The following is a 72,089-nucleotide window of genomic DNA, read 5'->3' as shown; positions in this document are numbered from 1 at the left end:
ATATAACGTAATACGTTATAACGTTATACCATATAACGTAATACGTTATAACGTTATACCATATAACGTAGTACGTTATAACGTAATGCCATATAACGTAATTCGTTATAACGTTATACCATATAACGTAATACGTTATAACGTTATACCATATAACGTAATACGTCATAACGTAATACCATATAACGTAATACGTTATAACGTTATACCATATAACGTAATACGTCAAAACGTAATACCATATAACGTAATACGTTATAACGTTATACCATATAACGTAAAACGGCATTTCGTTATACCATATAACGTAATACGTTATAACGTAATGCCATATAACGTAATACGTGATAACGTTATACCATATAACGTAATACGTTTTAACGTAATACCATATAACGTAAAACGTCATTTCGTTATACCATATAACGTAATACGGTATAACGTTATACCATATAACGTAATACGTTATAACGATATACCATATAACGTAATACGTTATAACGTTATACCATATAACGTAATACGTGATAACGTTATACCATATAACGTAATACGTTAAAACGTTATACCATATAACGTAATACGTTATAACGTTATACCATGTAACGTAATACGTGATAACGTAATACCATATAACGTAATACGTTATGACGTTATACCATATAACGTAATACGTTATAACGTAATACCATATAACGTAATACGTTATAACGTAATACCATATAACGTAAAACGTCATTTCGTTATACCATATAACGTAATACGTGATAACGTAATACCATATAACGTAATACGTTATGACGTTATACCATATAACGTAATACGTTATAACGTAATACCATATAACGTAATACGTTATAACGTTATACCATATAACGCAATACGTGATAACGTTATACCATATAACGTAATACGTTATAACGTTATACCATATAACGTAATACGTTATAACGTTATACCATATAACGTAATACGGTATAACGTTATACCATATAACGTAATACGTTATAACGATATACCATATAACGCAGTATGTTATAACGTTATACCATATAACGTAATACGTTATAACGTTATACCATATAACGTAATACGTTATAACGTTATACCATATAACGTAATACGTTACAACGTTATACTATATAACGTAATATGTTATAACGTCATACCATATAACGTAATACGTTATAACGTTATACCATATAACGTAATACGTTATAACGCAATACCATATAACGTTTTACATTATAACGTTATACCATATAACGTAATACGTGATAACGTTATACCATATAACGTAATACGTTAAATCGTTATACCATATAACGTAATACGTGATATTCTTATACCATATAAAGTAATACGTTATAACGTTATACCATATAACGTAATACGTTAAAACGTTATACCATATAACGTAATACGTTATAACGTTATACCATATAACGTAATACGTGATAACGTAATACCATATAACGTAATACGTTATGACGTTATACCATATAACGTAATACGTTCTAACGTAATATCATATAACGTAATACGTTATAACGTAATACCATATAACGTAAAACGTCATTTCGTTATACCATATAACGTAATACGTTATAACGTTATACCATATAACGTAATACGTTATAACGTCATACCATATAACGTAACACGTGATAACGTAATACCATATAACGTAATACGTTATGACGTTATACCATATAACGTAATACGTTATAACGTTATACCATATAACGTAATACGTTATAACGTTATACCATATAACGTAATACGTGATAACGTTATACCATATAACGTAATACGTTATAACGTTATACCATATAACGTAATACGTGATAACGTTATACCATATAACGTAATACGTTAAAACGTTATACCATATAACGTAATACGTTATAACGTTATACCATATAACGTAATACGTGATATCGTAATACCATATAAGGTAATACGTTATGACGTTATACCATATAACGTAATACGTTATAACGTTATACCATATAACGTAATACGTTATAACGTTATACCATATAACGTAATACGTTATAACGTTATACCATATAACGTAATACGTTATAACGTAATACCATATAACGTAATACGTTATAACGTTATACCATATAACGTAATACGTGATAACGTTATACCATATAACGTAATACGTTAAAACGTTATACCATATAATGTAATACGTTATAACGTTATACCATATAACGTAATACGTGATAACGTAATACCATATAACGTAATACGTTATGACGTTATACCATATAACGTAATACGTTCTAACGTAATATCATATAACGTAATACGTTATAACGTAATACCATATAACGTAAAACGTCATTTCGTTATACCATATAACGTAATACGGTATAACGTTATACCATATAACGTAATACGTTATAACGATATACCATATAACGTAGTACGTTATAACGTTATACCTTATAACGTAATACGTTATAACGTTATACCATATAACGTAATACGTTATAACGTTATACCATATAACGTAATACGTGATAACGTTATACCGTATAACGTAATACGTTAAAAGGTTATACCATATAACGTAATACGTTATAACGTTATACCATATAACGTAATACGTGATAACGTAATACCATATAACGTAATACGTTATGACGTTATACCATATAACGTAAAACGTTATAACGTAATACCATATAACGTAAAACGTCATTTCGTTATACCATATAACGTAATACGTTATAACGTAGTACCATATAACGTAATACGTTATAACGTTATACCATATAACGTAATACGTTAAAAGGTTATACCATATAACGTAATACGTTATAACGTTATACCATATAACGTAATACGTGATAACGTAATACCATATAACGTAATACGTTATGACGTTATACCATATAACGTAATACGTTATAACGTTATACCATATAACGTAATACGTTATAACGTTATACCATATAACGTAATACGTTATAACGTAATACCATATAACGTAAAACGTCATTTCGTTATACCATATAACGTAATACGTTATAACGTAGTACCATATAACGTAATACGTTATAACGTTATACCATATAACGTAATACGTGATAACGTTATACCATATAACGTAATACGTTAAAACGTTATACCATATAACGTAATACGTTATAACGTTATACCATATAACGTAATACGTGATAACGTTATACCATATAACGTAACACGTTATAACGTTATACTATATAACGTAATACGTTATAACGTAATACCATATAACGTAATACGTTATAACGTTATACCATATAACGTAATACGTTATAACGTTATACCATATAACGTAATACGTTATGACGTAATACCATATAACGTAATACGTGATAACGTAATACCATATAACGTAATACGTTATGACGTTATACCATATAACGTAATACGTTATAACGTTATACCATATAACGTAATACGTTATAACGTTATACCATATAACGTAGTACGTTATAACGTAATGCCATATAACGTAATTCGTTATAACGTTATACCATATAACGTAATACGTTATAACGTTATACCATATAACGTAATACGTCATAACGTAATACCATATAACGTAATACGTTATAACGTTATACCATATAACGTAATACGTCAAAACGTAATACCATATAACGTAATACGTTATAACGTTATACCATATAACGTAAAACGGCATTTCGTTATACCATATAACGTAATACGTTATAACGTAATGCCATATAACGTAATACGTGATAACGTTATACCATATAACGTAATACGTTTTAACGTAATACCATATAACGTAAAACGTCATTTCGTTATACCATATAACGTAATACGGTATAACGTTATACCATATAACGTAATACGTTATAACGATATACCATATAACGTAATACGTTATAACGTTATACCATATAACGTAATACGTGATAACGTTATACCATATAACGTAATACGTTAAAACGTTATACCATATAACGTAATACGTTATAACGTTATACCATGTAACGTAATACGTGATAACGTAATACCATATAACGTAATACGTTATGACGTTATACCATATAACGTAATACGTTATAACGTAGTACCATATAACGTAATACGTTATAACGTTATAACATATAACGTAATACGTGATAACGTTATACCATATAACGTAATACGTTAAAACGTTATACCATATAACGTAATACGTTATAACGTTATACCATATAACGTAATACGTGATAACGTTATACCATATAACGTAATACGTTAAAACGTTATACCATATAACGTAATACGTTATAACGTTATAGCATATAACGTAATACGTGATAACGTAATACCATATAACGTAATACGTTATGACGTTATACCATATAACGTAATACGTTATAACGTTGTACCATATAACGTAATACGTTATAACGTTATACCATATAACGTAATACGTTATAACGTTATACCATATAACGTAATACGTTATAAAGTAATACCATATAACGTAATACGTTATAACGTTATTCCATATAACGTAATACGTGATAACGTTATACCATATAACGTAATACGTTAAAACGTTATACCATATAACGTAATACGTTATAACGTTATACCATATAACGTAATACGTGATAACGTAATACCATATAACGTAATAGGTTATGACGTTATACCATATAACGTAATACGTCCTAACGTAATATCATATAACGTAATACGTTATAACGTAATACCATATAACATAAAACGTCATTTCGTTATACCATATAACGTAATACGGTATAACGTTATACCATATAGCGTAATACGTTATAACGATATACCATATAACGTAATACATTATAACGTTATACCATATAACGTAATACGTTATAATGTTATACCATATAACGTAATACGTTATAACGTTATACCATATAACGTAATACGGTATAACGTTATACCATATAACGTAGTACGTTATAACGTAATGCCATATAACGTAATTCGTTATAACGTTATACCATATAACGTAATACGTTATAACGTTATACCATATAACGTAAAACGGCATTTCGTTATACCATATAACGTAATACGGTATAACGTTATACCATATAGCGTAATACGTTATAACGATATACCATATAACGTAATACATTATAACGTTATACCATATAACGTAATACGTTATAATGTTATACCATATAACGTAATACGTTATAACGTTATACCATATAACGTAATACGGTATAACGTTATACCATATAACGTAGTACGTTATAACGTAATGCCATATAACGTAATTCGTTATAACGTTATACCATATAACGTAATACGTTATAACGTTATACCATATAACGTAATACGTGATAACGTAATACCATATAACGTAATACGTTATGACGTTATACCATATAACGTAATACGTTATAACGTTATACCATATAACGTAATACGTGATAACGTTATACCATATAACGTAATACGTTAAAACGTTATACCATATAACGTAATACGTTATAACGTTATACCATATAACGTAATACGTGATAACGTAATACCATATAACGTAATACGTTATGACGTTATACCATATAACGTAATACGTTATAACGTTATACCATATAACGTAATACGTTATAACGTTATACCATATAACGTAATACGTTATAACGTTATACCATATAACGTAATACGTTATAACGTAATACCATATAACGTAATACGTTATAACGTTATACCATATAACGTAATACGTGATAACGTTATACCATATAACGTAATACGTTAAAACGTTATACCATATAACGTAATACGTTATAACGTTATACCATATAACGTAATACGTGATAACGTAATACCATATAACGTTTTACATTATAACGTTATACCATATAACGTAATACGTTATAACGTTATACCATATAACGTAATACGTGATAACGTAATACCATATAACGTAATACGTTATGACGTTATACCATATAACGTAATACGTTATAACGTTATACCATATAACGTAATACGTTATAACGTTATACCATATAACGTAATACGTTATAACGTTATACCATATAACGTAATACGTTATAACGTAATACCATATAACGTAATACGTTATAACGTTATACCATATAACGTAATACGTTATAACGTTATACCATATAACGTAATACGTTAAAACGATATACCATATAACGTAATACGTTATAACGTTATACCATATAACGTAATACGTTATAACGTTATACCATATAACGTAATACGTTATGACGTAATACCATATAACGTAATACGTGATAACGTAATACCATATAACGTAATACGTTATGACGTTATACCATATAACGTAATACGTTATAACGTTATACCATATAACGTAATACGTTATAACGTAATACCATATAACGTAAAACGTCATTTCGTTATACCATATAACGTAATACGTTATAACGTAGTACCATATAACGTAATACGTTATAACGTTATACCATATAACGTAATACGTGATAACGTTATACCATATAACGTAATACGTTAAAACGTTATACCATATAACGTAATACGTTATAACGTTATACCATATAACGTAATACGTGATAACGTTATACCATATAACGTAACATGTTATGACGTTATACTATATAACGTAATACGTTATAACGTAATACCATATAACGTAATACGTTATAACGTTATACCATATAACGTAATACGTTATAACGTTATACCATATAACGTAATACGTTATGACGTAATACCATATAACGTAATACGTGATAACGTAATACCATATAACGTAATACGTTATGACGTTATACCATATAACGTAATACGTTATAACGTTATACCATATAACGTAATACGTTATAACGTTATACCATATAACGTAGTACGTTATAACGTAATGCCATATAACGTAATTCGTTATAACGTTATACCATATAACGTAATACGTTATAACGTTATACTATATAACGTAATACGTCATAACGTAATACCATATAACGTAATACGTTATAACGTTATACCATATAACGTAATACGTTAAAACGTTATACCATATAATGTAATACGTTATAACGTTATACCATATAACGTAATACGTGATAACGTAATACCATATAACGTAATACGTTATGACGTTATACCATATAACGTAATACGTTCTAACGTAATATCATATAACGTAATACGTTATAACGTAATACCATATAACGTAAAACGTCATTTCGTTATACCATGTAACGTAATACGTTATAACGTTATACCATATAACGTAATACGTTATAACGTTATACCATATAACGTAATACGTGATAACGTTATACCATATAACGTAATACGTTAAAAGGTTTTACCATATAACGTAATACGTTATAACGTTATACCATATAACGTAATACGTGATAACGTAATACCATATAACGTAATACGTTATGACGTTATACCATATAACATAATACGTTATAACGTTATACCATATAACGTAATACGTTATAACGTTATACCATATAACGTAATACGTTATAACGTAATACCATATAACGTAAAACGTCATTTCGTTATACCATATAACGTAATACGTTATAACGTAGTACCATATAACGTAATACGTTATAACGTTATACCATATAACGTAATACGTGATAACGTTATACCATATAACGTAATACGTTAAAACGTTATACCATATAACGTAATACGTTATAACGTTATACCATATAACGTAATACGTGATAACGTTATACCATATAACGTAACATGTTATAACGTTATACTATATAACGTAATACGTTATAACGTTATACCATATAACGTAATACGTTATAACGTTATACTATATAACGTAATACGTCATAACGTAATACCATATAACGTAATACGTGATAACGTTATACCATATAACGTAATACGTTAAAACGTTATAACATATAATGTAATACGTTATAACGTTATACCATATAACGTAATACGTGATAACGTAATACCATATAACGTAATACGTTATGACGTTATACCATATAACGTAATACGTTCTAACGTAATATCATATAACGTAATACGTTATAACGTAATACCATATAACGTAAAACGTCATTTCGTTATACCATGTAACGTAATACGGTATAACGTTATACCATATAACGTAATACGTTATAACGATATACCATATAACGTAGTACGTTATAACGTTATACCTTATAACGTAATACGTTATAACGTTATACCATATAACGTAATACGTTATAACGTTATACCATATAACGTAATACGTGATAACGTTATACCATATAACGTAATACGTTAAAAGGTTTTACCATATAACGTAATACGTTATAACGTTATACCATATAACGTAATACGTGATAACGTAATACCATATAACGTAATACGTTATGACGTTATACCATATAACGTAATACGTTATAACGTTATACCATATAACGTAATACGTTATAACGTTATACCATATAACGTAATACGTTATAACGTAATACCATATAACGTAAAACGTCATTTCGTTATACCATATAACGTAATACGTTATAACGTAGTACCATATAACGTAATACGTTATAACGTTATACCATATAACGTAATACGTGATAACGTTATACCATATAACGTAATACGTTAAAACGTTATACCATATAACGTAATACGTTATAACGTTATACCATATAACGTAATACGTGATAACGTTATACCATATAACGTAACATGTTATAACGTTATACTATATAACGTAATACGTTATAACGTAATACCATATAACGTAATACGTTATAACGTTATACCATATAACGTAATACGTTATAACGTTATACCATATAACGTAATACGTTATGACGTAATACCATATAACGTAATACGTGATAACGTAATACCATATAACGTAATACGTTATGACGTTATACCATATAACGTAATACGTTATAACGTTATACCATATAACGTAATACGTTATAACGTAATACCATATAACGTAATACGTTATGACGTTATACCATATAACGTAATACGTTCTAACGTAATATCATATAACGTAATACGTTATAACGTAATACCATATAATGTAAAACGTCATTTCGTTATACCATATAACGTAATACGGTATAACGTTATACCATATAACGTAATACGTTATAACGATATACCATATAACGTAGTACGTTATAACGTTATACCTTATAACGTAATACGTTATAACGTTATGCCATATAACGTAATACGTTATAACGTTATACCATATAACGTAATACGTGATAACGTTATACCATATAACGTAATACGTTAAAAGGTTTTACCATATAACGTAATACGTTATAACGTTATACCATATAACGTAATACGTGATAACGTAATACCATATAACGTAATACGTTATGACGTTATACCATATAACGTAATACGTTATAACGTTATACCATATAACGTAATACGTTATAACGTTATACCATATAACGTAATACGTTATAACGTAATACCATATAACGTAAAACGTCATTTCGTTATACCATATAACGTAATACGTTATAACGTAGTACCATATAACGTAATACGTTATAACGTTATACCATATAACGTAATACGTGATAACGTTATACCATATAACGTAATACGTTAAAACGTTATACCATATAACGTAATACGTTATAACGTTATACCATATAACGTAATACGTGATAACGTTATACCATATAACGTAACATGTTATAACGTTATACTATATAACGTAATACGTTATAACGTAATACCATATAACGTAATACGTTATAACGTTATACCATATAACGTAATACGTTATAACGTTATACCATATAACGTAATACGTTATGACGTAATACCATATAACGTAATACGTGATAACGTAATACCATATAACGTAATACGTTATGACGTTATACCATATAACGTAATACGTTATAACGTTATACCATATAACGTAATACGTTATAACGTTATACCATATAACGTAGTACGTTATAACGTAATGCCATATAACGTAATTCGTTATAACGTTATACCATATAACGTAATACGTTATAACGTTATACTATATAACGTAATACGTCATAACGTAATACCATATAACGTAATACGTTATAACGTTATACCATATAACGTAATACGTCAAAACGTAATACCATATAACGTAATACGTTATAACGTTATACCATATAACGTAAAACGGCATTTCGTTATACCATATAACGTAATACGTTATAACGTAATGCCATATAACGTAATACGTGATAACGTTATACCATATAACGTAATACGTTTTAACGTAATACCATATAACGTAAAACGTCATTTCGTTATACCATATAACGTAATACGTTATAACGTTATACCATATAACGTAATACGTTATAACGTTATACCATATAACGTAGTACGTTATAACGTAATGCCATATAACGTAATTCGTTATAACGTTATACCATATAACGTAATACGTTATAACGTTATACCATATAACGTAATACGTCATAACGTAATACCATATAACGTAATACGTTATAACGTTGTACCATATAGCGTAATACGTCAAAACGTAATACCATATAACGTAATACGTTATAACGTTATACCATATAACGTAAAACGGCATTTCGTTATACCATATAACGTAATACGTTATAACGTTATACCATATAACGTAATACGTTATAACGTTATACCATATAACGTAATACGTTATAACGTAATACCATATAACGTAAAACGTCATTTCGTTATACCATATAACGTAATACGTTATAACGTAGTACCATATAACGTAATACGTTATAACGTTATACCATATAACGTAATACGTGATAACGTTATACCATATAACGTAATACGTTAAAACGTTATACCATATAACGTAATACGTTATAACGTTATACCATATAACGTAATACGTGATAACGTTATACCATATAACGTAACACGTTATAACGTTATACTATATAACGTAATACGTTATAACGTAATACCATATAACGTAATACGTTATAACGTTATACCATATAACGTAATACGTTATAACGTTATACCATATAACGTAATACGTTATGACGTAATACCATATAACGTAATACGTGATAACGTAATACCATATAACGTAATACGTTATGACGTTATACCATATAACGTAATACGTTATAACGTTATACCATATAACGTAATACGTTATAACGTTATACCATATAACGTAGTACGTTATAACGTAATGCCATATAACGTAATTCGTTATAACGTTATACCATATAACGTAATACGTTATAACGTTATACCATATAACGTAATACGTCATAACGTAATACCATATAACGTAATACGTTATAACGTTATACCATATAACGTAATACGTCAAAACGTAATACCATATAACGTAATACGTTATAACGTTATACCATATAACGTAAAACGGCATTTCGTTATACCATATAACGTAATACGTTATAACGTAATGCCATATAACGTAATACGTGATAACGTTATACCATATAACGTAATACGTTTTAACGTAATACCATATAACGTAAAACGTCATTTCGTTATACCATATAACGTAATACGGTATAACGTTATACCATATAACGTAATACGTTATAACGATATACCATATAACGTAATACGTTATAACGTTATACCATATAACGTAATACGTGATAACGTTATACCATATAACGTAATACGTTAAAACGTTATACCATATAACGTAATACGTTATAACGTTATACCATGTAACGTAATACGTGATAACGTAATACCATATAACGTAATACGTTATGACGTTATACCATATAACGTAATACGTTATAACGTAATACCATATAACGTAATACGTTATAACGTAATACCATATAACGTAAAACGTCATTTCGTTATACCATATAACGTAATACGTTATAACGTAGTACCATATAACGTAATACGTTATAACGTTATAACATATAACGTAATACGTGATAACGTTATACCATATAACGTAATACGTTAAAACGTTATACCATATAACGTAATACGTTATAACGTTATACCATATAACGTAATACGTGATAACGTTATACCATATAACGTAATACGTTAAAACGTTATAGCATATAACGTAATACGTGATAACGTAATACCATATAACGTAATACGTTATGACGTTATACCATATAACGTAATACGTTATAACGTTGTACCATATAACGTAATACGTTATAACGTTATACCATATAACGTAATACGTTATAACGTTATACCATATAACGTAATACGTTATAAAGTAATACCATATAACGTAATACGTTATAACGTTATTCCATATAACGTAATACGTGATAACGTTATACCATATAACGTAATACGTTAAAACGTTATACCATATAACGTAATACGTTATAACGTTATACCATATAACGTAATACGTGATAACGTAATACCATATAACGTAATAGGTTATAACGTTATACCATATAACGTAATACGTTATAAAGTAATACCATATAACGTAATACGTGATAACGTTATACCATATAACGTAACACGTTAAAACGTTATAGCATATAACGTAATACGTGATAACGTAATACCATATAACGTAATACGTTATGACGTTATACCATATAACGTAATACGTTATGACGTTATACCTTATAACGTAATACGTTATAACGTTATACCATATAACGTAATACGTGATAACGTTATACCATATAACGTAATACGTTAAAACGTTATAGCATATAACGTAATACGTGATAACGTAATACCATATAACGTAATACGTTATGACGTTATACCATATAACGTAATACGTTATAACGTTGTACCATATAACGTAATACGTTATAACGTTATACCATATAACGTAATACGTTATAACGTTATACCATATAACGTAATACGTTATAAAGTAATACCATATAACGTAATACGTTATAACGTTATTCCATATAACGTAATACGTGATAACGTTATACCATATAACGTAATACGTTAAAACGTTATACCATATAACGTAATACGTTATAACGTTATACCATATAACGTAATACGTGATAACGTAATACCATATAACGTAATAGGTTATGACGTTATACCATATAACGTAATACGTTCTAACGTAATATCATATAACGTAATACGTTATAACGTAATACCATATAACGTAAAACGTCATTTCGTTATACCATATAACGTAATACGGTATAACGTTATACCATATAGCGTAATACGTTATAACGATATACCATATAACGTAATACATTATAACGTTATACCATATAACGTAATACGTTATAATGTTATACCATATAACGCAATACGTTATAACGTTATACCATATAACGTAATACGGTATAACGTTATACCATATAACGTAGTACGTTATAACGTAATGCCATATAACGTAATTCGTTATAACGTTATACCATATAACGTAATACGTTATAACGTTATACCATATAACGTAATACGTGATAACGTAATACCATATAACGTAATACGTTATGACGTTATACCATATAACGTAATACGTTATAACGTAATACCATATAACGTAATACGTTATAACGTAATACCATATAACGTAAAACGTCATTTCGTTATACCATATAACGTAATACGTTATAACGTATTACCATATAACGTAATACGTTATAACGTTATACCATATAACGCAATACGTGATAACGTTATACCATATAACGTAATACGTTATAACGTTATACCATATAACGTAATACGTTATAACGTTATACCATATAACGTAATACGGTATAACGTTATACCATATAACGTAATACGTTCTAACGTAATATCATATAACGTAATACGTTATAACGTAATACCATATAACGTAAAACGTCATGTCGTTATACCATATAACGTAATACGGTATAACGTTATACCATATAACGTAATACGTTATAACGATATACCATATAACGTAATACGTTATAACGTTATACCATATAACGTAATACGTTATAACGTTATACCATATAACGTAATACGTTATAACGTTATACCATATAACGTAATACGGTATAACGTTATACCATATAACGTAATACGTTATAACGATATACCATATAACGCAGTATGTTATAACGTTATACCATATAACGTAATACGTTATAACGTTATACCATATAACGTAATACGTTATAACGTTATACCATATAACGTAGTACGTTATAACGTAATGCCATATAACGTAATTCGTTATAACGTTATACCATATAACGTAATACGTTATAACGTTATACTATATAACGTAATACGTCATAACGTAATACCATATAACGTAATACGTTATAACGTTATACCATATAACGTAATACGTCAAAACGTAATACCATATAACGTAATACGTTATAACGTTATACCATATAACGTAAAACGGCATTTCGTTATACCATATAACGTAATACGTTATAACGTAATGCCATATAACGTAATACGTGATAACGTTATACCATATAACGTAATACGTTTTAACGTAATACCATATAACGTAAAACGTCATTTCGTTATACCATATAACGTAATACGTTATAACGTTATACCATATAACGTAATACGTTATAACGTTATACCATATAACGTAGTACGTTATAACGTAATGCCATATTACGTAATTCGTTATAACGTTATACCATATAACGTAATACGTTATAACGTTATACCATATAACGTAATACGTCATAACGTAATACCATATAACGTAATACGTTATAACGTTATACCATATAACGTAATACGTCAAAACGTAATACCATATAACGTAATACGTTATAACGTTATACCATATAACGTAAAACGGCATTTCGTTATACCATATAACGTAATACGTTATAACGTTATACCATATAACGTAATACGTTATAACGTTATACCATATAACGTAATACGTTATAACGTAATACCATATAACGTAAAACGTCATTTCGTTATACCATATAACGTAATACGTTATAACGTTATACCATATAACGTAATACGTGATAACGTTATACCATATAACGTAATACGTTAAAACGTTATACCATATAACGTAATACGTTATAACGTTATACCATATAACGTAATACGTGATAACGTTATACCATATAACGTAACACGTTATAACGTTATACTATATAACGTAATACGTTATAACGTAATACCATATAACGTAATACGTTATAACGTTATACCATATAACGTAATACGTTATAACGTTATACCATATAACGTAATACGTTATGACGTAATACCATATAACGTAATACGTGATAACGTAATACCATATAACGTAATACGTTATGACGTTATACCATATAACGTAATACGTTATAACGTTATACCATATAACGTAATACGTTATAACGTTATACCATATAACGTAGTACGTTATAACGTAATGCCATATAACGTAATTCGTTATAACGTTATACCATATAACGTAATACGTTATAACGTTATACCATATAACGTAATACGTCATAACGTAATACCATATAACGTAATACGTTATAACGTTATACCATATAACGTAATACGTCAAAACGTAATACCATATAACGTAATACGTTATAACGTTATACCATATAACGTAAAACGGCATTTCGTTATACCATATAACGTAATACGTTATAACGTAATGCCATATAACGTAATACGTGATAACGTTATACCATATAACGTAATACGTTTTAACGTAATACCATATAACGTAAAACGTCATTTCGTTATACCATATAACGTAATACGGTATAACGTTATACCATATAACGTAATACGTTATAACGATATACCATATAACGTAATACGTTATAACGTTATACCATATAACGTAATACGTGATAACGTTATACCATATAACGTAATACGTTAAAACGTTATACCATATAACGTAATACGTTATAACGTTATACCATGTAACGTAATACGTGATAACGTAATACCATATAACGTAATACGTTATGACGTTATACCATATAACGTAATACGTTATAACGTAATACCATATAACGTAATACGTTATAACGTAATACCATATAACGTAAAACGTCATTTCGTTATACCATATAACGTAATACGTTATAACGTAGTACCATATAACGTAATACGTTATAACGTTATAACATATAACGTAATACGTGATAACGTTATACCATATAACGTAATACGTTAAAACGTTATACCATATAACGTAATACGTTATAACGTTATACCATATAACGTAATACGTGATAACGTTATACCATATAACGTAATACGTTAAAACGTTATAGCATATAACGTAATACGTGATAACGTAATACCATATAACGTAATACGTGATAACGTTATACCATATAACGTAATACGTTAAAACGTTATACCATATAACGTAATACGTTATAACGTTATACCATATAACGTAATACGTGATAACGTAATACCATATAACGTAATAGGTTATGACGTTATACCATATAACGTAATACGTTCTAACGTAATATCATATAACGTAATACGTTATAACGTAATACCATATAACGTAAAACGTCATTTCGTTATACCATATAACGTAATACGGTATAACGTTATACCATATAGCGTAATACGTTATAACGATATACCATATAACGTAATACATTATAACGTTATACCATATAACGTAATACGTTATAATGTTATACCATATAACGCAATACGTTATAACGTTATACCATATAACGTAATACGGTATAACGTTATACCATATAACGTAGTACGTTATAACGTAATGCCATATAACGTAATTCGTTATAACGTTATACCATATAACGTAATACGTTATAACGTTATACCATATAACATAATACGTGATAACGTAATACCATATAACGTAATACGTTATGACGTTATACCATATAACGTAATACGTTATAACGTAATACCATATAACGTAATACGTTATAACGTAATACCATATAACGTAAAACGTCATTTCGTTATACCATATAACGTAATACGTTATAACGTAATACCATATAACGTAATACGTTATAACGTTATACCATATAACGCAATACGTGATAACGTTATACCATATAACGTAATACGTTATAACGTTATACCATATAACGTAATACGTTATAACGTTATACCATATAACGTAATACGGTATAACGTTATACCATATAACGTAATACGTTCTAACGTAATATCATATAACGTAATACGTTATAACGTAATACCATATAACGTAAAACGTCATGTCGTTATACCATATAACGTAATACGGTATAACGTTATACCATATAACGTAATACGTTATAACGATATACCATATAACGTAATACGTTATAACGTTATACCATATAACGTAATACGTTATAACGTTATACCATATAACGTAATACGTTATAACGTTATACCATATAACGTAATACGGTATAACGTTATACCATATAACGTAATACGTTATAACGATATACCATATAACGCAGTATGTTATAACGTTATACCATATAACGTAATACGTTATAACGTTATACCATATAACGTAATACGTTATAACGTTATACCATATAACGTAATACGTTACAACGTTATACTATATAACGTAATATGTTATAACGTCATACCATATAACGTAATACGTTATAACGTTATACCATATAACGTAATACGTTATAACGCAATACCATATAACGTTTTACATTATAACGTTATACCATATAACGTAATACGTGATAACGTTATACCATATAACGTAATACGTTAAATCGTTATACCATATAACGTAATACGTGATATTCTTATACCATATAAAGTAATACGTTATAACGTTATACCATATAACGTAATACGTTAAAACGTTATACCATATAACGTAATACGTTATAACGTTATACCATATAACGTAATACGTGATAACGTAATACCATATAACGTAATACGTTATGACGTTATACCATATAACGTAATACGTTCTAACGTAATATCATATAACGTAATACGTTATAACGTAATACCATATAACGTAAAACGTCATTTCGTTATACCATATAACGTAATACGTTATAACGTTATACCATATAACGTAATACGTTATAACGTCATACCATATAACGTAACACGTGATAACGTAATACCATATAACGTAATACGTTATGACGTTATACCATATAACGTAATACGTTATAACGTTATACCATATAACGTAATACGTTATAACGTTATACCATATAACGTAATACGTGATAACGTTATACCATATAACGTAATACGTTATAACGTTATACCATATAACGTAATACGTGATAACGTTATACCATATAACGTAATACGTTAAAACGTTATACCATATAACGTAATACGTTATAACGTTATACCATATAACGTAATACGTGATATCGTAATACCATATAAGGTAATACGTTATGACGTTATACCATATAACGTAATACGTTATAACGTTATACCATATAACGTAATACGTTATAACGTTATACCATATAACGTAATACGTTATAACGTTATACCATATAACGTAATACGTTATAACGTATTACCATATAACGTAATACGTTATAACGTTATACCATATAACGTAATACGTGATAACGTTATACCATATAACGTAATACGTTAAAACGTTATACCATATAATGTAATACGTTATAACGTTATACCATATAACGTAATACGTGATAACGTAATACCATATAACGTAATACGTTATGACGTTATACCATATAACGTAATACGTTCTAACGTAATATCATATAACGTAATACGTTATAACGTAATACCATATAACGTAAAACGTCATTTCGTTATACCATATAACGTAATACGGTATAACGTTATACCATATAACGTAATACGTTATAACGATATACCATATAACGTAGTACGTTATAACGTTATACCTTATAACGTAATACGTTATAACGTTATACCATATAACGTAATACGTTATAACGTTATACCATATAACGTAATACGTGATAACGTTATACCGTATAACGTAATACGTTAAAAGGTTATACCATATAACGTAATACGTTATAACGTTATACCATATAACGTAATACGTGATAACGTAATACCATATAACGTACTACGTTATGACGTTATACCATATAACGTAATACGTTATAACGTAATACCATATAACGTAAAACGTCATTTCGTTATACCATATAACGTAATACGTTATAACGTAGTACCATATAACGTAATACGTTATAACGTTATACCATATAACGTAATACGTTAAAAGGTTATACCATATAACGTAATACGTTATAACGTTATACCATATAACGTAATACGTGATAACGTAATACCATATAACGTAATACGTTATGACGTTATACCATATAACGTAATACGTTATAACGTTATACCATATAACGTAATACGTCATAACGTTATACCATATAACGTAATACGTTATAACGTAATACCATATAACGTAAAACGTCATTTCGTTATACCATATAACGTAATACGTTATAACGTAGTACCATATAACGTAATACGTTATAACGTTATACCATATAACGTAATACGTGATAACGTTATACCATATAACGTAATACGTTAAAACGTTATACCATATAACGTAATACGTTATAACGTTATACCATATAACGTAATACGTGATAACGTTATACCATATAACGTAACACGTTATAACGTTATACTATATAACGTAATACGTTATAACGTAATACCATATAACGTAATACGTTATAACGTTATACCATATAACGTAATACGTTATAACGTTATACCATATAACGTAATACGTTATGACGTAATACCATATAACGTAATACGTGATAACGTAATACCATATAACGTAATACGTTATGACGTTATACCATATAACGTAATACGTTATAACGTTATACCATATAACGTAATACGTTATAACGTTATACCATATAACGTAGTACGTTATAACGTAATGCCATATAACGTAATTCGTTATAACGTTATACCATATAACGTAATACGTTATAACGTTATACCATATAACGTAATACGTCATAACGTAATACCATATAACGTAATACGTTATAACGTTATACCATATAACGTAATACGTCAAAACGTAATACCATATAACGTAATACGTTATAACGTTATACCATATAACGTAAAACGGCATTTCGTTATACCATATAACGTAATACGTTATAACGTAATGCCATATAACGTAATACGTGATAACGTTATACCATATAACGTAATACGTTTTAACGTAATACCATATAACGTAAAACGTCATTTCGTTATACCATATAACGTAATACGGTATAACGTTATACCATATAACGTAATACGTTATAACGATATACCATATAACGTAATACGTTATAACGTTATACCATATAACGTAATACGTGATAACGTTATACCATATAACGTAATACGTTAAAACGTTATACCATATAACGTAATACGTGATAACGTAATACCATATAACGTAATACGTTATGACGTTATACCATATAACGTAATACGTTATAACGTTATACCATATAACGTAATACGTGATAACGTTATACCATATAACGTAATACGTTATAACGTTATACCATATAACGTAATACGTGATAACGTTATACCATATAACGTAACACGTTATAACGTTATACTATATAACGTAATACGTTATAACGTAATACCATATAACGTAATACGTTATAACGTTATACCATATAACGTAATACGTTATAACGTTATACCATATAACGTAATACGTTATGACGTAATACCATATAACGTAATACGTGATAACGTAATACCATATAACGTAATACGTTATGACGTTATACCATATAACGTAATACGTTATAACGTTATACCATATAACGTAATACGTTATAACGTTATACCATATAACGTAGTACGTTATAACGTAATGCCATATAACGTAATTCGTTATAACGTTATACCATATAACGTAATACGTTATAACGTTATACCATATAACGTAATACGTCATAACGTAATACCATATAACGTAATACGTTATAACGTTATACCATATAACGTAATACGTCAAAACGTAATACCATATAACGTAATACGTTATAACGTTATACCATATAACGTAAAACGGCATTTCGTTATACCATATAACGTAATACGTTATAACGTAATGCCATATAACGTAATACGTGATAACGTTATACCATATAACGTAATACGTTTTAACGTAATACCATATAACGTAAAACGTCATTTCGTTATACCATATAACGTAATACGGTATAACGTTATACCATATAACGTAATACGTTATAACGATATACCATATAACGTAATACGTTATAACGTTATACCATATAACGTAATACGTGATAACGTTATACCATATAACGTAATACGTTAAAACGTTATACCATATAACGTAATACGTGATAACGTAATACCATATAACGTAATACGTTATGACGTTATACCATATAACGTAATACGTTATAACGTTATACCATATAACGTAATACGTGATAACGTTATACCATATAACGTAATACGTTAAAACGTTATACCATATAACGTAATACGTTATAACGTTATACCATATAACGTAATACGTGATAACGTAATACCATATAACGTAATACGTTATGACGTTATACCATATAACGTAATACGTTATAACGTTATACCATATAACGTAATACGTTATAACGTTATACCATATAACGTAATACGTTATAACGTTATACCATATAACGTAATACGTTATAACGTAATACCATATAACGTAATACGTTATAACGTTATACCATATAACGTAATACGTGATAACGTAATGCCATATAACGTAATACGTTAAAACGTTATACCATATAATGTAATACGTTATAACGTTATACCATATAACGTAATACGTGATAACGTAATACCATATAACGTAATACGTTATGACGTTATACCATATAACGTAATACGTTATAACGTAATACCATATAACGTAATACGTTATAACGTAATACCATATAACGTAAAACGTTATTTCGTTATACCATATAACGTAATACGTTATAACGTAATACCATATAACGTAATACGTTATAACGTTATACCATATAACGCAATACGTGATAACGTTATACCATATAACGTAATACGTTATAACGTTATACCATATAACGTAATACGTTATAACGTTATACCATATAACGTAATACGTTATAACGTTATACCATATAACGTAATACGGTATAACGTTATACCATATAACGTAATACGTTCTAACGTAATATCATATAACGTAATACGTTATAACGTAATACCATATAACGTAAAACGTCATGTCGTTATACCATATAACGTAATACGGTATAACGTTATACCATATAACGTAATACGTTATAACGATATACCATATAACGTAATACGTTATAACGTTATACCATATAACGTAATACGTTATAACGTTATACCATATAACGTAATACGTTATAACGTTATACCATATAACGTAATACGGTATAACGTTATACCATATAACGTAATACGTTATAACGATATACCATATAACGCAGTATGTTATAACGTTATACCATATAACGTAATACGTTATAACGTTATACCATATAACGTAATACGTTATAACGTTATACCATATAACGTAATACGTTACAACGTTATACTATATAACGTAATATGTTATAACGTCATACCATATAACGTAATACGTTATAACGTTATACCATATAACGTAATACGTTATAACGCAATACCATATAACGTTTTACATTATAACGTTATACCATATAACGTAATACGTGATAACGTTATACCATATAACGTAATACGTTAAATCGTTATACCATATAACGTAATACGTGATATTCTTATACCATATAAAGTAATACGTTATAACGTTATACCATATAACGTAATACGTTAAAACGTTATACCATATAACGTAATACGTTATAACGTTATACCATATAACGTAATACGTGATAACGTAATACCATATAACGTAATACGTTATGACGTTATACCATATAACGTAATACGTTCTAACGTAATATCATATAACGTAATACGTTATAACGTAATACCATATAACGTAAAACGTCATTTCGTTATACCATATAACGTAATACGTTATAACGTTATACCATATAACGTAATACGTTATAACGTCATACCATATAATGTAATACGTTATAACGTTATACCATATAACGTAATACGTTATAACGTAATACCATATAACGTAATACGTTATGACGTTATACCATATAACGTAATACGTTATAACGTTATACCATATAACGTAATACGTTATAACGTTATACCATATAACGTAATACGTGATAACGTTATACCATATAACGTAATACGTTATAACGTTATACCATATAACGTAATACGTGATAACGTTATACCATATAACGTAATACGTTAAAACGTTATACCATATAACGTAATACGTTATAACGTTATACCATATAACGTAATACGTGATATCGTAATACCATATAAGGTAATACGTTATGACGTTATACCATATAACGTAATACGTTATAACGTTATACCATATAACGTAATACGTTATAACGTTATACCATATAACGTAATACGTTATAACGTTATACCATATAACGTAATACGTTATAACGTAATACCATATAACGTAATACGTTATAACGTTATACCATATAACGTAATACGTGATAACGTTATACCATATAACGTAATACGTTAAAACGTTATACCATATAATGTAATACGTTATAACGTTATACCATATAACGTAATACGTGAAAACGTAATACCATATAACGTAATACGTTATGACGTTATACCATATAACGTAATACGTTCTAACGTAATATCATATAACGTAATACGTTATAACGTAATACCATATAACGTAAAACGTCATTTCGTTATACCATATAACGTAATACGGTATAACGTTATACCATATAACGTAATACGTTATAACGATATACCATATAACGTAGTACGTTATAACGTTATACCTTATAACGTAATACGTTATAACGTTATACCATATAACGTAATACGTTATAACGTTATACCATATAACGTAATACGTGATAACGTTATACCGTATAACGTAATACGTTAAAAGGTTATACCATATAACGTAATACGTTATAACGTTATACCATATAACGTAATACGTGATAACGTAATACCATATAACGTAATACGTTATGACGTTATACCATATAACGTAATACGTTATAACGTAATACCATATAACGTAAAACGTCATTTCGTTATACCATATAACGTAATACGTTATAACGTAGTACCATATAACGTAATACGTTATAACGTTATACCATATAACGTAATACGTTAAAAGGTTATACCATATAACGTAATACGTTATAACGTTATACCATATAACGTAATACGTGATAACGTAATACCATATAACGTAATACGTTATGACGTTATACCATATAACGTAATACGTTATAACGTTATACCATATAACGTAATACGTTATAACGTTATACCATATAACGTAATACGTTATAACGTAATACCATATAACGTAAAACGTCATTTCGTTATACCATATAACGTAATACGTTATAACGTAGTACCATATAACGTAATACGTTATAACGTTATACCATATAACGTAATACGTGATAACGTTATACCATATAACGTAATACGTTAAAACGTTATACCATATAACGTAATACGTTATAACGTTATACCATATAACGTAATACGTGATAACGTTATACCATATAACGTAACACGTTATAACGTTATACTATATAACGTAATACGTTATAACGTTATACCATATAACGTAATACGTTATAACGTTATACCATATAACGTAATACGTTACAACGTTATACTATATAACGTAATATGTTATAACGTCATACCATATAACGTAATACGTTATAACGTTATACCATATAACGTAATACGTTATAACGCAATACCATATAACGTTTTACATTATAACGTTATACCATATAACGTAATACGTGATAACGTTATACCATATAACGTAATACGTTAAATCGTTATACCATATAACGTAATACGTGATATTCTTATACCATATAAAGTAATACGTTATAACGTTATACCATATAACGTAATACGTTAAAACGTTATACCATATAACGTAATACGTTATAACGTTATACCATATAACGTAATACGTGATAACGTAATACCATATAACGTAATACGTTATGACGTTATACCATATAACGTAATACGTTCTAACGTAATATCATATAACGTAATACGTTATAACGTAATACCATATAACGTAAAACGTCATTTCGTTATACCATATAACGTAATACGTTATAACGTTATACCATATAACGTAATACGTTATAACGTCATACCATATAACGTAACACGTGATAACGTAATACCATATAACGTAATACGTTATGACGTTATACCATATAACGTAATACGTTATAACGTTATACCATATAACGTAATACGTTATAACGTTATACCATATAACGTAATACGTGATAACGTTATACCATATAACGTAATACGTTATAACGTTATACCATATAACGTAATACGTGATAACGTTATACCATATAACGTAATACGTTAAAACGTTATACCATATAACGTAATACGTTATAACGTTATACCATATAACGTAATACGTGATATCGTAATACCATATAAGGTAATACGTTATGACGTTATACCATATAACGTAATAAGTTATAACGTTATACCATATAACGTAATACGTTATAACGTTATACCATATAACGTAATACGTTATAACGTTATACCATATAATGTAATACGTTATAACGTTATACCATATAACGTAATACGTTATAACGTAATACCATATAACGTAATACGTTATGACGTTATACCATATAACGTAATACGTTATAACGTTATACCATATAACGTAATACGTTATAACGTTATACCATATAACGTAATACGTGATAACGTTATACCATATAACGTAATACGTTATAACGTTATACCATATAACGTAATACGTGATAACGTTATACCATATAACGTAATACGTTATGACGTTATACCATATAACGTAATACGTTATAACGTTATACCATATAACGTAATACGTTATAACGTTATACCATATAACGTAATACGTGATAACGTTATACCATATAACGTAATACGTTATAACGTTATACCATATAACGTAATACGTGATAACGTTATACCATATAACGTAATACGTTAAAACGTTATACCATATAACGTAATACGTTATAACGTTATACCATATAACGTAATACGTGATATCGTAATACCATATAAGGTAATACGTTATGACGTTATACCATATAACGTAATACGTTATAACGTTATACCATATAACGTAATACGTTATAACGTTATACCATATAACGTAATACGTTATAACGTTATACCATATAACGTAATACGTTATAACGTAATACCATATAACGTAATACGTTATAACGTTATACCATATAACGTAATACGTGATAACGTTATACCATATAACGTAATACGTTAAAACGTTATACCATATAATGTAATACGTTATAACGTTATACCATATAACGTAATACGTGAAAACGTAATACCATATAACGTAATACGTTATGACGTTATACCATATAACGTAATACGTTCTAACGTAATATCATATAACGTAATACGTTATAACGTAATACCATATAACGTAAAACGTCATTTCGTTATACCATATAACGTAATACGGTATAACGTTATACCATATAACGTAATACGTTATAACGATATACCATATAACGTAGTACGTTATAACGTTATACCTTATAACGTAATACGTTATAACGTTATACCATATAACGTAATACGTTATAACGTTATACCATATAACGTAATACGTGATAACGTTATACCGTATAACGTAATACGTTAAAAGGTTATACCATATAACGTAATACGTTATAACGTTATACCATATAACGTAATACGTGATAACGTAATACCATATAACGTAATACGTTATGACGTTATACCATATAACGTAATACGTTATAACGTAATACCATATAACGTAAAACGTCATTTCGTTATACCATATAACGTAATACGTTATAACGTAGTACCATATAACGTAATACGTTATAACGTTATACCATATAACGTAATACGTTAAAAGGTTATACCATATAACGTAATACGTTATAACGTTATACCATATAACGTAATACGTGATAACGTAATACCATATAACGTAATACGTTATGACGTTATACCATATAACGTAATACGTTATAACGTTATACCATATAACGTAATACGTTATAACGTTATACCATATAACGTAATACGTTATAACGTAATACCATATAACGTAAAACGTCATTTCGTTATACCATATAACGTAATACGTTATAACGTAGTACCATATAACGTAATACGTTATAACGTTATACCATATAACGTAATACGTGATAACGTTATACCATATAACGTAATACGTTAAAACGTTATACCATATAACGTAATACGTTATAACGTTATACCATATAACGTAATACGTGATAACGTTATACCATATAACGTAACACGTTATAACGTTATACTATATAACGTAATACGTTATAACGTTATACCATATAACGTAATACGTTATAACGTTATACCATATAACGTAATACGTTACAACGTTATACTATATAACGTAATATGTTATAACGTCATACCATATAACGTAATACGTTATAACGTTATACCATATAACGTAATACGTTATAACGCAATACCATATAACGTTTTACATTATAACGTTATACCATATAACGTAATACGTGATAACGTTATACCATATAACGTAATACGTTAAATCGTTATACCATATAACGTAATACGTGATATTCTTATACCATATAAAGTAATACGTTATAACGTTATACCATATAACGTAATACGTTAAAACGTTATACCATATAACGTAATACGTTATAACGTTATACCATATAACGTAATACGTGATAACGTAATACCATATAACGTAATACGTTATGACGTTATACCATATAACGTAATACGTTCTAACGTAATATCATATAACGTAATACGTTATAACGTAATACCATATAACGTAAAACGTCATTTCGTTATACCATATAACGTAATACGTTATAACGTTATACCATATAACGTAATACGTTATAACGTCATACCATATAACGTAACACGTGATAACGTAATACCATATAACGTAATACGTTATGACGTTATACCATATAACGTAATACGTTATAACGTTATACCATATAACGTAATACGTTATAACGTTATACCATATAACGTAATACGTGATAACGTTATACCATATAACGTAATACGTTATAACGTTATACCATATAACGTAATACGTGATAACGTTATACCATATAACGTAATACGTTAAAACGTTATACCATATAACGTAATACGTTATAACGTTATACCATATAACGTAATACGTGATATCGTAATACCATATAAGGTAATACGTTATGACGTTATACCATATAACGTAATAAGTTATAACGTTATACCATATAACGTAATACGTTATAACGTTATACCATATAACGTAATACGTTATAACGTCATACCATATAATGTAATACGTTATAACGTTATACCATATAACGTAATACGTTATAACGTAATACCATATAACGTAATACGTTATGACGTTATACCATATAACGTAATACGTTATAACGTTATACCATATAACGTAATACGTTATAACGTTATACCATATAACGTAATACGTGATAACGTTATACCATATAACGTAATACGTTATAACGTTATACCATATAACGTAATACGTGATAACGTTATACCATATAACGTAATACGTTAAAACGTTATACCATATAACGTAATACGTTATAACGTTATACCATATAACGTAATACGTGATATCGTAATACCATATAAGGTAATACGTTATGACGTTATACCATATAACGTAATACGTTATAACGTTATACCATATAACGTAATACGTTATAACGTTATACCATATAACGTAATACGTTATAACGTTATACCATATAACGTAATACGTTATAACGTAATACCATATAACGTAATACGTTATAACGTTATACCATATAACGTAATACGTGATAACGTTATACCATATAACGTAATACGTTAAAACGTTATACCATATAATGTAATACGTTATAACGTTATACCATATAACGTAATACGTGAAAACGTAATACCATATAACGTAATACGTTATGACGTTATACCATATAACGTAATACGTTCTAACGTAATATCATATAACGTAATACGTTATAACGTAATACCATATAACGTAAAACGTCATTTCGTTATACCATATAACGTAATACGGTATAACGTTATACCATATAACGTAATACGTTATAACGATATACCATATAACGTAGTACGTTATAACGTTATACCTTATAACGTAATACGTTATAACGTTATACCATATAACGTAATACGTTATAACGTTATACCATATAACGTAATACGTGATAACGTTATACCGTATAACGTAATACGTTAAAAGGTTATACCATATAACGTAATACGTTATAACGTTATACCATATAACGTAATACGTGATAACGTAATACCATATAACGTAATACGTTATGACGTTATACCATATAACGTAATACGTTATAACGTAATACCATATAACGTAAAACGTCATTTCGTTATACCATATAACGTAATACGTTATAACGTAGTACCATATAACGTAATACGTTATAACGTTATACCATATAACGTAATACGTTAAAAGGTTATACCATATAACGTAATACGTTATAACGTTATACCATATAACGTAATACGTGATAACGTAATACCATATAACGTAATACGTTATGACGTTATACCATATAACGTAATACGTTATAACGTTATACCATATAACGTAATACGTTATAACGTTATACCATATAACGTAATACGTTATAACGTAATACCATATAACGTAAAACGTCATTTCGTTATACCATATAACGTAATACGTTATAACGTAGTACCATATAACGTAATACGTTATAACGTTATACCATATAACGTAATACGTGATAACGTTATACCATATAACGTAATACGTTAAAACGTTATACCATATAACGTAATACGTTATAACGTTATACCATATAACGTAATACGTGATAACGTTATACCATATAACGTAACACGTTATAACGTTATACTATATAACGTAATACGTTATAACGTTATACCATATAACGTAATACGTTATAACGTTATACCATATAACGTAATACGTTACAACGTTATACTATATAACGTAATATGTTATAACGTCATACCATATAACGTAATACGTTATAACGTTATACCATATAACGTAATACGTTATAACGCAATACCATATAACGTTTTACATTATAACGTTATACCATATAACGTAATACGTGATAACGTTATACCATATAACGTAATACGTTAAATCGTTATACCATATAACGTAATACGTGATATTCTTATACCATATAAAGTAATACGTTATAACGTTATACCATATAACGTAATACGTTAAAACGTTATACCATATAACGTAATACGTTATAACGTTATACCATATAACGTAATACGTGATAACGTAATACCATATAACGTAATACGTTATGACGTTATACCATATAACGTAATACGTTCTAACGTAATATCATATAACGTAATACGTTATAACGTAATACCATATAACGTAAAACGTCATTTCGTTATACCATATAACGTAATACGTTATAACGTTATACCATATAACGTAATACGTTATAACGTCATACCATATAACGTAACACGTGATAACGTAATACCATATAACGTAATACGTTATGACGTTATACCATATAACGTAATACGTTATAACGTTATACCATATAACGTAATACGTTATAACGTTATACCATATAACGTAATACGTGATAACGTTATACCATATAACGTAATACGTTATAACGTTATACCATATAACGTAATACGTGATAACGTTATACCATATAACGTAATACGTTAAAACGTTATACCATATAACGTAATACGTTATAACGTTATACCATATAACGTAATACGTGATATCGTAATACCATATAAGGTAATACGTTATGACGTTATACCATATAACGTAATAAGTTATAACGTTATACCATATAACGTAATACGTTATAACGTTATACCATATAACGTAATACGTTATAACGTTATACCATATAACGTAATACGTTATAACGTAATACCATATAACGTAATACGTTATAACGTTATACCATATAACGTAATACGTGATAACGTTATACCATATAACGTAATACGTTAAAACGTTATACCATATAATGTAATACGTTATAACGTTATACCATATAACGTAATACGTGATAACGTAATACCATATAACGTAATACGTTATGACGTTATACCATATAACGTAATACGTTCTAACGTAATATCATATAACGTAATACGTTATAACGTAATACCATATAACGTAAAACGTCATTTCGTTATACCATATAACGTAATACGGTATAACGTTATACCATATAACGTAATACGTTATAACGATATACCATATAACGTAGTACGTTATAACGTTATACCTTATAACGTAATACGTTATAACGTTATACCATATAACGTAATACGTTATAACGTTATACCATATAACGTAATACGTGATAACGTTATACCGTATAACGTAATACGTTAAAAGGTTATACCATATAACGTAATACGTTATAACGTTATACCATATAACGTAATACGTGATAACGTAATACCATATAACGTAATACGTTATGACGTTATACCATATAACGTAATACGTTATAAAGTAATACCATATAACGTAAAACGTCATTTCGTTATACCATATAACGTAATACGTTATAACGTAGTACCATATAACGTAATACGTTATAACGTTATACCATATAACGTAATACGTTAAAAGGTTATACCATATAACGTAATACGTTATAACGTTATACCATATAACGTAATACGTGATAACGTAATACCATATAACGTAATACGTTATGACGTTATACCATATAACGTAATACGTTATAACGTTATACCATATAACGTAATACGTTATAACGTTATACCATATAACGTAATACGTTATAACGTAATACCATATAACGTAAAACGTCATTTCGTTATACCATATAACGTAATACGTTATAACGTAGTACCATATAACGTAATACGTTATAACGTTATACCATATAACGTAATACGTGATAACGTTATACCATATAACGTAATACGTTAAAACGTTATACCATATAACGTAATACGTTATAACGTTATACCATATAACGTAATACGTGATAACGTTATACCATATAACGTAACACGTTATAACGTTATACTATATAACGTAATACGTTATAACGTAATACCATATAACGTAATACGTTATAACGTTATACCATATAACGTAATACGTTATAACGTTATACCATATAACGTAATACGTTATGACGTAATACCATATAACGTAATACGTGATAACGTAATACCATATAACGTAATACGTTATGACGTTATACCATATAACGTAATACGTTATAACGTTATACCATATAACGTAATACGTTATAACGTTATACCATATAACGTAATACGTTAAAACGTTATACCATATAACGTAATACGTTATAACGTTATACCATGTAACGTAATACGTGATAACGTAATACCATATAACGTAATACGTTATGACGTTATACCATATAACGTAATACGTTATAACGTAATACCATATAACGTAATACGTTATAACGTAATACCATATAACGTAAAACGTCATTTCGTTATACCATATAACGTAATACGTTATAACGTAGTACCATATAACGTAATACGTTATAACGTTATAACATATAACGTAATACGTGATAACGTTATACCATATAACGTAATACGTTAAAACGTTATACCATATAACGTAATACGTTATAACGTTATACCATATAACGTAATACGTGATAACGTTATACCATATAACGTAATACGTTAAAACGTTATAGCATATAACGTAATACGTGATAACGTAATACCATATAACGTAATACGTTATGACGTTATACCATATAACGTAATACGTTATAACGTTGTACCATATAACGTAATACGTTATAACGTTATACCATATAACGTAATACGTTATAACGTTATACCATATAACGTAATACGTTATAAAGTAATACCATATAACGTAATACGTTATAACGTTATTCCATATAACGTAATACGTGATAACGTTATACCATATAACGTAATACGTTAAAACGTTATACCATATAACGTAATACGTTATAACGTTATACCATATAACGTAATACGTGATAACGTAATACCATATAACGTAATAGGTTATGACGTTATACCATATAACGTAATACGTTCTAACGTAATATCATATAACGTAATACGTTATAACGTAATACCATATAACGTAAAACGTCATTTCGTTATACCATATAACGTAATACGGTATAACGTTATACCATATAGCGTAATACGTTATAACGATATACCATATAACGTAATACATTATAACGTTATACCATATAACGTAATACGTTATAATGTTATACCATATAACGCAATACGTTATAACGTTATACCATATAACGTAATACGGTATAACGTTATACCATATAACGTAGTACGTTATAACGTAATGCCATATAACGTAATTCGTTATAACGTTATACCATATAACGTAATACGTTATAACGTTATACCATATAACGTAATACGTGATAACGTAATACCATATAACGTAATACGTTATGACGTTATACCATATAACGTAATACGTTATAACGTAATACCATATAACGTAATACGTTATAACGTAATACCATATAACGTAAAACGTTATTTCGTTATACCATATAACGTAATACGTTATAACGTAATACCATATAACGTAATACGTTATAACGTTATACCATATAACGCAATACGTGATAACGTTATACCATATAACGTAATACGTTATAACGTTATACCATATAACGTAATACGTTATAACGTTATACCATATAACGTAATACGGTATAACGTTATACCATATAACGTAATACGTTCTAACGTAATATCATATAACGTAATACGTTATAACGTAATACCATATAACGTAAAACGTCATGTCGTTATACCATATAACGTAATACGGTATAACGTTATACCATATAACGTAATACGTTATAACGATATACCATATAACGTAATACGTTATAACGTTATACCATATAACGTAATACGTTATAACGTTATACCATATAACGTAATACGTTATAACGTTATACCATATAACGTAATACGGTATAACGTTATACCATATAACGTAATACGTTATAACGATATACCATATAACGCAGTATGTTATAACGTTATACCATATAACGTAATACGTTATAACGTTATACCATATAACGTAATACGTTATAACGTTATACCATATAACGTAATACGTTACAACGTTATACTATATAACGTAATATGTTATAACGTCATACCATATAACGTAATACGTTATAACGTTATACCATATAACGTAATACGTTATAACGCAATACCATATAACGTTTTACATTATAACGTTATACCATATAACGTAATACGTGATAACGTTATACCATATAACGTAATACGTTAAATCGTTATACCATATAACGTAATACGTGATATTCTTATACCATATAAAGTAATACGTTATAACGTTATACCATATAACGTAATACGTTAAAACGTTATACCATATAACGTAATACGTTATAACGTTATACCATATAACGTAATACGTGATAACGTAATACCATATAACGTAATACGTTATGACGTTATACCATATAACGTAATACGTTCTAACGTAATATCATATAACGTAATACGTTATAACGTAATACCATATAACGTAAAACGTCATTTCGTTATACCATATAACGTAATACGTTATAACGTTATACCATATAACGTAATACGTTATAACGTCATACCATATAACGTAACACGTGATAACGTAATACCATATAACGTAATACGTTATGACGTTATACCATATAACGTAATACGTTATAACGTTATACCATATAACGTAATACGTTATAACGTTATACCATATAACGTAATACGTGATAACGTTATACCATATAACGTAATACGTTATAACGTTATACCATATAACGTAATACGTGATAACGTTATACCATATAACGTAATACGTTAAAACGTTATACCATATAACGTAATACGTTATAACGTTATACCATATAACGTAATACGTGATATCGTAATACCATATAAGGTAATACGTTATGACGTTATACCATATAACGTAATACGTTATAACGTTATACCATATAACGTAATACGTTATAACGTTATACCATATAACGTAATACGTTATAACGTTATACCATATAACGTAATACGTTATAACGTAATACCATATAACGTAATACGTTATAACGTTATACCATATAACGTAATACGTGATAACGTTATACCATATAACGTAATACGTTAAAACGTTATACCATATAATGTAATACGTTATAACGTTATACCATATAACGTAATACGTGATAACGTAATACCATATAACGTAATACGTTATGACGTTATACCATATAACGTAATACGTTCTAACGTAATATCATATAACGTAATACGTTATAACGTAATACCATATAACGTAAAACGTCATTTCGTTATACCATATAACGTAATACGGTATAACGTTATACCATATAACGTAATACGTTATAACGATATACCATATAACGTAGTACGTTATAACGTTATACCTTATAACGTAATACGTTATAACGTTATACCATATAACGTAATACGTTATAACGTTATACCATATAACGTAATACGTGATAACGTTATACCGTATAACGTAATACGTTAAAAGGTTATACCATATAACGTAATACGTTATAACGTTATACCATATAACGTAATACGTGATAACGTAATACCATATAACGTAATACGTTATGACGTTATACCATATAACGTAATACGTTATAAAGTAATACCATATAACGTAAAACGTCATTTCGTTATACCATATAACGTAATACGTTATAACGTAGTACCATATAACGTAATACGTTATAACGTTATACCATATAACGTAATACGTTAAAAGGTTATACCATATAACGTAATACGTTATAACGTTATACCATATAACGTAATACGTGATAACGTAATACCATATAACGTAATACGTTATGACGTTATACCATATAACGTAATACGTTATAACGTAATACCATATAACGTAAAACGTCATTTCGTTATACCATATAACGTAATACGTTATAACGTAGTACCATATAACGTAATACGTTATAACGTTATACCATATAACGTAATACGTTAAAAGGTTATACCATATAACGTAATACGTTATAACGTTATACCATATAACGTAATACGTGATAACGTAATACCATATAACGTAATACGTTATGACGTTATACCATATAACGTAATACGTTATAACGTTATACCATATAACGTAATACGTTATAACGTTATACCATATAACGTAATACGTTATAACGTAATACCATATAACGTAAAACGTCATTTCGTTATACCATATAACGTAATACGTTATAACGTAGTACCATATAACGTAATACGTTATAACGTTATACCATATAACGTAATACGTGATAACGTTATACCATATAACGTAATACGTTAAAACGTTATACCATATAACGTAATACGTTATAACGTTATACCATATAACGTAATACGTGATAACGTTATACCATATAACGTAACACGTTATAACGTTATACTATATAACGTAATACGTTATAACGTTATACCATATAACGTAATACGTTATAACGTTATACCATATAACGTAATACGTTACAACGTTATACTATATAACGTAATATGTTATAACGTCATACCATATAACGTAATACGTTATAACGTTATACCATATAACGTAATACGTTATAACGCAATACCATATAACGTTTTACATTATAACGTTATACCATATAACGTAATACGTGATAACGTTATACCATATAACGTAATACGTTAAATCGTTATACCATATAACGTAATACGTGATATTCTTATACCATATAAAGTAATACGTTATAACGTTATACCATATAACGTAATACGTTAAAACGTTATACCATATAACGTAATACGTTATAACGTTATACCATATAACGTAATACGTGATAACGTAATACCATATAACGTAATACGTTATGACGTTATACCATATAACGTAATACGTTCTAACGTAATATCATATAACGTAATACGTTATAACGTAATACCATATAACGTAAAACGTCATTTCGTTATACCATATAACGTAATACGTTATAACGTTATACCATATAACGTAATACGTTATAACGTCATACCATATAACGTAACACGTGATAACGTAATACCATATAACGTAATACGTTATGACGTTATACCATATAACGTAATACGTTATAACGTTATACCATATAACGTAATACGTTATAACGTTATACCATATAACGTAATACGTGATAACGTTATACCATATAACGTAATACGTTATAACGTTATACCATATAACGTAATACGTGATAACGTTATACCATATAACGTAATACGTTAAAACGTTATACCATATAACGTAATACGTTATAACGTTATACCATATAACGTAATACGTGATATCGTAATACCATATAAGGTAATACGTTATGACGTTATACCATATAACGTAATACGTTATAACGTTATACCATATAACGTAATACGTTATAACGTTATACCATATAACGTAATACGTTATAACGTTATACCATATAACGTAATACGTTATAACGTAATACCATATAACGTAATACGTTATAACGTTATACCATATAACGTAATACGTGATAACGTTATACCATATAACGTAATACGTTAAAACGTTATACCATATAATGTAATACGTTATAACGTTATACCATATAACGTAATACGTGATAACGTAATACCATATAACGTAATACGTTATGACGTTATACCATATAACGTAATACGTTCTAACGTAATATCATATAACGTAATACGTTATAACGTAATACCATATAACGTAAAACGTCATTTCGTTATACCATATAACGTAATACGGTATAACGTTATACCATATAACGTAATACGTTATAACGATATACCATATAACGTAGTACGTTATAACGTTATACCTTATAACGTAATACGTTATAACGTTATACCATATAACGTAATACGTTATAACGTTATACCATATAACGTAATACGTGATAACGTTATACCGTATAACGTAATACGTTAAAAGGTTATACCATATAACGTAATACGTTATAACGTTATACCATATAACGTAATACGTGATAACGTAATACCATATAACGTAATACGTTATGACGTTATACCATATAACGTAATACGTTATAACGTAATACCATATAACGTAAAACGTCATTTCGTTATACCATATAACGTAATACGTTATAACGTAGTACCATATAACGTAATACGTTATAACGTTATACCATATAACGTAATACGTTAAAAGGTTATACCATATAACGTAATACGTTATAACGTTATACCATATAACGTAATACGTGATAACGTAATACCATATAACGTAATACGTTATGACGTTATACCATATAACGTAATACGTTATAACGTTATACCATATAACGTAATACGTTATAACGTTATACCATATAACGTAATACGTTATAACGTAATACCATATAACGTAAAACGTCATTTCGTTATACCATATAACGTAATACGTTATAACGTAGTACCATATAACGTAATACGTTATAACGTTATACCATATAACGTAATACGTGATAACGTTATACCATGTAACGTAATACGTTAAAACGTTATACCATATAACGTAATACGTTATAACGTTATACCATATAACGTAATACGTGATAACGTTATACCATATAACGTAACACGTTATAACGTTATACTATATAACGTAATACGTTATAACGTAATACCATATAACGTAATACGTTATAACGTTATACCATATAACGTAATACGTTATAACGTTATACCATATAACGTAATACGTTATGACGTAATACCATATAACGTAATACGTGATAACGTAATACCATATAACGTAATACGTTATGACGTTATACCATATAACGTAATACGTTATAACGTTATACCATATAACGTAATACGTTATAACGTTATACCATATAACGTAGTACGTTATAACGTAATGCCATATAACGTAATTCGTTATAACGTTATACCATATAACGTAATACGTTATAACGTTATACCATATAACGTAATACGTCATAACGTAATACCATATAACGTAATACGTTATAACGTTATACCATATAACGTAATACGTCAAAACGTAATACCATATAACGTAATACGTTATAACGTTATACCATATAACGTAAAACGGCATTTCGTTATACCATATAACGTAATACGTTATAACGTAATGCCGTATAACGTAATACGTGATAACGTTATACCATATAACGTAATACGTTTTAACGTAATACCATATAACGTAAAACGTCATTTCGTTATACCATATAACGTAATACGGTATAACGTTATACCATATAACGTAATACGTTATAACGATATACCATATAACGTAATACGTTATAACGTTATACCATATAACGTAATACGTGATAACGTTATACCATATAACGTAATACGTTAAAACGTTATACCATATAACGTAATACGTTATAACGTTATACCATGTAACGTAATACGTGATAACGTAATACCATATAACGTAATACGTTATGACGTTATACCATATAACGTAATACGTTATAACGTAATACCATATAACGTAATACGTTATAACGTAATACCATATAACGTAAAACGTCATTTCGTTATACCATATAACGTAATACGTTATAACGTAGTACCATATAACGTAATACGTTATAACGTTATAACATATAACGTAATACGTGATAACGTTATACCATATAACGTAATACGTTAAAACGTTATACCATATAACGTAATACGTTATAACGTTATACCATATAACGTAATACGTGATAACGTTATACCATATAACGTAATACGTTAAAACGTTATACCATATAACGTAATACGTTATAACGTTATAGCATATAACGTAATACGTGATAACGTAATACCATATAACGTAATACGTTATGACGTTATACCATATAACGTAATACGTTATAACGTTGTACCATATAACGTAATACGTTATAACGTTATACCATATAACGTAATACGTTATAACGTTATACCATATAACGTAATACGTTATAAAGTAATACCATATAACGTAATACGTTATAACGTTATTCCATATAACGTAATACGTGATAACGTTATACCATATAACGTAATACGTTAAAACGTTATACCATATAACGTAATACGTTATAACGTTATACCATATAACGTAATACGTGATAACGTAATACCATATAACGTAATAGGTTATGACGTTATACCATATAACGTAATACGTCCTAACGTAATATCATATAACGTAATACGTTATAACGTAATACCATATAACATAAAACGTCATTTCGTTATACCATATAACGTAATACGGTATAACGTTATACCATATAGCGTAATACGTTATAACGATATACCATATAACGTAATACATTATGACGTTATACCATATAACGTAATACGTTATAATGTTATACCATATAACGTAATACGTTATAACGTTATACCATATAACGTAATACGGTATAACGTTATACCATATAACGTAGTACGTTATAACGTAATGCCATATAACGTAATTCGTTATAACGTTATACCATATAACGTAATACGTTATAACGTTATACCATATAACGTAATACGTGATAACGTAATACCATATAACGTAATACGTTATGACGTTATACCATATAACGTAATACGTTATAACGTAGTACCATATAACGTAATACGTTATAACGTAATACCATATAACGTAAAACGTCATTTCGTTATACCATATAACGTAATACGTTATAACGTAATACCATATAACGTAATACGTTATAACGTTATACCATATAACGCAATACGTGATAACGTTATACCATATAACGTAATACGTTAAAACGTTATACCATATAACGTAATACGTTATAACGTTATACCATATAACGTAATACGTGATAACGTTATACCATATAACGTAATACGTTAAAACGTTATACCATATAACGTAATACGTTATAACGTTATACCATATAACGTAATACGTGATAACGTAATACCATATAACGTAATACGTTATGACGTTATACCATATAACGTAATACGTTATAACGTTATACAATATAACGTAATACGTTATAACGTTATACCATATAACGTAATACGTTATAACGTTATACCATATAACGTAATACGTTATAACGTAATACCATATAATACGTTATAACGTTATACCATATAACGTAATACGTGATAACGTTATACCATATAACTTAATACGTTAAAACGTTATACCATATAACGTAATACGTTATAACGCTATACCATATAACGTAATACGTGATAACGTAATACCATATAACGTAATACGTTATGACGTTATACCATATAACGTAATACGTTCTAACGTAATATCATATAACGTAATACGTTATAACGTAATACCATATAACGTAAAACGTCATGTCGTTATACCATATAACGTAATACGGTATAACGTTATACCATATAACGTAATACGTTATAACGATATACCATATAACGTAATACGTTATAACGTTATACCATAAAACGTAATACGTTATAACGTTATACCATATAACGTAATACGTTATAACGTTATAGCATATAACGTAATACGTGATAACGTTATACCATATAACGTAATACGTTAAAACGTTATACCATATAACGTAATACGTTATAACGTTATACCATATAACGTAATACGTGATAACGTAATACCATATAACGTAATAGGTTATGACGTTATACCATATAACGTAATACGTTCTAACGTAATATCATATAACGTAATACGTTATAACGTAATACCATATAACGTAAAACGTCATTTCGTTATACCATATAACGTAATACGGTATAACGTTATACCATATAGCGTAATACGTTATAACGATATACCATATAACGTAATACATTATAACGTTATACCATATAACGTAATACGTTATAATGTTATACCATATAACGCAATACGTTATAACGTTATACCATATAACGTAATACGGTATAACGTTATACCATATAACGTAGTACGTTATAACGTAATGCCATATAACGTAATACGTTCTAACGTAATATCATATAACGTAATACGTTATAACGTAATACCATATAACGTAAAACGTCATGTCGTTATACCATATAACGTAATACGGTATAACGTTATACCATATAACGTAATAAGTTATAACGATATACCATATAACGTAATACGTTATAACGTTATACCATATAACGTAATACGTTATAACGTTATACCATATAACGTAATACGTTATAACGTTATACCATATAACGTAATACGGTATAACGTTATACCATATAACGTAATACGTTATAACGATATACCATATAACGCAGTATGTTATAACGTTATACCATATAACGTAATACGTTATAACGTTATACCATATAACGTAATACGTTATAACGTTATACCATATAACGTAATACGTTACAACGTTATACTATATAACGTAATATGTTATAACGTCATACCATATAACGTAATACGTTATAACGTTATACCATATAACGTAATACGTTATAACGCAATACCATATAACGTTTTACATTATAACGTTATACCATATAACGTAATACGTGATAACGTTATACCATATAACGTAATACGTTAAATCGTTATACCATATAACGTAATACGTGATATTCTTATACCATATAAAGTAATACGTTATAACGTTATACCATATAACGTAATACGTTAAAACGTTATACCATATAACGTAATACGTTATAACGTTATACCATATAACGTAATACGTGATAACGTAATACCATATAACGTAATACGTTATGACGTTATACCATATAACGTAATACGTTCTAACGTAATATCATATAACGTAATACGTTATAACGTAATACCATATAACGTAAAACGTCATTTCGTTATACCATATAACGTAATACGTTATAACGTTATACCATATAACGTAATACGTTATAACGTCATACCATATAACGTAACACGTGATAACGTAATACCATATAACGTAATACGTTATGACGTTATACCATATAACGTAATACGTTATAACGTTATACCATATAACGTAATACGTTATAACGTTATACCATATAACGTAATACGTGATAACGTTATACCATATAACGTAATACGTTATAACGTTATACCATATAACGTAATACGTTATAACGATATACCATATAACGTAATACGTGATAACGTTATACCATATAACGTAATACGTTAAAACGTTATACCATATAACGTAATACGTTATAACGTTATACCATATAACGTAATACGTGATATCGTAATACCATATAAGGTAATACGTTATGACGTTATACCATATAACGTAATACGTTATAACGTTATACCATATAACGTAATACGTTATAACGTTATACCATATAACGTAATACGTTATAACGTTATACCATATAACGTAATACGTTATAACGTAATACCATATAACGTAATACGTTATAACGTTATACCATATAACGTAATACGTGATAACGTTATACCATATAACGTAATACGTTAAAACGTTATACCATATAATGTAATACGTTATAACGTTATACCATATAACGTAATACGTGATAACGTAATACCATATAACGTAATACGTTATGACGTTATACCATATAACGTAATACGTTCTAACGTAATATCATATAACGTAATACGTTATAACGTAATACCATATAACGTAAAACGTCATTTCGTTATACCATATAACGTAATACGGTATAACGTTATACCATATAACGTAATACGTTATAACGATATACCATATAACGTAGTACGTTATAACGTTATACCTTATAACGTAATACGTTATAACGTTATACCATATAACGTAATACGTTATAACGTTATACCATATAACGTAATACGTGATAACGTTATACCGTATAACGTAATACGTTAAAAGGTTATACCATATAACGTAATACGTTATAACGTTATACCATATAACGTAATACGTGATAACGTAATACCATATAACGTAATACGTTATGACGTTATACCATATAACGTAATACGTTATAACGTAATACCATATAACGTAAAACGTCATTTCGTTATACCATATAACGTAATACGTTATAACGTAGTACCATATAACGTAATACGTTATAACGTTATACCATATAACGTAATACGTTAAAAGGTTATACCATATAACGTAATACGTTATAACGTTATACCATATAACGTAATACGTGATAACGTAATACCATATAACGTAATACGTTATGACGTTATACCATATAACGTAATACGTTATAACGTTATACCATATAACGTAATACGTTATAACGTTATACCATATAACGTAATACGTTATAACGTAATACCATATAACGTAAAACGTCATTTCGTTATACCATATAACGTAATACGTTATAACGTAGTACCATATAACGTAATACGTTATAACGTTATACCATATAACGTAATACGTGATAACGTTATACCATATAACGTAATACGTTAAAACGTTATACCATATAACGTAATACGTTATAACGTTATACCATATAACGTAATACGTGATAACGTTATAACATATAACGTAACACGTTATAACGTTATACTATATAACGTAATACGTTATAACGTAATACCATATAACGTAATACGTTATAACGTTATACCATATAACGTAATACGTTATAACGTTATACCATATAACGTAATACGTTATGACGTAATACCATATAACGTAATACGTGATAACGTAATACCATATAACGTAATACGTTATGACGTTATACCATATAACGTAATACGTTATAACGTTATACCATATAACGTAATACGTTATAACGTTATACCATATAACGTAGTACGTTATAACGTAATGCCATATAACGTAATTCGTTATAACGTTATACCATATAACGTAATACGTTATAACGTTATACCATATAACGTAATACGTCATAACGTAATACCATATAACGTAATACGTTATAACGTTATACCATATAACGTAATACGTCAAAACGTAATACCATATAACGTAATACGTTATAACGTTATACCATATAACGTAAAACGGCATTTCGTTGTACCATATAACGTAATACGTTATAACGTAATGCCATATAACGTAATACGTGATAACGTTATACCATATAACGTAATACGTTTTAACGTAATACCATATAACGTAAAACGTCATTTCGTTATACCATATAACGTAATACGGTATAACGTTATACCATATAACGTAATACGTTATAACGATATACCATATAACGTAATACGTTATAACGTTATACCATATAACGTAATACGTGATAACGTTATACCATATAACGTAATACGTTAAAACGTTATACCATATAACGTAATACGTTATAACGTTATACCATGTAACGTAATACGTGATAACGTAATACCATATAACGTAATACGTTATGACGTTATACCATATAACGTAATACGTTATAACGTAATACCATATAACGTAATACGTTATAACGTAATACCATATAACGTAAAACGTCATTTCGTTATACCATATAACGTAATACGTTATAACGTAGTACCATATAACGTAATACGTTATAACGTTATAACATATAACGTAATACGTGATAACGTTATACCATATAACGTAATACGTTAAAACGTTATACCATATAACGTAATACGTTATAACGTTATACCATATAACGTAATACGTGATAACGTTATACCATATAACGTAATACGTTAAAACGTTATACCATATAACGTAATACGTTATAACGTTATAGCATATAACGTAATACGTGATAACGTAATACCATATAACGTAATACGTTATGACGTTATACCATATAACGTAATACGTTATAACGTTGTACCATATAACGTAATACGTTATAACGTTATACCATATAACGTAATACGTTATAACGTTATACCATATAACGTAATACGTTATAAAGTAATACCATATAACGTAATACGTTATAACGTTATTCCATATAACGTAATACGTGATAACGTTATACCATATAACGTAATACGTTAAAACGTTATACCATATAACGTAATACGTTATAACGTTATACCATATAACGTAATACGTGATAACGTAATACCATATAACGTAATAGGTTATGACGTTATACCATATAACGTAATACGTCCTAACGTAATACCATATAACGTAATACGTTATAACGTAATACCATATAACATAAAACGTCATTTCGTTATACCATATAACGTAATACGGTATAACGTTATACCATATAGCGTAATACGTTATAACGATATACCATATAACGTAATACATTATAACGTTATACCATATAACGTAATACGTTATAATGTTATACCATATAACGTAATACGTTATAACGTTATACCATATAACGTAATACGGTATAACGTTATACCATATAACGTAGTACGTTATAACGTAATGCCATATAACGTAATTCGTTATAACGTTATACCATATAACGTAATACGTTATAACGTTATACCATATAACGTAATACGTGATAACGTAATACCATATAACGTAATACGTTATGACGTTATACCATATAACGTAATACGTTATAACGTAATACCATATAACGTAATACGTTATAACGTAATACCATATAACGTAAAACGTCATTTCGTTATACCATATAACGTAATACGTTATAACGTAATACCATATAACGTAATACGTTATAACGTTATACCATATAACGCAATACGTGATAACGTTATACCATATAACGTAATACGTTAAAACGTTATACCATATAACGTAATACGTTATAACGTTATACCATATAACGTAATACGTGATAACGTTATACCATATAACGTAATACGTTAAAACGTTATACCATATAACGTAATACGTTATAACGTTATACCATATAACGTAATACGTGATAACGTAATACCATATAACGTAATACGTTATGACGTTATACCATATAACGTAATACGTTATAACGTTATACAATATAACGTAATACGTTATAACGTTATACCATATAACGTAATACGTTATAACGTTATACCATATAACGTAATACGTTATAACGTAATACCATATAACGTAATACGTTATAACGTTATACCATATAACGTAATACGTGATAACGTTATACCATATAACTTAATACGTTAAAACGTTATACCATATAACGTAATACGTTATAACGCTATACCATATAACGTAATACGTGATAACGTAATACCATATAACGTAATACGTTATGACGTTATACCATATAACGTAATACGTTCTAACGTAATATCATATAACGTAATACGTTATAACGTAATACCATATAACGTAAAACGTCATGTCGTTATACCATATAACGTAATACGGTATAACGTTATACCATATAACGTAATGCGTTATAACGATATACCATATAACGTAATACGTTATAACGTTATACCATAAAACGTAATACGTTATAACGTTATACCATATAACGTAATACGTTATAACGTTATAGCATATAACGTAATACGGTATAACGTTATACCATATAACGTAATACGTTATAACGATATACCATATAACGCAGTATGTTATAACGTTATACCATATAACGTAATACGTTATAACGTTATACCATATAACGTAATACGTTATAACGTAATACCATATAACGTAATACGTTATAACGTAATACCATATAACGTAATACGTTATAACGTAATGCCATATATCGTAATTAGTTATAACGTAATACCATATAACGTAATACGTTGTAACGTTATACCATATAACGTAATACGTGATAACGTTATACCATATAACCTAATACGTTAAAACGTTATACCATATAACGTAATACGTTATAACGTTATACCATATAACGTAATACGTGATAACATAATACCATATAACGTAATACGTTATGACGTTATACCATATAACGTAATACGTTCTAACGTAATATCATATAACGTAATACGTTAAAACGTTATACCATATAACGTAATACGTTATAACGTTATACCATATAACGTAATACGTGATAACGTAATACCATATAACGTAATACGTTATGACGTTATACCATATAACGTAATACGTTCTAACGTAATATCATATAACGTAATACGTTATAACGTAATACCATATAACGTAAAACGTCATGTCGTTATACCATATAACGTAATACGGTATAACGTTATACCATATAACGTAATACGTTATAACGATATACCATATAACGTAATACGTTATAACGTTATACCATATAACGTAATACGTTATAACGTTATACCATATAACGTAATACGTTATAACGTTATACCATATAACGTAATACGGTATAACGTTATACCATATAACGTAATACGTTATAACGATATACCATATAACGCAGTACGTTATAACGTTATACCATATAACGTAATACGTTATAACGTTATACCATATAACGTAATACGTTATAACGTTATACCATATAACGTAATACGTTATAACGTAATGCCATATAACGTAATTAGTTATAACGTTATTCCATATAACGTAACACGTTATAACGTTATACTATATAACGTAATACGTTATAACGTAATACCATATAACGTAATACGTTATAACGTAATACCATATAACGTAATACGTTATAACGTTATACCATATAACGTAATACGTGATAACGTAATACCATATAACGTAATACGTTATGACGTTATACCATATAACGTAATACGTTCTAACGTAATATCATATAACGTAATACGTTATAACGTAATACCATATAACGTAAAACGTCATTTCGTTATACCATATAACGTAATACGGTATAACGTTATACCATATAACGTAATACGTTATAACGATATACCATATAACGTAATACGTTATAACGTTATACCATATAACGTAATACGTTATAACGTTATACCATATAACGTAATACGTTATAACGTTATACCATATAACGTAATACGTTATAACGTAATGCCATATAACGTAATTAGTTATAACGTTATTCCATATAACGTAACACGTTATAACGTTATACTATATAACGTAATACGTTATAACGTAATACCATATAACGTAATACGTTATAACGTAATACCATATAACGTAATACGTTATAACGTTATACCATATAACGTAATACGTGATAACGTAATACCATATAACGTAATACGTTATGACGTTATACCATATAACGTAATACGTTCTAACGTAATATCATATAACGTAATACGTTATAACGTAATACCATATAACGTAAAACGTCATTTCGTTATACCATATAACGTAATACGGTATAACGTTATACCATATAACGTAATACGTTATAACGATATACCATATAACGTAATACGTTATAACGTTATACCATATAACGTAATACGTTATAACGTTATACCATATAACGTAATACGTTATAACGTTATACCATATAACGTAATACGTTATAACGTAATGCCATATAACGTAATTAGTTATAACGTTATTCCATATAACGTAACACGTTATAACGTTATACTATATAACGTAATACGTTATAACGTAATACCATATAACGTATTACGTTATAACGTTATACCATATAACGTAATACGTTATAACGTTATACCATATAACGTAATACGTTATGACGTATTACCATATAACGTAATACGTTATAACGTTATACCATATAACGTAATACGTGATAACGTTATACCATATAACGTAATACGTTAAAACGTTATGCCATATAACGTAATACGTTATAACGTTATACCATATAACGTAATACGTGATAAGGTAATACCATATAACGTAATACGTTATGACGTTATACCATATAACGTAATACGTTATAACGTAATATCATATAACGTAATACGTTATAACGTTATACCATATAACGTAATAGGTGATAACGTTATACCATATAACGTAATACGTTAAAACGTTATACCATATAACGTAATACGTTATAACGTTATACCATATAACGTAATACGTGATAACGTAATACCATGTAACGTAATACCATATAACGTAAAACGTCATTTCGTTGTACCATATAACGTAATACGTTATAACGTAATACCATATAACGTAAAACGTCATTTCGTTATACCATATAACGTAATACGTTAAAACGTTATACCATATAACGTAATACGTTATTACGTTATACCATATAACGTAATACGTTATAACGTTATACCATATAACGTAAAACGTCATTTCACTATACCATATAACGTAATTCGTTATAACGTTATACCATATAACGTAATACGTTATAACGTAATACCATATAACGTAAAACGTCATTTCGTTATACCATATAACGTAATACGGTATAACGTTATTCCATATAACGTAATACGTTATAACGTAATAACATATAACGTAAAACGGCATTTCGTTATACCATACAACGTAATACGGTATAACGTTATACCATATAACGTAATACGATATAACTTAATGCTATATAACGCAATACGTTATAACGTTATACCATATATCGTAAAACGTCATTTCGTTATGCCATATAACGTAATACGTTACAACGTTATACCATATAGCGTAATATGTTATAACGTCATACCATATAACGTAGTACGTTATAACATAATGCCATATAACGTAATTCGTTATTACGTTATACCATATAACGTAATACGTTATAACGTTACACCATATAACGTAATACGTGATAACGTAATACCATATAACGTAATACGTTATGACGTTATACCATATAACGTAATACGTTATAACGTAATACCATATAACGTAATACGTTATAACGTAATATCATATAACGTAAAACGTCATTTCGTTATACCATATAACGTAATACGTTATAACGTAATACCATATAACGTAATACGTTATAACGTTATACCATATAACGCAATACGTGATAACGTTATACCATATAACGTAATACGTTAAAACGTTATACCATATAACGTAATACGTTATAACGTTATACCATATAACGCAATACGTGATAACGTTATACCATATAACGTAATACGTTAAAACGTTATACCATATAACGTAATACGTTATAACGTTATACCATATAACGTAATACGTGATAACGTAATACCATATAACGTAATACGTTATGACGTTATACCATATAACGTAATACGTTATAACGTTATACAATATAACGTAATACGTTATAACGTTATACCATATAACGTAATACGTTATAACGTTATACCATATAACGTAATACGTTATAACGTAATACCATATAACGTAATACGTTATAACGTTATACCATATAACGTAATACGTGATAAAGTTATACCATATAACGTAATACGTTAAAACGTTATACCATATAACGTAATACGTTATAACGCTATACCATATAACGTAATACGTGATAACGTAATACCATATAACGTAATACGTTATGACGTTATACCATATAACGTAATACGTTCTAACGTAATATCATATAACGTAATACGTTATAACGTAATACCATATAACGTAATACGTTATAACGTTATACCATAAAACGTAATACGTTATAACGTTATACCATATAACGTAATACGTTATAACGTTATACCATATAACGTAATACGGTATAACGTTATACCATATAACGTAATACGTTATAACGATATACCATATAACGCAGTATGTTATAACGTTATACCATATAACGTAATACGTTATAACGATATACCATATAACGTAATACGTTATAACGTTATACCATATAACGTAATACGTTATAACGTAATGCCATATAACGTAATAAGTTATAACGTTATTCCATATAACGTAACACGTTATAACGTTATACTATATAACGTAATACGTTATAACGTAATACCATATAACGTAATACGTTATAACGTAATACCATATAACGTAATACGTTATAACGTAATGCCATATAACGTAATTAGTTATAACATAATACCATATAACGTAATACGTTGTAACGTTATACCATATAACGTAATACGTGATAACGTTATACCATATAACGTAATACGTTAAAACGTTATACCATATAACGTAATACGTTATAACGTTATACCATATAACGTAATACGTGATAACGTAATACCATATAACGTAATACGTTATGACGTTATACCATATAACGTAATACGTTCTAACGTAATATCATATAACGTAATACGTTAAAACGTTATACCATATAACGTAATACGTTATAACGTTATACCATATAACGTAATACGTGATAACGTAATACCATATAACGTAATACGTTATGACGTTATACCATATAACGTAATACGTTCTAACGTAATATCATATAACGTAATACGTTATAACGTAATACCATATAACGTAAAACGTCATGTCGTTATACCATATAACGTAATACGGTATAACGTTATACCATATAACGTAATACGTTATAACGATATACCATATAACGTAATACGTTATAACGTTATACCATATAACGTAATACGTTATAACGTTATACCATATAACGTAATACGTTATAACGTTATACCATATAACGTAATACGGTATAACGTTATACCATATAACGTAATACGTTATAACGATATACCATATAATGCAGTACGTTATAACGTTATACCATATAACGTAATACGTTATAACGTTATACCATATAACGTAATACGTTATAACGTTATACCATATAACGTAATACGTTATAACGTAATGCCATATAACGTAATTAGTTATAACGTTATTCCATATAACGTAACACGTTATAACGTTATACTATATAACGTAATACGTTATAACGTAATACCATATAACGTAATACGTTATAACGTAATACCATATAACGTAATACGTTATAACGTTATACCATATAACGTAATACGTGATAACGTAATACCATATAACGTAATACGTTATGACGTTATACCATATAACGTAATACGTTCTAACGTAATATCATATAACGTAATACGTTATAACGTAATACCATATAACGTAAAACGTCATTTCGTTATACCATATAACGTAATACGGTATAACGTTATACCATATAACGTAATACGTTATAACGATATACCATATAACGTAATACGTTATAACGTTATACCATATAACGTAATACGTTATAACGTTATACCATATAACGTAATACGTTATAACGTTATACCATATAACGTAATACGTTATAACGTAATGCCATATAACGTAATACGTTATAACGTAATACCATATAACGTAATACGTTATAACGTTATACCATATAACGTAATACGTGATAACGTAATACCATATAACGTAATACGTTATGACGTTATACCATATAACGTAATACGTTCTAACGTAATATCATATAACGTAATACGTTATAACGTAATACCATATAACGTAAAACGTCATTTCGTTATACCATATAACGTAATACGGTATAACGTTATACCATATAACGTAATACGTTATAACGATATACCATATAACGTAATACGTTATAACGTTATACCATATAACGTAATACGTTATAACGTTATACCATATAACGTAATACGTTATAACGATATACCATATAACGTAATACGTTATAACGTTATACCATATAACGTAATACGTTATAACGTTATACCATATAACGTAATACGTTATAACGTTATACCATATAACGTAATACGTTATAACGTAATGCCATATAACATAATTAGTTATAACGTTATACCATATAACGTAATACGTTATAACGTTATACCATATAACGTAATACGTGATAACGTTATACCATATAACGTAATACGTTATAACGTTATACCATATAACGTAATACGTTATAACGTAATGCCATATAACGTAATTAGTTATAACGTTATACCATATAACGTAATACGTTATAACGTTATACCATATAACGTAATACGTTATAACGTAATGCCATATAACGTAATTAGTTATAACGTTATTCCATATAACGTAATACGTTATAACGTTATACCATATAACGTAATACGTTATGACGTATTACCATATAACGTAATACGTTATAACCTTATACCATATAACGTAATACGTGATAACGTTATACCATATAACGTAATACGTTAAAACGTTATGCCATATAACGTAATACGTTATAACGTTATACCATATAACGTAATAGGTGATAACGTTATACCATATAACGTAATACGTTAAAACGTTATACCATATAACGTAATACGTTATAACGTTATACCATATAACGTAATACGTGATAACGTAATACCATGTAACGTAATACCATATAACGTAAAACGTCATTTCGTTATACCATATAACGTAATACGTTATAACGTTATACCATATAACGTAATACGTTATAACGTTATACCATATAACGTAATACGTTATAACGTAATGCCATATAACGTAATTAGTTATAACGTTATTCCATATAACGTAACACGTTATAACGTTATACTATATAACGTAATACGTTATAACGTAATACCATATAACGTATTACGTTATAACGTTATACCATATAACGTAATACGTTATAACGTTATACCATATAACGTAATACGTTAAAACGTTATGCCATATAACGTAATACGTTATAACGTTATACCATATAACGTAATACGTGATAACGTTATACCATATAACGTAATACGTTATAACGTAATACCATATAACGTAAAACGTCATTTCGTTATACCATATAACGTAATACGGTATAACGTTATTCCATATAACGTAATACGTTATAACGTAATAACATATAACGTAAAACGGCATTTCGTTATACCATACAACGTAATACGGTATAACGTTATACCATATAACGTAATACGATATAACTTAATGCTATATAACGCAATACGTTATAACGTTATACCATATATCGTAAAACGTCATTTCGTTATGCCATATAACGTAATACGTTACAACGTTATACCATATAACGTAATATGTTATAACGTCATACCATATAACGTAGTACGTTATAACGTAATGCCATATAACGTAATTCGTTATAACGTTATACCATATAACGTAATACGTTATAACGTTATACCATATAACGTAATACGTTAAAACGTTATGCCATATAACGTAATACGTTATAACGTTATACCATATAACGTAATACGTGATAAGGTAATACCATATAACGTAATACGTTATGACGTTATACCATATAACGTAATACGTGATAACGTAATACCATATAACGTAATACGTTATGACGTTATACCATATAACGTAATACGTTCTAACGTAATATCATATAACGTAATACGTTATAACGTAATACCATATAACGTAAAACGGCATTTCGTTATACCATACAACGTAATACGGTATAACGTTCTACCATATAACGTAATACGATATAACTTAATGATATATAACGCAATACGTTATAACGTTATACCATATATCGTAAAACGTCATTTCGTTATGCCATATAACGTAATACGTTACAACGTTATACCATATAACGTAATATGTTATAACGTCATACCATATAACGTAGTACGTTATAACATAATGCCATATAACGTAATTCGTTATAACGTTATACCATATAACGTAATACGTTATAACGTTATACCATATAACGTAATACGTGATAACGTAATACCATATAACGTAATACGTTATGACGTTATACCATATAACGTAATACGTTATAACGTAATACCATATAACGTAATACGTTATAACGTAATATCATATAACGTAAAACGTCACTTCGTTATACCATATAACGTAATACGTTATAACGTAATACCATATAACGTAATACGTTATAACGTTATACCATATAACGCAATACGTGATAACGTTATACCATATAACGTAATACGTTAAAACGTTATACCATATAACGTAATACGTTATAACGTTATACCATATAACGCAATACGTGATAACGTTATACCATATAACGTAATACGTTAAAACGTTATACCATATAACGTAATACGTTATAACGTTATACCATATAACGTAATACGTGATAACGTAATACCATTTAACGTAATACGTTATGACGTTATACCATATAACGTAATACGTTATAACGTTATACAATATAACGTAATACGTTATAACGTTATACCATATAACGTAATACGTTATAACGTTATACCATATAACGTAATACGTTATAACGTAATACCATATAACGTAATACGTTATAACGTTATACCATATAACGTAATACGTGATAACGTTATACCATATAACGTAATACGTTAAAACGTTATACCATATAACGTAATACGTTATAACGTTATACCATATAACGTAATACGTGATAACGTAATACCATGTAACGTAATACCATATAACGTAAAACGTCATTTCGTTATACCATATAACGTAATACGTTATAACGTTATACCATATAACGTAATACGTTATAACGTTATACCATATAACGTAATACGTTATAACGTAATGCCATATAACGTAATTAGTTATAACGTTATTCCATATAACGTAACACGTTATAACGTTATACTATATAACGTAATACGTTATAACGTAATACCATATAACGTATTACGTTATAACGTTATACCATATAACGTAATACGTTATAACGTTATACCATATAACGTAATACGTTATAACGTAATGCCATATAACGTAATTAGTTATAACGTTATTCCATATAACGTAACACGTTATAACGTTATACTATATAACGTAATACGTTATAACGTAATACCATATAACGTAATACGTTATAACGTAATACCATATAACGTAATACGTTATAACGTTATACCATATAACGTAATACGTGATAACGTAATACCATATAACGTAATACGTTATGACGTTATACCATATAACGTAATACGTTCTAACGTAATATCATATAACGTAATACGTTATAACGTAATACCATATAACGTAAAACGTCATTTCGTTATACCATATAACGTAATACGGTATAACGTTATACCATATAACGTAATACGTTATAACGATATACCATATAACGTAATACGTTATAACGTTATACCATATAACGTAATACGTTATAACGTTATACCATATAACGTAATACGTTATAACGTTATACCATATAACGTAATACGTTATAACGTAATGCCATATAACGTAATACGTTATAACGTAATACCATATAACGTAATACGTTATAACGTTATACCATATAACGTAATACGTGATAACGTAATACCATATAACGTAATACGTTATGACGTTATACCATATAACGTAATACGTTCTAACGTAATATCATATAACGTAATACGTTATAACGTAATACCATATAACGTAAAACGTCATTTCGTTATACCATATAACGTAATACGGTATAACGTTATACCATATAACGTAATACGTTATAACGATATACCATATAACGTAATACGTTATAACGTTATACCATATAACGTAATACGTTATAACGTTATACCATATAACGTAATACGTTATAACGATATACCATATAACGTAATACGTTATAACGTTATACCATATAACGTAATACGTTATAACGTTATACCATATAACGTAATACGTTATAACGTTATACCATATAACGTAATACGTTATAACGTAATGCCATATAACATAATTAGTTATAACGTTATACCATATAACGTAATACGTTATAACGTTATACCATATAACGTAATACGTGATAACGTTATACCATATAACGTAATACGTTAAAACGTTATACCATATAACGTAATACGTTATAACGCTATACCATATAACGTAATACGTTATAACGTTATACCATATAACGTAATACGTTATAACGTTATACCATATAACGTAATACGTTATAACGTTATACCATATAACGTAATACGTTATAACGTAATGCCATATAACGTAATTAGTTATAACGTTATACCATATAACGTAATACGTTATAACGTTATACCATATAACGTAATACGTTATAACGTAATGCCATATAACGTAATTAGTTATAACGTTATTCCATATAACGTAATACGTTATAACGTTATACCATATAACGTAATACGTTATGACGTATTACCATATAACGTAATACGTTATAACCTTATACCATATAACGTAATACGTGATAACGTTATACCATATAACGTAATACGTTAAAACGTTATGCCATATAACGTAATACGTTATAACGTTATACCATATAACGTAATAGGTGATAACGTTATACCATATAACGTAATACGTTAAAACGTTATACCATATAACGTAATACGTTATAACGTTATACCATATAACGTAATACGTGATAACGTAATACCATGTAACGTAATACCATATAACGTAAAACGTCATTTCGTTATACCATATAACGTAATACGTTATAACGTTATACCATATAACGTAATACGTTATAACGTTATACCATATAACGTAATACGTTATAACGTAATGCCATATAACGTAATTAGTTATAACGTTATTCCATATAACGTAACACGTTATAACGTTATACTATATAACGTAATACGTTATAACGTAATACCATATAACGTATTACGTTATAACGTTATACCATATAACGTAATACGTTATAACGTTATACCATATAACGTAATACGTTAAAACGTTATGCCATATAACGTAATACGTTATAACGTTATACCATATAACGTAATACGTGATAACGTTATACCATATAACGTAATACGTTATAACGTAATACCATATAACGTAAAACGTCATTTCGTTATACCATATAACGTAATACGGTATAACGTTATTCCATATAACGTAATACGTTATAACGTAATAACATATAACGTAAAACGGCATTTCGTTATACCATACAACGTAATACGGTATAACGTTATACCATATAACGTAATACGATATAACTTAATGCTATATAACGCAATACGTTATAACGTTATACCATATATCGTAAAACGTCATTTCGTTATGCCATATAACGTAATACGTTACAACGTTATACCATATAACGTAATATGTTATAACGTCATACCATATAACGTAGTACGTTATAACGTAATGCCATATAACGTAATTCGTTATAACGTTATACCATATAACGTAATACGTTATAACGTTATACCATATAACGTAATACGTTAAAACGTTATGCCATATAACGTAATACGTTATAACGTTATACCATATAACGTAATACGTGATAAGGTAATACCATATAACGTAATACGTTATGACGTTATACCATATAACGTAATACGTGATAACGTAATACCATATAACGTAATACGTTATGACGTTATACCATATAACGTAATACGTTCTAACGTAATATCATATAACGTAATACGTTATAACGTAATACCATATAACGTAAAACGGCATTTCGTTATACCATACAACGTAATACGGTATAACGTTCTACCATATAACGTAATACGATATAACTTAATGATATATAACGCAATACGTTATAACGTTATACCATATATCGTAAAACGTCATTTCGTTATGCCATATAACGTAATACGTTACAACGTTATACCATATAACGTAATATGTTATAACGTCATACCATATAACGTAGTACGTTATAACATAATGCCATATAACGTAATTCGTTATAACGTTATACCATATAACGTAATACGTTATAACGTTATACCATATAACGTAATACGTGATAACGTAATACCATATAACGTAATACGTTATGACGTTATACCATATAACGTAATACGTTATAACGTAATACCATATAACGTAATACGTTATAACGTAATATCATATAACGTAAAACGTCATTTCGTTATACCATATAACGTAATACGTTATAACGTAATACCATATAACGTAATACGTTATAACGTTATACCATATAACGCAATACGTGATAACGTTATACCATATAACGTAATACGTTAAAACGTTATACCATATAACGTAATACGTTATAACGTTATACCATATAACGCAATACGTGATAACGTTATACCATATAACGTAATACGTTAAAACGTTATACCATATAACGTAATACGTTATAACGTTATACCATATAACGTAATACGTGATAACGTAATACCATTTAACGTAATACGTTATGACGTTATACCATATAACGTAATACGTTATAACGTTATACAATATAACGTAATACGTTATAACGTTATACCATATAACGTAATACGTTATAACGTTATACCATATAACGTAATACGTTATAACGTAATACCATATAACGTAATACGTTATAACGTTATACCATATAACGTAATACGTGATAACGTTATACCATATAACGTAATACGTTAAAACGTTATACCATATAACGTAATACGTTATAACGTTATACCATATAACGTAATACGTGATAACGTAATACCATGTAACGTAATACCATATAACGTAAAACGTCATTTCGTTATACCATATAACGTAATACGTTATAACGTTATACCATATAACGTAATACGTTATAACGTTATACCATATAACGTAATACGTTATAACGTAATGCCATATAACGTAATTAGTTATAACGTTATTCCATATAACGTAACACGTTATAACGTTATACTATATAACGTAATACGTTATAACGTAATACCATATAACGTATTACGTTATAACGTTATACCATATAACGTAATACGTTATAACGTTATACCATATAACGTAATACGTTAAAACGTTATGCCATATAACGTAATACGTTATAACGTTATACCATATAACGTAATACGTGATAACGTTATACCATATAACGTAATACGTTAAAACGTTATGCCATATAACGTAATACGTTATAACGTTATACCATATAACGTAATACGTGATAAGGTAATACCATATAACGTAATACGTTATGACGTTATACCATATAACGTAATACGTTATAACGTAATATCATATAACGTAATACGTTATAACGTTATACCATATAACGTAATAGGTGATAACGTTATACCATATAACGTAATACGTTAAAACGTTATACCATATAACGTAATACGTTATAACGTTATACCATATAACGTAATACGTGATAACGTAATACCATGTAACGTAATACCATATAACGTAAAACGTCATTTCGTTATACCATATAACGTAATACGTTATAACGTAATACCATATAACGTAAAACGTCATTTCGTTATACCATATAACGTAATACGTTAAAACGTTATACCATATAACGTAATACGTTATAACGTTATACCATATAACGTAATACGTTATAACGTTATACCATATAACGTAAAACGTCATTTCACTATACCATATAACGTAATTCGTTATAACGTTATACCATATAACGTAATACGTTATAACGTAATACCATATAACGTAAAACGTCATTTCGTTATACCATATAACGTAATACGGTATAACGTTATTCCATATAACGTAATACGTTATAACGTAATAACATATAACGTAAAACGGCATTTCGTTATACCATACAACGTAATACGGTATAACGTTCTACCATATAACGTAATACGATATAACTTAATGATATATAACGCAATACGTTATAACGTTATACCATATATCGTAAAACGTCATTTCGTTATGCCATATAACGTAATACGTTACAACGTTATACCATATAACGTAATATGTTATAACGTCATACCATATAACGTAGTACGTTATAACATAATGCCATATAACGTAATTCGTTATAACGTTATACCATATAACGTAATACGTTATAACGTTATACCATATAACGTAATACGTGATAACGTAATACCATATAACGTAATACGTTATGACGTTATACCATATAACGTAATACGTTATAACGTAATACCATATAACGTAATACGTTATAACGTAATATCATATAACGTAAAACGTCATTTCGTTATACCATATAACGTAATACGTTATAACGTAATACCATATAACGTAATACGTTATAACGTTATACCATATAACGCAATACGTGATAACGTTATACCATATAACGGAATACGTTAAAACGTTATACCATATAACGTAATACGTTATAACGTTATACCATATAACGCAATACGTGATAACGTTATACCATATAACGTAATACGTTAAAACGTTATACCATATAACGTAATACGTTATAACGTTATACCATATAACGTAATACGTGATAACGTAATACCATTTAACGTAATACGTTATGACGTTATACCATATAACGTAATACGTTATAACGTTATACAATATAACGTAATACGTTATAACGTTATACCATATAACGTAATACGTTATAACGTTATACCATATAACGTAATACGTTATAACGTAATACCATATAACGTAATACGTTATAACGTTATACCATATAACGTAATACGTGATAACGTTATACCATATAACGTAATACGTTAAAACGTTATACCATATAACGTAATACGTTATAACGCTATACCATATAACGTAATACGTGATAACGTAATACCATATAACGTAATACGTTATGACGTTATACCATATAACGTAATACGTTCTAACGTAATATCATATAACGTAATACGTTATAACGTAATACCATATAACGTAATACGTTATAACGTTATACCATAAAACGTAATACGTTATAACGTTATACCATATAACGTAATACGTTATAACGTTATACCATATAACGTAATACGGTATAACGTTATACCATATAACGTAATACGTTATAACGATATACCATATAACGCAGTATGTTATAACGTTATACCATATAACGTAATACGTTATAACGATATACCATATAACGTAATACGTTATAACGTTATACCATATAACGTAATACGTTATAACGTAATGCCATATAACGTAATAAGTTATAACGTTATTCCATATAACGTAACACGTTATAACGTTATACTATATAACGTAATACGTTATAACGTAATACCATATAACGTAATACGTTATAACGTAATACCATATAACGTAATACGTTATAACGTAATGCCATATAACGTAATTAGTTATAACGTAATACCATATAACGTAATACCTTGTAACGTTATACCATATAACGTAATACGTGATAACGTTATACCATATAACGTAATACGTTAAAACGTTATACCATATAACGTAATACGTTATAACGTTATACCATATAACGTAATACGTGATAACGTAATACCATATAACGTAATACGTTATGACGTTATACCATATAACGTAATACGTTCTAACGTAATATCATATAACGTAATACGTTAAAACGTTATACCATATAACGTAATACGTTATAACGTTATACCATATAACGTAATACGTGATAACGTAATACCATATAACGTAATACGTTATGACGTTATACCATATAACGTAATACGTTCTAACGTAATATCATATAACGTAATACGTTATAACGTAATACCATATAACGTAAAACGTCATGTCGTTATACCATATAACGTAATACGGTATAACGTTATACCATATAACGTAATACGTTATAACGATATACCATATAACGTCATACGTTATAACGTTATACCATATAACGTAATACGTTATAACGTTATACCATATAAAGTAATACGTTATAACGTTATACCATATAACGTAATACGGTATAACGTTATACCATATAACGTAATACGTTATAACGATATACCATATAACGCAGTACGTTATAACGTTATACCATATAACGTAATACGTTATAACGTTATACCATATAACGTAATACGTTATAACGTTATACCATATAACGTAATACGTTATAACGTAATGCCATATAACGTAATTAGTTATAACGTTATTCCATATAACGTAACACGTTATAACGTTATACTATATAACGTAATACGTTATAACGTAATACCATATAACGTAATACGTTATAACGTAATACCATATAACGTAATACGTTATAACGTAATACCATATAACGTAAAACGTCATTTCGTTATACCATATAACGTAATACGTTAAAACGTTATACCATATAACGTAATACGTTATAACGTTATACCATATAACGTAATACGTTATAACGTTATACCATATAACGTAATACGTTATAACGTAATACCATATAACGTAAAACGTCATTTCGTTATACCATATAACGTAATACGGTATAACGTTATTCCATATAACGTAATACGTTATAACGTAATAACATATAACGTAAAACGGCATTTCGTTATACCATACAACGTAATACGGTATAACGTTATACCATATAACGTAATACGATATAACTTAATGCTATATAACGCAATACGTTATAACGTTATACCATATATCGTAAAACGTCATTTCGTTATGCCATATAACGTAATACGTTACAACGTTATACCATATAACGTAATATGTTATAACGTCATACCATATAACGTAGTACGTTATAACGTAATGCCATATAACGTAATTCGTTATAACGTTATACCATATAACGTAATACGTTATAACGTTATACCATATAACGTAATACGTTAAAACGTTATGCCATATAACGTAATACGTTATAACGTTATACCATATAACGTAATACGTGATAAGGTAATACCATATAACGTAATACGTTATGACGTTATACCATATAACGTAATACGTGATAACGTAATACCATATAACGTAATACGTTATGACGTTATACCATATAACGTAATACGTTCTAACGTAATATCATATAACGTAATACGTTATAACGTAATACCATATAACGTAAAACGTCATTTCGTTATACCATATAACGTAATACGTTATAACGTTATACTATATAACGTAATACGTTATAACGTAATACCATATAACGTAATACGTTATAACGTAATACCATATAACGTAATACGTTATAACGTAATGCCATATAACGTAATTAGTTATAACGTAATACCATATAACGTAATACGTTGTAACGTTATACCATATAACGTAATACGTGATAACGTTATACCATATAACGTAATACGTTAAAACGTTATACCATATAACGTAATACGTTATAACGTTATACCATATAACGTAATACGTGATAACGTAATACCATATAACGTAATACGTTATGACGTTATACCATATAACGTAATACGTTCTAACGTAATATCATATAACGTAATACGTTAAAACGTTATACCATATAACGTAATACGTTATAACGTTATACCATATAACGTAATACGTGATAACGTAATACCATATAACGTAATACGTTATGACGTTATACCATATAACGTAATACGTTCTAACGTAATATCATATAACGTAATACGTTATAACGTAATACCATATAACGTAAAACGTCATGTCGTTATACCATATAACGTAATACGGTATAACGTTATACCATATAACGTAATACGTTATAACGATATACCATATAACGTAATACGTTATAACGTTATACCATATAACGTAATACGTTATAACGTTATACCATATAACGTAATACGTTATAACGTTATACCATATAACGTAATACGGTATAACGTTATACCATATAACGTAATACGTTATAACGATATACCATATAACGCAGTACGTTATAACGTTATACCATATAACGTAATACGTTATAACGTTATACCATATAACGTAATACGTTATAACGTTATACCATATAACGTAATACGTTATAACGTAATGCCATATAACGTAATTAGTTATAACGTTATTCCATATAACGTAACACGTTATAACGTTATACTATATAACGTAATACGTTATAACGTAATACCATATAACGTAATACGTTATAACGTAATACCATATAACGTAATACGTTATAACGTTATACCATATAACGTAATACGTGATAACGTAATACCATATAACGTAATACGTTATGACGTTATACCATATAACGTAATACGTTCTAACGTAATATCATATAACGTAATACGTTATAACGTAATACCATATAACGTAAAACGTCATTTCGTTATACCATATAACGTAATACGGTATAACGTTATACCATATAACGTAATACGTTATAACGATATACCATATAACGTAATACGTTATAACGTTATACCATATAACGTAATACGTTATAACGTTATACCATATAACGTAATACGTTATAACGTTATACCATATAACGTAATACGTTATAACGTAATGCCATATAACGTAATACGTTATAACGTAATACCATATAACGTAATACGTTATAACGTTATACCATATAACGTAATACGTGATAACGTAATACCATATAACGTAATACGTTATGACGTTATACCATATAACGTAATACGTTCTAACGTAATATCATATAACGTAATACGTTATAACGTAATACCATATAACGTAAAACGTCATTTCGTTATACCATATAACGTTATACGGTATAACGTTATACCATATAACGTAATACGTTATAATGATATACCATATAACGTAATACGTTATAACGTTATACCATATAACGTAATACGTTATAACGTTATACCATATAACGTAATACGTTATAACGATATACCATATAACGTAATACGTTATAACGTTATACCATATAACGTAATACGTTATAACGTTATACCATATAACGTAATACGTTATAACGTTATACCATATAACGTAATACGTTATAACGTAATGCCATATAACGTAATTAGTTATAACGTTATACCATATAACGTAATACGTTATAACGTTATACCATATAACGTAATACGTTATAACGTAATGCCATATAACGTAATTAGTTATAACGTTATTCCATATAACGTAATACGTTATAACGTTATACCATATAACGTAATACGTTATGACGTATTACCATATAACGTAATACGTTATAACCTTATACCATATAACGTAATACGTGATAACGTTATACCATATAACGTAATACGTTAAAACGTTATGCCATATAACGTAATACGTTATAACGTTATACCATATAACGTAATACGTGATAAGGTAATACCATATAACGTAATACGTTATGACGTTATACCATATAACGTAATACGTTATAACGTAATATCATATAACGTAATACGTTATAACGTTATACCATATAAAATAATAGGTGATAACGTTATACCATATAACGTAATACGTTAAAACGTTATACCATATAACGTAATACGTTATAACGTTATACCATATAACGTAATACGTGATAACGTAATACCATATAACGTAATACCATATAACGTAAAACGTCATTTCGTTATACCATATAACGTAATACGTTATAACGTAATACCATATAACGTAAAACGTCATTTCGTTATACCATATAACGTAATACGGTATAACGTTATACCATATAACGTAATACGTTATAACGATATACCATATAACGTAATACGTTATAACGTTATACCATATAACGTAATACGTTATAACGTTATACCATATAACGTAATACGTTATAACGTTATACTATATAACGTAATACGTTATAACGTAATGCCATATAACGTAATTAGTTATAACGTTATTCCATATAACGTAACACGTTATAACGTTATACTATATAACGTAATACGTTATAACGTAATACCATATAACGTAATACGTTATAACGTTATACCATATAACGTAATACGTTATAACGTTATACCATATAACGTAATACGTTATGACGTATTACCATATAACGTAATACGTTATAACGTTATACCATATAACGTAATACGTGATAACGTTATACCATATAACGTAATACGTTAAAACGTTATGCCATATAACGTAATACGTTATAACGTTATACCATATAACGTAATACGTGATAAGGTAATACCATATAACGTAATACGTTATGACGTTATACCATATAACGTAATACGTTATAACGTAATATCATATAACGTAATACGTTATAACGTTATACCATATAACATAATAGGTGATAACGTTATACCATATAACGTAATACGTTAAAACGTTATACCATATAACGTAATACGTTATAACGTTATACCATATAACGTAATACGTGATAACGTAATACCATATAACGTAATACCATATAACGTAAAACGTCATTTCGTTATACCATATAACGTAATACGTTATAACGTAATACCATATAACGTAAAACGTCATTTCGTTATACCATATAACGTAATACGTTAAAACGTTATACCATATAACGTAATACGTTATAACGTTATACCATATAACGTAAAACGTCATTTCACTATACCATATAACGTAATTCGTTATAACGTTATACCATATAACGTAATACGTTATAACGTAATACCATATAACGTAAAACGTCATTTCGTTATACCATATAACGTAATACGGTATAACGTTATTCCATATAACGTAATACGTTATAACGTAATAACATATAACGTAAAGCGGCATTTCGTTATACCATACAACGTAATACGGTATAACGTTATACCATATAACGTAATACGATATAACTTAATGCTATATAACGCAATACGTTATAACGTTATACCATATATCGTAAAACGTCATTTCGTTATGCCATATAACGTAATACGTTACAACGTTATACCATATAACGTAATATGTTATAACGTCATACCATATAACGTAGTACGTTATAACGTAATGCCATATAACGTAATTCGTTATAACGTTATACCATATAACGTAATACGTTATAACGTTATACCATATAACGTAATACGTTAAAACGTTATGCCATATAACGTAATACGTTATAACGTTATACCATATAACGTAATACGTGATAAGGTAATACCATATAACGTAATACGTTATGACGTTATACCATATAACGTAATACGTGATAACGTAATACCATATAACGTAATACGTTATGACGTTATACCATATAACGTAATACGTTCTAACGTAATATCATATAACGTAATACGTTATAACGTAATACCATATAACGTAAAACGTCATTTCGTTATACCATATAACGTAATACGGTATAACGTTATACCATATAACGTAATACGTTATAACGATATACCATATAACGTAATACGTTATAACGTTATACCATATGACGTAATACGTTATAACGTTATACCATATAACGTAATACGTTATAACGATATACCATATAACGTAATACGTTATAACGTTATACCATATAACGTAATACGTTATAACGTTATACCATATAACGTAATACGTTATAACGTTATACCATATAACGTAATACGTTATAACGTAATGCCATATAACGTAATTAGTTATAACGTTATACCATATAACGTAATACGTTATAACGTTATACCATATAACGTAATACGTTATAACGTAATGCCATATAACGTAATTAGTTATAACGTTATTCCATATAACGTAATACGTTATAACGTTATACCATATAACGTAATACGTTATGACGTATTACCATATAACGTAATACGTTATAACCTTATACCATATAACGTAATACGTGATAACGTTATACCATATAACGTAATACGTTAAAACGTTATGCCATATAACGTAATACGTTATAACGTTATACCATATAACGTAATACGTGATAAGGTAATACCATATAACGTAATACGTTATGACGTTATACCATATAACGTAATACGTTATAACGTAATATCATATAACGTAATACGTTATAACGTTATACCATATAACGTAATAGGTGATAACGTTATACCATATAACGTAATACGTTAAAACGTTATACCATATAACGTAATACGTTATAACGTTATACCATATAACGTAATACGTGATAACGTAATACCATATAACGTAATACCATATAACGTAAAACGTCATTTCGTTATACCATATAACGTAATACGTTATAACGTAATACCATATAACGTAAAACGTCATTTCGTTATACCATATAACGTAATACGGTATAACGTTATACCATATAACGTAATACGTTATAACAATATACCATATAACGTAATACGTTATAACGTTATACCATATAACGTAATACGTTATAACGTTATACCATATAACGTAATACGTTATAACGTTATACCATATAACGTAATACGTTATAACGTAATGCCATATAACGTAATTAGTTATAACGTTATTCCATATAACGTAACACGTTATAACGTTATACTATATAACGTAATACGTTATAACGTAATACCATATAACGTAATACGTTATAACGTTATACCATATAACGTAATACGTTATAACGTTATACCATATAACGTAATACGTTATGACGTATTACCATATAACGTAATACGTTATAACGTTATACCATATAACGTAATACGTGATAACGTTATACCATATAACGTAATACGTTAAAACGTTATGCCATATAACGTAATACGTTATAACGTTATACCATATAACGTAATACGTGATAAGGTAATACCATATAACGTAATACGTTATGACGTTATACCATATAACGTAATACGTTCTAACGTAATATCATATAACGTAATACGTTATAACGTAATACCATATAACGTAAAACGTCATTTCGTTATACCATATAACGTAATACGGTATAACGTTATACCATATAACGTAATACGTTATAACGATATACCATATAACGTAATACGTTATAACGTTATACCATATAACGTAATACGTTATAACGTTATACCATATAACGTAATACGTTATAACGTAATGCCATATAACGTAATACGTTATAACGTAATACCATATAACGTAATACGTTATAACGTTATACCATATAACGTAATACGTGATAACGTAATACCATATAACGTAATACGTTATGACGTTATACCATATAACGTAATACGTTCTAACGTAATATCATATAACGTAATACGTTATAACGTAATACCATATAACGTAAAACGTCATTTCGTTATACCATATAACGTTATACGGTATAACGTTATACCATATAACGTAATACGTTATAATGATATACCATATAACGTAATACGTTATAACGTTATACCATATAACGTAATACGTTATAACGTTATACCATATAACGTAATACGTTATAACGTAATGCCATATAACGTAATTAGTTATAACGTTATTCCATATAACGTAACACGTTATAACGTTATACTATATAACGTAATACGTTATAACGTAATACCATATAACGTAATACGTTATAACGTTATACCATATAACGTAATACGTTATAACGTTATACCATATAACGTAATACGTTATGACGTATTACCATATAACGTAATACGTTATAACGTTATACCATATAACGTAATACGTGATAACGTTATACCATATAACGTAATACGTTAAAACGTTATGCCATATAACGTAATACGTTATAACGTTATACCATATAACGTAATACGTGATAAGGTAATACCATATAACGTAATACGTTATGACGTTATACCATATAACGTAATACGTTCTAACGTAATATCATATAACGTAATACGTTATAACGTAATACCATATAACGTAAAACGTCATTTCGTTATACCATATAACGTAATACGGTATAACGTTATACCATATAACGTAATACGTTATAACGATATACCATATAACGTAATACGTTATAACGTTATACCATATAACGTAATACGTTATAACGTTATACCATATAACGTAATACGTTATAACGTTATACCATATAACGTAATACGTTATAACGTAATGCCATATAACGTAATACGTTATAACGTAATACCATATAACGTAATACGTTATAACGTTATACCATATAACGTAATACGTGATAACGTAATGCCATATAACGTAATTAGTTATAACGTTATTCCATATAACGTAATACGTTATAACGTTATACCATATAACGTAATACGTTATGACGTATTACCATATAACGTAATACGTTATAACCTTATACCATATAACGTAATACGTGATAACGTTATACCATATAACGTAATACGTTAAAACGTTATGCCATATAACGTAATACGTTATAACGTTATACCATATAACGTAATACGTGATAAGGTAATACCATATAACGTAATACGTTAT

This window comes from Bombus vancouverensis, chromosome 7 (assembly GCF_051014615.1).
Source record: "Bombus vancouverensis nearcticus chromosome 7, iyBomVanc1_principal, whole genome shotgun sequence".
NCBI lineage: Eukaryota > Metazoa > Arthropoda > Insecta > Hymenoptera > Apidae > Bombus > Bombus vancouverensis.
The sequence above is the reverse complement of the archived record's forward strand: the minus strand, read 5'-3'. Positions refer to the sequence as shown.